The following is a 60,948-nucleotide window of genomic DNA, read 5'->3' as shown; positions in this document are numbered from 1 at the left end:
TAAATCATTAAAATTCAAACTTTGTAAAAATGTATTTAAATACATGTTTAATTAATTCATAGTTTCAGTTCCTGAGATAGTTTCATCTGTCAACCGTGTTCATCAAAGTGAAGGGGCAGGGCTATGGGCGGGGCTAAAACCTTTGTCAAACTCCGCTACTTTAGCCTCATTCTTTGAAAATTGTGGTATTTAATCAGTTGTTCGACTTTCTCCTCTGCGTGGTCCAGATGACAACCTCTTGTTGTCATCAGATGACAACAGTTCCATAATTTTCAAAGAATCGGTGGAGTTCATCAGAACACAGTCCTGCACAGAGCGCCGCCACTCGACTTTGAAGGGCAGGTTTGACAGATAAAATGATCTAATGGTGACACTGCAGCAGCAGGAATTTATTAATACCAATTGAATTAATTATCTGCGTCATATTTAATTATTTAATTTTGTCCCATTTGGCCCTCCGTAGAAACTGAGATGCCTTGTGAAAAATATATTATTTCCAAAGCTGTTGGAAAAAAACCCCACACTAGATAATCATTTTGTCATCAGTAAATTTCACAACTGGATGCAGATTATTCTTTTCAAGCCCTAAAAAAACCCAGCAGCTGCTGAGCAGCTATTGAAGGAATGTTAGCGATCTAGAAGGGCAGCAGAAGAAAAGACTTTGATAACATTAGCAGTAAAGGGTCACTGTTTTCAGTAGCGTAGAAATACTGCTTCTTTAGTTGTTTTTTCTTTTTCTTTTTACCGTTCAGTGAGTAAATTTTACCAAAGAAAGTAAAATACAGAAATAAGACAATCGGAAAAAGAAAGGCGCGTGAATAGTTACATTACAGCTGCAGATGACGGACAGTGCAGACGAGTATGGAGCTAAATTTTTCAAAAGAAAAAATAAAGAAACTTAAAAACAAGATTTGAAACTGAAGCAGTTTTGAAAATATTTTCAGGTTTAAATTTTCTTTTGAGCTTAAAATGTTCTTTCAGTTTCAAAATAATTTTTCAATGGAGAATCTTCTTTCCAATTTACATTTTTTTTTCTTTTTAACAAACGTTATGGCCCCAATTTAGCTCCATAGACGAATTCTGTTTTTGTTTTTTTTCACAACTCATAAGTTTTGTGTGACACCTCAGTAGGTTTCTGCACCAGTTTCTTCGAAGCGGTGCATAAGTTTCTCTCGCCTCGCCCAGACGTCGTCGCACCGCTAAACGGCCATCTCGTCCCCCAGGCAGTCCGGCAGACTCTCTGAATTCAGCACGCTGAAGAGCCGTGCGGCGCCGTCCGCCCCCGCCCCCTCTCCCTGCCCCCAGCTGTCGCGGTCGTCGCTTTCGTCCGTGTTCGACTCGTACTCCGACCCGATGCCGGACTCTCTGAAGCGCAGCAGCTCCAGGGCCCCCAGCACCTGCTCCCCCAGGAGCGAGCTCTCGTCGCTGGGCGTCTCTCCAGCGTCCCGGCCCCCGGCCAGGCTGTCCGACACCAGGGAGGAGAAGCGGAAGCACTCGAGTCGGACCCCGCTGCCGCTCGGCCCCAGGGGGACGGAGTCGGAGTCGGCGCCGGTGGCACCCGGGGAACAGGGCCCGGAGAGGGCTGAGAACCAGGCGCCGTCAGCGATCTGGAGCTGGGAAGGAGCTGCTAACGGGCCCGCGGATGAGGAACGAGTCATGGATGCACCGGGAGCATCGGGGGGCTTGGCACGGAACGTGATCTCCAGAAGACTGTCCTGGGAACCCACTGACATGATATGAAGGAGAGAAGAAGAGTTAAACTGATGCTCTCATCTGTACAAATTTGGGTCATTGTGTTTACAGTTTCCATTACAAATAGTCGCAAAACTTTATTGATATTCCACTAATGTCGGAAAAACACAATCTCACAAATTGCTGTGTTTCCATTAAATAAGAAACACAATTGAGATCGCACATGAATACATTTGTTCTCGCAATAAGTCATTAAAAAAACCCATCATCCTCAACTACTTCCTGTCTTCTGCGTCTTCTTCATGGTTTGCACCAGTGGTAACATCCAGTTCCTGTGACTCGTTTGGTGCGAAATGTTTTTCCATGGCAATGTTCTTGATACAGCTAAATAGAGAAAGAAGAAGAAAAAAACTCTCATCTTAGAGGGCAAAAATTTTTATCAAAAAATGAGAGTCGTTTCAAAATTGGTGCGTTTCCATTAAGCTAATTTACTTTAGAAATGTCAAACGCAGCTGCTGTTGCGAATGAAAATGATAGAAAATAATTGAGAAACACTGCTGGTGTGTGTTTGTTTCATGTGAATGATCTCAGTGGCATACACAGAGGGTAATGTGACAACATTTTAAAAAGTCCAAGTTATGAATGCTTCTGCGAGGCACCGAGTGGTGGGAAGCGAAGAAGAGGTGGAACTTTAGGATTCGCATAAAAAGACAGAAAACAAGACCAAAAAATCTTCTGTGCAGAGAAGGAGAAGCTGCACAGAGTGGGATGATGTCAGCGCTGACAGGGCTTCACAAGTAATTACTTCATGCTAGCTTATCGCCACTAGCTGGATGCAGGGAAAAGAGGGGGTGGGGGGAGAACAGAGATCCTCACTGCATTCTCTGACAGGCCTGTCATGGGATAATTAATTGCGTGCCAGCGGTGGATGATAAAAAGGAGCTATAACCGGAAGATAGGGCGAGAAAACCAAACCAAAAAAAGGGAAAGGAGGGGAAGGAGGGGAAAGAGAGGTTTGAAGTTTTTGCGGAGGAGAAAATAGAAAAATCTAACAAAATAAACAAGGAAGCGAAGCTGTTTGTTCACTCACTAGATGTCAAGTGTCCAGCCGATTTGAGCTCCAGCTCCTGGATCTGCTTGACCAGCAGGGAGATGTGCTGCAGCAGGTCGGTGTTCTGCTGCAGCAGTCTCTGGACTCGGGCCTGGGCCTCGGTGCGCGCGCACATCTCCACCGACAGCTGCTCCTGCAGAACGTGGACCTGCAAAGCACAAGTCGGTGAAAACAAACGGATTTTTTTCCCTTCGTGGCTTTTTGCTTTGGAAGCAAACAGCACAAGAATGGAGTTTCCGTTCGAGGCGTTCGTTTTTTTCCCCAGCCTTACCCGAGTATGATTTATTCTCAAACGCAATTGGAACATTTAAAAAAAAAAAAAAAAAAAAAAAAACAGCAACAAAAAAACCAGGAAGTGACCTGTGCGGAAGCTGCCAGCGACTGCTGCTCTTGCTGCTGGAGCTGCTTCTGGAGCAGCCGGACCTGGTGCTCCGCGGAACAGGAGGCCTCGGCCGCAGGCTGGGCCAGGGAGGAGGCCTCAATGACGGGGGAGCTCAGCAGGAGAGGAGAGTCCTCACACACCTGAACACACGGAGCAGAACCAGATCAGCGCTAAATGTCACTGAGCCGTCTGATGCCTCACTGCTTCAGATTCATTTACTCACTCAAAGTAGTCACTTTGCTCATGTAGTATAATTTATTTGTTGATTCTTCAGCACAGTATATCAAACAGGCATTATGAATACCGTAAGTTGGTTTAAATGACTGATTTCTGATCATTTTTGAGTCGGTATATTTTATTAAACTGAGATTAGGGGTAAGATTAAATAAGACTTCACTTCCTCCTACTCCTTTTTAAACAGAACACTAGCTAATTGTTCTTGTTCTCTTGTCATACTGATCACTTGTTTTCTTGTTTTTCAAAACCGGTTTGAAGAATATAAATAATTAAATAAACAAACAAATTAAATGGATTGAAAGCACCTGGTTTAGACATATTATATTTGAAGAATTCAACAAATATATATGCTGAACACTATAAAACCTTTCACCTCCCGACATGTTAAAGGGACGGTACTATGCGTTTTCCAGCCACGTAGTTCCAATCAAGTTACTATGTTGCCTTTCAGTTGTTAAAAAAATGCTATATATCATATGTGCTTAAAAGAAACTTTGTAATGTAATGCCTTGAAATTGCGCTTCTGTCTCTTTAAGAAGCTCCTGCTCTTTCTGAAACTCCGCCTTTAAATTAAGTCATTATTTTATTTGGTGTCACAAAACTCAACAGTTTTATTTATTGTCACACTACGTGTCCTCCCTGTGCATAAGTGGATTTTCTCTGGGTACTCCGGCTTCCTCCCACGGTCCAAAAATGTCACTAAGGTAACGAGGGGTCAACAGCAGGACGGTACGCGCTCTCTGAACTTTGAATAAATAATGGGAAAAACAAACCAAACTCTTGCTGTGTCAATAACAACAGCATTGCATTCACGCTTAATGCATTTTATTTTTTATGTTTTAAATCCCTTTGCTTCATGTATATCACTCTGTTTATGTTGTTAATATTATTGTTAATTATTGAACTCTTTTATTACCATTCCACTTCCTTAGAGATGCTGTTTATAAAAGGGCTGCAAATTAGCCCATGCTATAATCACCATGATGCAGACATGGGACTGCTGCTTTATTCAGTTTGGTTATTGTCCCTGTCAAATAAGCTAAAAAAAATTAGTGTAAAGAGACGCGACCCCCCCCCCGGACTTCATCCATCCAGATTCAGATGTCTTCAGTTTGCAGGTCTGGGCACCGATCGAACCGCCAGCGGCGCTCAGAGACATAAATCTGAGTGATGGTGCTCCTGATGATGCAAAAGCTATTAAGATGATTTCCTGACTGGCTGAATTTCATTAGCACGCTGCATGCTAATGAAGCCAAGCTGCGGCAGAGAACAAAAAGCACAGAACTCCTCGAGGAATGTTGCGGGGAAGACGGCTCCCTGTGAGGCCCAAACGAAGGAGGGGAGAAGAGACGGAGAGCAGTTTGATCCATCATCACGTTGGATTAACGACTGGAAGAGCCGCGAGGTTTAAGAGCTATCATCTGAAGGGTCAACTTACAGAAATAAATAAAATAATAATACAAAAAAGCATCCTGATGGGACATGACGTCCGACTGCAACTGCTTAGCGTTCATGTAAAAGATGAATCACTGCTTTGATTTACAAGTCAGGCAACGGATTAAAATTCCCTCTGTAGTTTCCACTAAAGAGATTTAATAAAGAAAAGGCAACGTCGACACAGGAAGGGAAAATAAACAAACGCACAAAAAGACGGGAATCGGAGAGCAGGTTGTCAAAGCTGGCCGGTTGCTAAGAGAATGACTAACATGAGACTGTCCTGTTTGGTCTGCTTTGTTCGAACTAACCCACGTCTGTTCACGTTTCTAAACTCCCATTTACACACACACCCACTAATACAGCAGCTCTCAAACATCTTCCCATTATTCCTCTATATCTGATGGTTGCTAGGTATGCAACCATCAGCAGTCTGACGCTACACCTTCGTTTCAGTCTCATCACGTCTGCTGCGTACTTGTTTTTCTCCCGCCTCAACCTTTTCACTAATAATACTGTAAAATCAAAAGCGTTCAGATAACCCAGTGTGCTTCGTAGCTAGCGGAGAGCTTACTGTTCTGCTGAAGCCTAGCATGCTTCATTGTTAGCTGACTGAAAAGAAAAAACATTTATTATATAGTCCGATGACTGTAAAGCACACTGGGTTAGCTAAATACTTTTGATTTTGCAGTATTATTAGTCAAAATGTTGAGGTGGCAGAAAGACCCCCAAAAGCACAGCACGTATGGCAGGTCTTAAACGAAGGCGTAGCCGTAGCGCCGCATACCTAACAACGATCATTTATGGAGTAATAATGGGAAGATGTTTGAGAGCTGGTGTGTGAGAATAAAAATATGTACAGAAGTGGTTTAAAAGCTGCGAATCTGATCGTTTGATCTCCTCAGGGAGGATGACGTAAAGAAGCGCTGTGCTGCCAGGGCCGTAGGGGCCGTGGCCCTCCCTAATGTAAGGCTTTATAATCTCACATTTGAAATGTCTACGTTGTCCAAATATTTTTGAAAAGGGAGAAACAAAGCTGAGTTGGATGAATATTGAAGAAGAATTAGTGAACCCTTTCTGATCAATAGATGTCCTTTCCCATGGTGAAACGGATAATAGATAATCACTTCCCACAAATCCAGTATTAGCACATTCTAAATTAGTATGGAAGGAGATGCATAAAATATGTAAGATGTCACATTTAAAACAGTTGTGCTCTTCATTGTGGTTTAATCCATCCATCTATACTGGAAGAAAAACTGTTTACTGGGAACAATGGCTTGTGAAAGGAATACGTATTGTGGACGATTTGTATACAGACGAGGTTTTTATGTCTTTTTCAGATGTCATGCTGACATATAATATAAAAAAAAGATAGTTTCTGGAAATGTCTACAAATTAGAGACTGTATTGTTAAAGATAATTTCATATATTAAGGAAAAATCCAATACAGGAATTTATGGGCTCAAGGCTTTTATAAATTATTTAATACCCTGCAAAAGGATGTATGTAAAAGTCTGGGGATTGTCTGGCAGAGGGACCTTGGCTGCATTTTTAGTGATGAAGGATGGTTGAAAGTACTTTCAAATAATGGGAAATATATTAAAGAATCGAGAGGGCGGGCGTGCCATGGTGGCGTAAGGGGTTAGCGCGACCCGTATTTGGAGGCCTTGAGTCCTCGACGCGGCCGTCGCGGGTTCGACTCCCGGACCCGACGACATTTGCCGCATGTCTTCCCCCCTCTCCTTCCCCGTTTCCTGTCAGCCAACTATCATATAAGGGACACTAGAGCCCACAAAAAAACCCCTGGAGGGGTAAAACCCCCCCAAAAAAGCAAAAAAAAAAAGAATCGAGAGGGAAATTTACGCACTATAAGATCGTACATAGATTTTATTTCACCCCAATAGGTTATTGGCAAGCAGGATGGGCCTGCTTGCCAATAACCTATGCTGGAAATGCAACACGGAATCAGGAACTTTTAAACATGCGATATGGGAATGTAAATGCATCTCCCCATTCTGGAAAGCAGTATTACAACACACTGGAAAGTGGACAGGTGTGGGGATACCCATGTTACCAAGACTCTGCTTATTGGGGGATCAAACAGTGACGTCTAATATGTCAAAACACCAAAACACCGTGGTGCAGGTGGGGACGGTCACGGCTGCCAGAATAATCCTCAGACTATGGAAATTTTAAACTGTTCCGAATGTTAAAAGCTGGTTGGAGTCGATGTTGGAAATAGTGTCATATGAACAAATGCTGGCCAAGCTAAATAACGACGTAGAAAACTTTAAGAAATCCTGGAACTATTTCCTCCCCTGCAATACTGGGACAAGTAAACTCCTTTGATGAACTGCTGTTTTGGAAAATACTGACGAGTGACTACTTCTGTTTACTGTGGTTGTTTCTGCTGACATCAAGGATATTTGCATATGCCAATTTTTTGTGAAACTTTTATTGAGTTGATATGTGCTGACCTGGTTGTTTTGTTTTGCTTTGTTTTATTGGTGGTTTTTGTTTTGTGAGGGCTTGGGGAGGGCTGGAAGGGGCTATATACATATATGTTCTGAAATAATAAAAACTTTAATAACAAAAAAAATTTATCAAATGTACAGAAGTGGTTTAAAAGCTGAGAATCTGATTGTTTGAGCTCCTCAGGGAGGACGATGTAAAGAAACGCTGTGCTGCCTTCATCTTCATGCAATAAAAACATAAAATCCGCTGATTAATGTTAAGCTAACATCTCGTCTGATGGTCCAGAGCCTGAGCATGATAGTGTTTGTTGAACTCCTTTAAAAGTATTTGCATAATGTGTATTTACTTTTGATGAGAAATGGACTCGTGATTGTCTTGCTTGAATTTGGGATATGTATGCTTGGTTTGAAATATTGCAACTGGCTGAGCTCATGTTCAGATTTGAAGATACCACAACTTTAAAGTCACCGCCACTTATTGCTGTGGAGAATCGATCCCAGTACTTCCCAGGGAAATAAATACCTGTCCTGTCTAGCTTGTTTATATCGGAACTAGATTATCTGACTATTTATTGTCCTTTCATCCTTCATCCCCAGAAGAATAGAAAACCTTGTTTTCTATTCAACACCCAAGGCAAAACCAGGCTGCTGTTATTGTGTGACAATCACAAAACAACAGATCTTGCTGTTAGCCTCTAATAAAAGCTAAAGACTGAGAAGTGAATTTGCCAGTGGAGCCGTGGGTTATGAGGCTCATATATGAGGAACAAATTACGACACCAGCGGCTCATTAACCGCACAGCGGGCAGCTCCGTTACTCGGAGTTTGGCCGGTTAAATAACACTCCTGGTGAAACTGTGGCTAAATCAATGCAGCGGCTGTCTGACGGTAAATGAAGATAAAGAACATTAAGTATGTTCTAATGAGGCTGATATTGTTGATTGCCTTTACCTTTTAGAAAGACAGATGCATTTTGTGAAAGTCAAATATCTAATCAGAACTCTTAAACTTTATTCTTAGATGCGCTTTCAAGAATTTGAAAAAGGATATATTATGTAAAGTAACCTTTTATTTAAACTGACTCTCTTACCTTAGTAACTGATATCATTTGAAAACTGCTTTTCGCATGTTAATCTTATCGTTGTGTGGTGTTAAAATTTGGTCGATGATCTGAAACTTTCAAGTGTGACGAAAGAACAAAACCAGAAGAAATTCTTTCACAGCGCAAACTTTAAAGAGGCAAAATTATTATTATTTTTCCATGCACATTGTCATCTCATAGCACAAACAGGTAAGAATGTTAACTTGTGTCGTTAAAAAATATGGTATATATATAATATAAATATAATATACAAATATGACTTAAAAGAAATCTTGCTTTATAATTTAACGCCTCGAAATTGGTTCTCTGTCTCTTTCTAGAACTCCACCTTCAGGAGGTCATCACAACCGCAATCCTCTATTAACCCTTTAACAATGTTATTACCAGCGTTTCACTGAGAAGTAGCTCCTATAAAGAGCTCAGCAGATGAGCAGCTCCACCAGGTATTTGCTAATTGCTGCTGGCTAGTCTGAAGGAGCCGAGTGGGGGAGGATACTTGAGGCAGAAACTTTGAAACTGCGACTCTGAGGAGGAGCTTCTTCTCGAAGGCGGAGCTCTGACCATCCAGGCGTTTTGCACAACTGAATGGTTGCCATGGGAGATTCAATGATTTCTTAAACATGCATTTTAAAAAAAAAAGATCTAAGCAATTGTCAAGCCTCAGTTATGCTACAGAGAAAGTGTAGGAAAAGCAGGTGAAAAGAATATGAATAAAGTCTCAAATCTAAGATCAACATGGTGGGATCTGGCAGAAAGCTGACCTTCAAACGATAGTTTATCACCACATGAACCCATCTACCCAGAAAAACAAACAAACAAACAAACAAAATAATAAACATAGAAGAAATAAAGTTCACTTCCTTGTTGTAAACTGTAAAAGCATTTCTACTTAAACCCTTTCACTCGCTGCCAGGGCAGCACCGGTTTTCTCCCACTATAGCGATAAAGCGGCCGGCGCCTCGGAGACCCGCCGAGCGGCAGTCAAAAATCGGGGAACAGGCAGCGGCTTGTCCTCAGCGGGAGCACGCAGTGGTCTCATCAATAAACCACGTCATCCCATCAATATTGAAGAGACCTAGTGGAGCGTTCCTCCACAAACAAGAATCAAAAGTCTGCTCGCTCGACGCGCCGTGAATCCCTCGGAGCTGTTTACCAGCTTCATAGACGCTTTACGAGGCGAAACCTTCAGCCTGCGTTCGTTTGATTCAGGGATTAGTAATGAGCGAAGTATTTGTACCTTTTTAGATCTTTCTAGTTTGTTTTTCTTGTAGTACTGGTAGAAATATGATCAAAGGAGCAAAAATACAGTTTGCTTAGTCAAACAAGTTTAAAAATGATTACTTTACTGACTGCTCTGAGTAATTTAGTTTATGTGCTGATCATTTTTGTGGGGGGGGGGATTTTTTGTTGTTGCTTTTTTGTGCATGTACAACAAGCAGTACGGAATTATAAAGTATTTTCATTATTCCACCTTTGTTCTTTGTCTGTCATGTATACAGTGGCATCTACAGTATATCTCATATATAAAAATGTGAATATGAAGTTTTTAATAATTTCATGGATTTTTCTGCACAAATGGACTGTTTTAGTTTTGATGTTTTTTAAAAGACAGCACTGCAGCTACACGGGGAGACACAATTTGCTAATCACATGAATTCTGAATTCTTCTCTGAATTTCATTTAGGGGTGTCAGAGTAAAGGAGAGTCATACAAATATTTGTATACTCTGTTAATATGCTTTTCCTTGGACCTTGCGGTTATAAGCTGCTTTATTTTGGACCGTGACATAAAATCATAGTCGAGTACTAGCAAAGTTGGGGGAAAATTGTATGTTTAAACCTTGTCGAATGAAACATCTGTCGAGGTTGGCAAAGAGCAATCCGATCTGTAGCCTCAAAACAACCCTGTAGTTCTTCTTCAGCTTCCCGCGACCGCTTTCTCACAGTCTTTTTCTTTACAGGTTATCTCTGAACAAGGACTTTAGATTCTGAGCCGAGAAAATGAAGGCTGGGGTAGCAGCAACAGAACCGGGGACTTAAAGAGGCTCAACAATCTGATAAAGAATGTTGGTTCTGTGAAGCCTATGAGATGATGGTGCAAAGAAGGATTCTACATAAAACCAAGAAAATTTGCGAACTGCGAACAAGCGAACTGTTATAGAACAAGAGTGTCTTCAGTCGGAGGCTTCTTCAAATTTACTGTAATACAGACTGCTACAGGAGATCTTTCCTGGAACAGCTGTCACCATTTATGATAACTCTGCGGAAAAACCTTGAATTCATATGAGTTACAACTTTAACGTCACTTCCCTTTGGGATAAATAAAGCTGATTTTAATGGGGTGCGAAAACATCCGGGCGCTGTGTGAGAAAACCCGAATTGATCAAGGCCGACGTGAGCGAGCCGCACCTCACCTTGGCATCGGCTCCCAGGGCCTCGTCCTTTTTGTTCTTCTCCGGGTCTGACGAGGAGACGCACTCGATGCTCTCCTCCGTGGTGCCTTCGAGGTCCGTCTCCTCTGACAGCAGGAGCCTCTTCTTCGCTGCGGAGAGAACGACATGCGTCAGGAGAGAGCTTCGCGTGGCGCTCGTGCCGCGTCTCGAGGCGGCGACAGCTGCCGCATCAGTGGGCGCCGAGCCGGCAGGAGTCCACACATGGTGGATCTTTGATCTATGGGCCTGGCTGACTCATATAAAACAATCGGCGTCTTTCATTTTGAAGGAAAAAAAAAAGAGGGAAAAAAACTGACAGCGCTGGAGGGTGATGACATATTTTTCCAGAATTGTCACAAATTAGTTTCTTCTTGAGCAAAAGCCTGACATTTGGGAGGAGAGCAAAGTGAAGGGAGGTGTTTTGTAGTTGCGAGCGGGTTGGTGTGTAGGTGAGAATAACCTGGTGCTGCCTCCAGCTCCTCCACCCTCCCCTCTTCGTCCTCCTGATCCTCGCTTTTCTGCTGCAGGGTCAGCTGGTGACACACATCGAATGCCTGACCCACGGTCCGCACGATCCTCATGGCCTGAGACTGAGTGGGAGGACACAGAGGAAGGGTGTGTGAGTAGTAAGGGCAGAGAGAGGCAGCGGGATGAAGAGCACATTATGAAGGAGACGTATAATTAGGCCACGCAGCAGGCGAGGAAATGGGCTGCCGGAGGAGACGGAGTGTGACCGTTTGTGCTCAGGTGATGGAGAAAAAAAATAGACAATGAAACTGGAAAGAAAGACGCAAATTGAGGAGAAAATTGCAACAGAAGGACAAACACTGAAGACAAGGTCTTTTCAAACATTATTTACCAAAGGCACTCCGACACGGGAGAAGAAATGTGTTATTATTGGAGACTCAGTGATCCATCCAAATTTACCCCATGAGTGGCTTCTAGTTCCTCAAGTCAAACGTTTTCTTTAACCAGACGTTTCCACACACAAATGTACAACCCCACTCAGGTGTTTTAAGAATCAAATGTTTTCAGGCTGCACTCTTCTGGGACATGGCTGCCCACTATATACAGTACATCTTCTTTTAACTTTTACTAGTGTAAAATACTGCGACAGACTGGCGACCTGTCCAGGATGACCCCGCCTCTCGCCCGGAACGTTAGCTGGAGATAGGCACCAGCACCTCCTGACGCCTCTAAGGGACAAGGATGTAAGAAAATGGATGGATGGATGGATGGATAGTGTAAAATATTATATATGCATATGTTGTTTGTTGCTATGGTTTCTCCTTTGTTTTCTCCCTTTCTGGAGGTTTCGAGGAAGATTTCCAAGTCCTTGTGTTCGGCCCTCCCCCACAACTCTCCCAGTCAGCTCCTTCAGACTAGCCAGTAAGCAATTAGCAAACACCTGATAAAACTGAGCATCTGCAGAGCTCATTGTAGGAGCTGCTTCTCAATTATAGTGCTGGTGAAGATGTTAAAGGATTAATAGAGGAGCTACGTTGTGATGACTTCCTGAAAGTGGAGTTTCAGACAGATCACGAGCCTTTGGTGAGACAGAGGACCAATTTCATGGCATAAAATTACAAAGTCACATTTCTTTGATGTCATATTTGATATATACAGCATTTTTATAAGAACAGAACTTAGCATAGTTATTTGATTGTGCGCTATGTGAATGGAAAATACATAATACTGCCCCTTTAAGGCCACTGTGTGTAACATATTTGATCCCAAAGAGTTAATATCCACATAAATACTGCTTCTCCTCTGATATAACTGTTTTCTAACCTGAGCATCAGTGCTGACTGGTTTGAGACACCAGGACTTCCACAGTCAATTTCAGTTGTTTTTTTCTCCCCCAAAAAGCTCCAAAATGTGCACCAGAGACAGGCTTCTAAATCGGGCAGAATGATAGGCTGTCCGCCACGTCCTTCCTCAGTCTCACTCAAGGTGATGTTTTCAATCTTGGGAGCTGGCAGGAGCCGTGTCAAAAATAAATTCATTGCTCCCGTGCCCCTGGAGGATCCTCGCGCCTGAAACCACTCAGTCGATATGTCAAGGTAGCTCGAGCCTGAAAGAGGTTTAATCAAACGCAACGGAAAACAAATTTCGGCAAAAAAAACCCCAGAAACGGTGCGAGGAAATTGATTAGGGTGCCGTGTCATTCACAGATCAGAGGGCTGAATTTTAGCTTCAGATGCGCAAAGTCGACAGAACAGAAGTCAAACACAAAAGGGCTGCGTTGATGATTTTGACATCTAAAAGCTTTGTGTGCCACGGCGCGCCGTGATGAAAACACATCAAATCTCCTCTAAATCAGCTGATCCATCTCCTCCTACTCAGCACACATGCTTGGTCTGTGGCACAAAGATAAGGCTTCACGGACCCGGGGAACGAGAGGAGAGAAGGCACCACTGACTGCATCCGCGACAATGGGGTGGGCGTTTCGCTTGGCGCTGGTGAAAATGTCTTGAAGTGCCGAGCAACAACGGCGGCCCCTTTTCTTTTTCCTCTTCCCACCAGAGCAATTAGCATTCAGCCTCACTAAGTCGCCGTCGGCGCCGTATCCATGGTGAAGGGATGGGAGTGAACCTCGCTGATGCTCCGTCTTTGGAGGAAAAACTGCCTCGGCTCGCACTCTTTCAGATATGTAGAAAACAACATGACTCTGCTTTGCTTTTTTGTTACGACGGGTTGAACGTTCCCGTACTCTGCCCCCCAAAAGTGCTCGTAACCTTTGAACTTTGACATATTTCACCATGTTACAGTTACAGAGCAAGAGCAAGTAGTTCAGAATTGCAAAGTGGGGAGGGAAATTATGCAGCTTTTTTGAAAAGGTGAAACGTGTTTTCTTTTCTTTTCTCTTTTTTTTGCCGCATCGAAACTGGTTTATTTTCACAAAACAGCAAACAGCACTTTTTTTCGCATTACATGAGTCACTTGATCAACAGGATGTCGTCACTGGCACAAACCACAAAGAAGACGACAAGAAGTGGTTTTTATCGCGTGAACAAACTTGCTCGTGTGATTTTAACTGAATTTCTTAATATAAACACCAAATTTTGACATTGTATTTCTCCGACATATTACATTGACCAAGTTTTGCTCACATTTGTAATGGAGACGCAGCTAGTGATTTGGGGAAAGCAGATTAAGCAAAAATACCAGGAAGAAAACATGCCAGGGCCAGCAAAAAAAAAAAATTTAATTGAATGATTTAGATGAAAGCGTGTTAACCTTTGAGACTTGCAGGAATTACATTTTCTGAATTAAAGCTGGTGGAGATAATCACTAAATCTTAATTGCAGGAAATGATGGTTGCAAATGAAGCCGTGGCGTAAATTCAAACTGGAAAACTCTCTAGCCTAATCTGCATCATCCAATCGGTGCGACACGTTCATCGCCATCGACCTATCAACGCCGGACCAAGCCACGTCACGGTCAATAACCAACCAAGCTCCCCCTGAAAAGGACCTCCATCCATGGCATCTTCCACTTTCCAGCTGCGCTCAACCCACCTCCGCCCCTTCTGCACCTCCATTATCCTGGATCTTCAGACACCCATCCTTCACCAACCTTCACCACTAGTGTACGGACCCCGGGGGATGACATTCCCTAATCAGCATCGGGGATGCTCATCTGAGCTTACTGCAATTCACAGCTCGATGTCTAGCCGGGGCCCCGAGCGCCAAAGGACTTTAATTCATGCATGTCGATAAACCCTTTTAATCGCTGTCTTTCTCCATCTGAGTCTCTCCAGATTGAAATGTATTGAGCTTTGACTGAACATACACCATCGGATAAATATATATATAAAAAAAAGGTGGAATGTTGTGGTTCCAACACATGGTTTTGTGCAAAAGCAAAGAAAACTTCAGATGAATAACCATCTGCAAAGATTCAGATGTTTACATGAAATCAACAACCAAACATCTGGTGGTTCAAATCTAAGCAACTCTCTACAGAACTGTCTAGAGAAAACGAGGCGCTGGCTGCTCAAGCACTCCGTATTACCCAACAAACCAGCTACATCGCTTCCCTTGAGGTAACTCAAGAACAGCAAATGAAGATGCTAACTGTCAGGTGCTAATTAATCAAAACAAGAGAAAATGGTTCACAAGAAACACAGCAAACCAATTAGACTTCAGTGAGCTGAAACACTAATGCAGCTTTATCAAGATGGGGTTTTTTTTATGTACAAGTGAGAAAGTGATAATGATGATGAACTATAATGATCACAAACATGTCATTGTGCATTTCTGCTGTAACCCCGTTTCCTTTCATGTAAAGACCGCTGGTGTATTGAAAGACATCTGCTACAAAGAGCTGAATGTGAGAAAATGAAAAGGGTTTTAGTGGAACTCTAATCTCTGTTATGGCTTTGAATGATGTGTGCTGCTATTGATGTGTTCCTCTTCTGAATAGTGCATGTTTACTGGGATCAAGGCTGTGGATGTCAGTGCTCGGGATGGGCTAAATAATCTTTTATTAAATTTTTTCCATATTTATGGACAATTAAATTGACCATTTTGGGAATGACATTTCAGTGCTGTAAGGTCAAATAATTAGGAATTATAAGTAGCATTAGCTAGATTAATTAGGACATGCTACATTGGCAATAACATAGATATTAGCCAGCGTTAGTCATTTCTAACATTTCCATTTTGGTCACATGAGTGAAACTGGGCTGATGTTATCTACCAATGATACTTTCATTCTGTTGCCATTTGTGAATGGGTTTCAGGATAGAGAGGGGACAGAGTTGGCTTTGTGTTATTTGTTTGGGCATTTGAAAGTGATGCAGCACAGGATTGCATGGGTTTTAACTAGAATAAGGAAGAAATGTCAACTGTGTGGTCATGTTTCATGGTGCCGAAAAGGCAGGAAGTTGTTCAGGGACCCCAAAAAGCAGAAGACACAAGACAAAAACAAAAGCCACAAACACCAAAAAGCAACACAATTCCATAGCTACAACAAAACTATGGAAGTTATGCTAGCAAGTTTATTATGACTTCTATCGTAGCATTATCTTCTTTTTTTTTTTTTTTACCATTTTGGGCCACTGTAATATAGTAAATATAATAAACCATTATATTAGAAATATTACTGACATTAGTCCAAATTTTTATATCAATGCATCTATAATATTAGTCAGAAAGTAAGCTGACTAATATTACTTTCAGCTTCAAGTATGAAAATAATATTCACACTTTCAACTTCAAGTATCCAGCAGGCTGAGGTGAGTACTACCTCACCTCAGCCTGTGTAACTTTACAATATGCAATGCTATATTAGGAATATAGCAGCTCTAAAACACATACAGAAAAGACAAGTAACTAGGGCCAGATTAAATTTTGCATTACGAGGAAAGTTTTCATTCTCACAAAAATGATAGGAACATCTGCGACGACCATAAACTATCAAGTCCAAAGAGCCGCCTCCGCTCTCCCCCAGTGTGGTCAGGAGTAGGCGGGCGCCGTGTGGTTGTTAGAAACAGCACAGCTGGTCACACAGGATCCAGCAGCCAGGGTGAAAATAAGCCACAGAAGCTGCCTGAGCCACTGGGACAAAACTCAAGTAAAGGAATGGAGGCAGCTTTATCAGGACGTGGCATCAGCAGCAACTTGAAAGGAGAAGTCAGCCGCATCAAGGAGACAGAAGCACCAGGGTGAATGGAATGCATAAAGTGGAGGACAAGTGGAGGAGGACAGAAAAAAAATCAATATGAGAAGAAAAAAAACTTATAGTGGCTCCAAGCAGCACTGCCTTCAGATAAAGACTGCAGTGGGAGCAGCTCGCCAGCCGAGTTGTCCTCTAAGCGTCTAACTTCGCTCTGAGAGAACATCTGGAGCCCGTTTGTGACAAAGTATCTGAGATCAAGTTAGCCTCATATTGTTACGTCGCGTTTGCCGAAACAATGGAAAAAGTCCAGCGTGAAATGAATAACCAATTATCCTGTCAAGATTTACTCTATTTCAATTTGTTAGTCTGTGATAATTGCTTGAGCTGCAACCTTGGTTGCCATAGGAACGGACATACGTGCAACAGAATGTCTGAGCATGCGGCATTTTTATATTGTTTCCATCAAGAGGGAGAGAGGCAGAGAGCCTCTTGGTGCTTCAAGGTAAATCTGCAAATGTTGTTTTTGTTTCACGTCTCAAATCTCCACAGATGGGAGAATGTTTAGATAAGTCAGTTTTAGGAAGCATTATGAAATATGAGGCAAATAGGAATCAAATATGAGGCGCTTTGCTAGTCTCTCACATTGTTGTGGAGGAATTCTGCACAGCATGATCATAAGCCCTCAGGTAAAATCTTCACTAAGGTCCTGCTTGGACCTGGTTTATGAACATTACGTGCCTTGAATGAATTCCTGCAATTTAAGGTTCATCTTGATGTACGTGCATTTTCAAAAGTTTGCAATTTAAGCAGACACTTTTATCTCCAAATCGTCTAGGAACATCACAAAACAAAAAGTGACATAAAATCATCACAGCTTGTCTCAAAAACTTCTAAAGTATCACTGAATCTGCGCTTCTGTTTGCATACGGTACAGTACAAGTTGATGCTAGGCGCTAACGACGAGTAAGAAGTGTTTTCTTTAAAAAAAAAAAAAGTAAATCAGAATTTTATTTAATTTTTTCAAAATTTGGTTAATGGAACCATTAGTAAATTTAGATTGGCATGAGTGTCCTCATTTGTACACATTTATTTAAAACAAAGATCAGCTCAGGTTGAACACTACAGGAAGCTAAAAGCAAGAAGCTAGCTACACTTACCTGTAGCTTCTCAAAGCTAAGTGGATCTTCATCTTTGGCAATACGAAAGTTGAAGTTGTTTCTTTTTAGCCACGTTAATCTACGTTGGATATTTCCCAGCATTTGTGGTGAGAAATTAATGCCGAGAACTGTAGAAAGCTGACTGAGGAGTTTGGACTGCCACATGTGCACTGTTCAAGTCAATGCAAGTTTAGTTGTGTAGCACATTTTAGCAACAGATGATGAAAACATACAAAAAGAGAAAGAAGTAAAAGAAGAAAGATGACATTTTCACATACACCATCAGAAACATTCATCGTATAACATTGGGATAAAGACGTTATTCGTCCAAGGCGACTCTAAATTTTGCCTTGATTTAAAGGGTCAGACTTGCTGAAGAGGGCTGGGACCCCCGACTTGAATTTATAATCTCTTCATTGAACTTAATTCCAGCCTCATGAAACGCATTATCCAACAGACCTCACCAGACTCAAGCTGATTCAGTAAGAGAGTCTCGTCGACACTAAGGTAGAATATTCAGAGTCTTCAGCTGCTGAGGGTTCCACTCACCTTCCTCTTAGACTTGAACACATTGCAGCGGAAAACGTTGCTCTGTCCGTCTCTGGCGATGTAACTGAATATCTTCAAGTCTTGAGCGTCGTGCGAGACGTAGAAGATCCTGAAGGCAACACAAGATATCAGGTCAGCGGGGCTTCGTTAGCATCCTTGACTCGGGCTGATTAGGGATCTTCCTCGTCACACCTGTAGATGGGGTCTTGTGTCACCAAAATGGAGCTTTCATCCCATGACCAGCCTTTTCTCTGTAGCAACAACAACAACAACAAAAAAACAGATCATTGACACAATACACAGGGTTTCCCACAGTGTGTTATAAGCCTGGCGGGCCACCTGGCTTTACTTGCCCCCCCACTAGGTTAGGCATCGTTTGTTTATTTTAAATGTTTTTTTTAAACACCAGTAACAGTAAACACAGATTAAGATAGGTTTATAGTTGAACTGGGCGCCATCCCGGTACCAACCTGTTGGCTTCACATGCTACTATTTCCAAATTCAGAGGTGCATGCTTGTGCACCTCTGAATTGTTGTAACTCTAAAGGAGCAGTGTCGACTTTTTTGAGGTTTACTTCATATTATAATGTTATTCCCTCATCAAAAACGAACCTGGAGTGTTGCCTTGATTGTTTCCTGCATGTTTGAGAAATCATTTAACCTCCCATGGCAACCATTCAGCTGTGCAAAACCCCTGGGTGGCCCTAGCGCCACATTCAAGTTGCAGCTCCTCCTCAGAGCTGCAGTTTCCAAGCTTCCAAACTCCACAGAGCAGTCCTCCCCTGACACTTGCCCATTCAGCTCCTTCAGACTAGCCAGCAGGAATTAGCACCCGGTGGAACTGCGCATCCGCTGAGCCCATTATAGGAGCTGCTTCTCAGTGCAACAGTGAAAAAATCTGGAGTTTTTAAAGGGGCAGAGGCCCAATTTCAAGGCATTAAATTACAAAGTCAAATTTCATTCAAGTTTGATATATAGCATTTTTAAAACAACTGAAGGTAACTGAGTTACCTTACTGTGGTATGAAAAGGCTCTTTGTATTTGGAAAATATGTAACACTGCCCCTTTAATATATTTTCAAGACAAAAACGCACTGGGCTGCTGGTGGACTGACCTAGTGGCCCCACCACGGGGCCTAGCGGGTTTTCTGGGGGAAATCCTGCATACAGTCAATAAAGAGTTGAAATCAGTTCATGGAAAACGGATGGACTCTCTTCCGCCGGTCTTACCTTCTTCTTTTTGCGTAGGATCACTTTGACACAGTCGGTGGACACGAGTATGTTGACCTTCTTTTTCTTTATGTTCTTCAGCTTGAATTCGTACTGTAACGGAAGGAAAACATTCGTTTTAACTTTGTGGGCTGGATATCACTGCTTCGATGAATCTCACTAGACAAACTAAATGAAAGCGAGAAGGGACCACCCTGCTGCGGGACTATTTTTATCTTCTCCATATGAGAGATAGAGTAAACATGGAGGAACTGTCAGTTTCTGTTTCTGGTAGACGCTTAAGGTTTTAAAGGCTGGCTCGCCAGAGGGAGCCAGACGTGTGTGGGACACTTTCATCCCTCTGCATGATTAATGCTGCATACTGAGCTTTCACTGCAGGCTCTGGCTCCAAATATCAATGCTTTTGGGTAAAATAAAAAAAATCCAATAAGATTAGTGGGGGGAAAAAAACAAAAAAAAAAACGCGTCAAGCTTCAAAAACTAAAAGTCCAACTTCAGATGATTAACTGATCAGAGGAAGTTCTATGAAATCAGAGGGCAAACAAATCCTCCTCGTCTCTGCATGAAAAACTCAGATATTCTCTGTTATTGCTGCTTTCATGTTAGTAAAAATAACAACTCCGAGTCGGGCCTTGGGAGGCTTTGCAAGCGTCATGTCATGTTGCAGCCACAAACCTAAGTGTATTTTCATATGACTATATCTCATAGACCAACACAATGTGGCATGTGTGTATATATATATATATATATATATATATATATATATATATATATATATATATATATATATATATATATATATATATATATACTTGTATTCAATACTTGTACAAATACATCGTAAGATTTTTAAGACATGGCTCCACCAGCTCTGCACATTTACAAACTCAGCTCAGTCCTAGTCAGATTGAATGACATCAATACTCTTGGATTTAAATATAATTATATCATTTTTTTTTAAAAAAAAAACAGGGTTTGAATTCACTATTTTTTTCAGATTCATTTCTGTAAAACATAAAAACGACAGAAATCCTTTCCGCTTCACAATATGTGACTTTGTGTTGCACTGTCACACAACATTTGAATAAAATCCTCTGAACTTTAAGGTGGTGGCATCGCAACATGTGTACATTCAAATTAGGAGACCGAAGCTCATAACAGTAAAATCATAACACCTAAAACGATCACAAATAATGAAAAAGTTCAAAAAGGCTCAACCTTGGCAAAGAGACGCAGCTGAAAGAAGCTTGTCCTGACTACTGGGTCAAATTGATTTTAAAATCTTTATCAAATATTACCCCTAAATGTTCTTTACAATTAAAAGTGAAAGCACTTTTAATCTGTAGTTACGTTGCCACCAAATAAAATACATTCAATGTTTTGGTTGAAAACAAAAACTTCTGGCCCAACCAGTGTTGGACAGCAAGTAATGCAATCCAGTAAAAACGGAGAGCATTACTGCAACCAGGCTTCTGGGACGAGTAGATCAGTAGGTCATCTGCATAGCAGAGGAAGGAGATCTAGGGCTGTGTGAAAGCAGATCTTGTAAAATGAAAACAAAAGAGGGACAAGCATGGAGCCTTGTGGAACACCATGTCAAAGAGGAGCACTAGAAGAGTCAACATCATAACGGAAACTTTTCTGTCACTCAGATAGGAGGAAAAAATGTGTTTCAGGAACCCCAGATTATTCATGGAACTTCTTAGAAAAAAACACTTCTTTTAGAAATGTGGACTGTCGACATTGACATTAGCGTTGTGGATTTCTGTGCTAACTGCAACATCTCTAGCATTGAGATGCTATTTTTGGTTTGAATAGCTTTGCTGATAGGCTAACTCCCTTTAGCACAACTTGAACTCAACAACTCCAAAGTACCATTAGATTGATTTCTATAGCTAGTATTAACTCCCATTGGGCTAAGAGCAGCGGCTTTGCTGTCCATCGCTTGCGGATGCGTGGAGAACCGGTACCAAGTTAACACAGCGTGTGAAACATGAAAACAAAAGAGGGCCAAGAATGGAGCCTTGTGGGACCTCACATCAAAGTGGAGCTCTAAAAGAGTCAAAATGGTAATCATAACGGAGACGGTTCTTCTTTTCAGAGAGAAGGTGAAAGATTTTAGTGATGAGATAGAGATACCGACATAGTGGTTCGATCGGGACAAAAGATCGGAATGATCCACTGTGCCAAAGGACACTGTGAGGTCCAACAGAACCAGCGCATGGTTATTATGTGCTTTTAATAAAACATCATCATCGTAAAACAAGAAACAGTTTCTTGCAGCACCTTTGGCAGAATCTATCTCTGCCTTAGAGAAAAAAGGAAAACTCAAAGCGCTCCGTCTATGAGACTGCGACCCGTGTTCCTGACATGTGCTCTCGTCCAGTTAATCCATCATGTAGCTGTGTGGGAGTTTCAACACGCTTCCTGGGCTTTATATATTCAGGTGAAGGACACGGATCTCTTAATGTGTGTGTGTGTGTGTGTCTGTGGACGTGTCTGTTATCTCCCATAAACTGGGCCAAGAGGACCATCCATCTTGCAACACAGTGCTGTCAGGGGGAGATGAAGTGGAACACAGGGAGTGTTTGCGTTTTCACGCACATCAGCCTGAGACCAACTCACACGGTTCCTCCTGCCACAGGTTGAGGCAGCTTACCCCGAGTCTCGTGTATAAACCCCCGGCGAGGGTTCTAAGGACGCCTCATGTTTTGAGTAGTCAGTATAATAACAGTTTAACAGAATCACAGCCAATAGATGCTTCTTCCACAGGCAAAATTTAAGTTATCTAAAGGTGGGACTCCTAAAAACCTTTTGCAGTTGAGTTAATTGCAGTGTCTGTAATTAATCGCAATGAACACTCCCTCCAGGAAATTGTGATGATTTTTTTTTTTGTGACTGTTGCTGCCAAAAATGACTGATTTTAAGGCACTCCTTTTAAAAAGCTGTGGTCAAAGTTGCAAATTTTTAAGGTTTGTTTTTTGCAGTAGAATGGGTTTACACCAATATAAACACAGTCATGTCTGGAGGAGTTGTCAAAGTGCAAACTAAGAGTTCCATATTTTTCATTCAAGTTAACATGAACTGTACACACAGAAGCTGAGTTGCAGTGATTGGTCAGACAAGAAGGCGATACAGAAAAACGTTAAGATGATTGGTCGGACTGATTCAGTCGTCAAAAACTGCGCGACTAATTTTTGACGATTGGTGAAAATTGCAAGTCAGCGCAAAATTGGTGGCTGAATTTGCATTAGTAGCTGTGATCACAACATTTCAACTTTCTTGAGGGGATGAATTCATTGCATTTTAGACAAAAATTATATATCGACAAAATTAGCAACAGAGCTGAATTTGAAACATAATCAATTACGAATGTAATGATGGCACTTGACTTAATGTCATGTTTTGATTGTTGATTCTATTTTTGCATCGCTTTGTGTTTTTGTGTTTGTTATGATGCAAAGGCGCTTTGACATGCCTTCTGCTGAAATGTGCTTTGCAAATAAAATTTGATTGATTGATTGACTGAATAAACACACGAGCTCAGCATATTTATTGTTGATGATCTGTTATTTAAGTTATTCAACCATGAGACTGGTACAAAGTATTATTCTACTGATTCACATTTTTAGCATTGAGGACGTTACTATGATTTTACTACTGGTAGAAAAGACAAAGAAGGCGACAGGAAGCAGTAAGAGGATCATGGCGCGCCACATTTTTTAATGACTTATGTGAACAAACTTATTCACATGTGATTTTAACACATACATGATTTGTATTTCTAATGAAATTGAAATACTGCGGTTACAATATTGTGGTTTTTTTTTTCGGCATTAGAAAACTATCAACTAAGTGCATTTGTAATAGAAATGCAGTTATTATGTCTTCCTTTTTTTTCTCCGTCAGCCACATTTGATTAATTGTGTCACAGCATCGAGAAACATTTTTCTTTTGTTTGCCTTTTGATAAAAAAAGGCACAAAATCCAAGTATTTAATTAAACTTTGTTCATTTCCAACACAGATGGAAAAATCCATGTTGAGCCAAAAAGCTCTTCAGTATTTGGATTGTGCTGAGCAATGTGTAGCTTCCTTTATTATTATTTGAGCGACCGCACTCAAATCTTCAGCACGGTGTTAATAATGTCTCCTAAAAAGTGTACGCCGTTGCTACAGTAAATCTTCGCGAGGAGACTAAAATGGCCATTACGAGGAGCTGATGGCGAGGGATCAGGATTAAGTTTTTCCCCGGGTGTCAGTGGGGACGAGGCTGACCTCAGGCTGACACAGCAACTCTGTTGTTAGATTAGATCTAACAGCTGACAAGCAAAGCAGCCAAATCCTCTGCACTCTGTGCTGCTGTGTGCCACTGCAGTGCTTCGTGTTTGGGCGGCCTCGTCTTGAGCAGGAGAATGTTCAGAGGAAATTTCTTCTTTTCCCCCCTCCTTCTTTCGTTCCCCGTATTTCATAGCAGGATTGAAACTGCTAGTGACAAGGCGCCGAACCTGACCGGTGTGTGCCATGCGCCGACAGGAGGAGGAGGGGCGATCTGAGGGTGAAGACGACGTGGCGCGGTCGCTTCCAAAGACAGACAGGATGGAGATGCGTTCGGTGCGACAGCATGAGTGACTGACAATTTGTTAAAGATTCAGAGGGGCTATTGTCGCCAGGTTTAAATATAGCGTCTGTTTCAATGAAGTCACATGTTCTTACTCTGATTCGCCTCATCGCGGCGACTATCTCCATCCGGCTGCCGGGGCGACCCACCTCCAAGCTGCCGATGTACTGCAAGACAAGAGTTCAAAGGATTGCTTTGGGTTTCGGCAGGTTGTTTGAGTCGGTTAGGTTCATCTCACACTAGGCTTGAAACAATTAATTGGTTCGATCCAATATTGAAGTAAATGTCAACTAACCGAGTAATCGATTAGTTGTTAGCTGAAGAATACAGAGTCAAAAAAAATGTAATTTGTTGGAAAAACCCACAACAGATTCAGAGCAGTGACTATGTCAAAACTGTAAAAATAAAAAAAATAAATCTATATACATTTTGGATGTCAAAAACCTTTTTTTGTAAATATGTTTTATTCAAAACCTCCCAAGTGGCATTTCTTTAAAAATACATTCAACTGGTTCAAATTCACAAATGAATGCCATGATAATGCAGTTTAGGCAATAAAATGTTTATGTTTTAATTTAGAAAAGGATTTTATTTGTTTATTTGCATTTTTTTTTTACTAAAACAGTATTCAAAAGTTTTAGAAAAAATCGTTAAGTGCTCAGATGGAAAATCCATAGGATGTGGTAAAAAAAAAAAAAAAAATCCGATTAATCGATTAATTGTCAGAATAATCAATTAATCAATCACTAAAATAATAGGTACAGCCCTATTTCAAACTAATTTTCATGTAATAATCGTCCTTTCCCAGAAGGGAAGGGAAGACAGCCTGAATTTGTTGTCCAGGTCAAAAGTTTACATTCACTCATCAGCATCAGGAATAACAGTTTTGGTTTATTGTTTCAGCTTTCCTTTTTGGAGCTGGTATGATTGGATAGTAAAAGTCTTCAATGAAATTTCAAAGCAATTATTAGTTGCGCAAATTAGAGTTTAAAGCACACCACAATCTTTTTATACAACCTCGACTGTAAAGATACATTTACCATTTGGTTGAATGGTCTTTAGTAAGCTTATGCCTTTTACTGCCATCATGAAGCTTCTGGTGTAATTCTGGATATTTGAACAGAAGGATAGAAAGATTTCCTGACAGATTTGACTTTCAAACAGGCTACAAATTCAGAATTGCGTTGTGGTCTGGCCCCTTCCCAAAACATGACCCAATCCAAATCCAGCTCTGATTTATGATTGTGATTACTCCCGTTGGATTTACTCAGCCCTGCCAAAACATCATCCGCCCTGCTGTCGATTTGGCAAGAAGCTGAAGAATTTGGAGTTAATTATGCCATCCAATTTACGCAATTCAAACGACACAGACCCTCAGCATGATGCTGTCACCACCATGCTCAACAGTTGGTACAGTGTTTTGGGGGTTAAAGATTCGTACCTTCATTCCTCCAGCTCACAGTCTAATTAACGTTTACTCGTCTGATCACTAAACATTTCTCCAGAAGCCGTTTGGATTGTTCATTTGGGGAGCTGCAGAATTCAGTCACACCGTTGGATCAGTGGTGTCCAAACACAAAAGGTGAAACACACACAAAAAAACAAAAAACAATTTCAACAATTTTGGGGTCAACAATTGTTTTCAGGTTTGTTGGCCAAATTTTTAACCTTTTTTGACTTCAGGGGCCAAACAAAATTGTTTTTTTTTTTTTTGCAAGTATCAGAACATCATCCAAAATGAAAGATATGAGGACTGAGTTAATCGGCGCGCCCCTACAAGCTGCCATTAATTTTCTACAACGACCGTAAAGTTACTGAAAATACACAGACTGCTCTCAGAAGCCAGGTTTACAGTAAACCAATCCATTGAAATTCTTACAAGAACTCATATTTGTAACCCAGAATTATGCTAAAATCATGTCGACGGCAGCTCCAAGTGTGTGGCTTCCCCTGAACTTGACGAACTTAAGCAATTACCTAATTAGGCGCAGACTGATGTTCTCAGGCCTTTATTTCTGTTAATTATGATCATTATGATTTTCCGCTCGTATGGACCCCACCTGCCCCCCGAAGAAACCTCCAGCACTCCGTAGATTAGAGAAAAGGTTCATTAACTTCAGACCTCGGTCTGGTTATTAAATGTTGTGATATCGTTCCACTCTGGAGTCACGAGTCACTTATGCCGTTGAGGTTATGTAAACTTCTGGAACTGTAGGTGACACTGTTGGCTCATTTTAAATATGTCAAACTTAATATTGTCATCTTCCTAAAACATAATGGCCCAAGACATTTTTTGCCAACATGATTTTTTATTTTCTATTTATTTATTTAGCCTAAATCATCTTCTGGCAGAACATGAGGCGTTGATTTTTTTTGCCCCCTAAAAAATCCCTTTTGGCAACAACAACAAAAAAAGACTTATGCCATTATCTTAGGAAGGTGACAATAGTCTACGACATGCAATGAAATTTAAAGAGCTGCTTTAAACAAATTTCATTTTTATATGCATAAAAAAAGGGCAGCTGAAGCAGCAACATCGCCACGAAACAAGTAAAACTCACAAAAAAATGGGAGCAAAAACTCCAGAAAACAGAATGTGTTGCATTTAGTGTATCAGAAACAATAAATCTATCTTCAATCTTAAAGTGGATCAATATTATCCAGTTAGTGGAGAGATGATCAAACCTGGTTAAAATAAGGTCTGGATTGCAATAAACGTATCAACAAGAAAATAAAGTGATGGACACGAAGAAGTGACAACAGCCATATCTGTCAGATCATCCTCAGAGCTTAAATCCTTTAAAAAAAAAAACATCCCTCTCTGTTTCAGAGGGTCCCTACCTTTGCCTCGAAGCAGACCCCATGATTAAACACCTCCTCGTTGTGCATGGGGACCCTCAGATCGAGCGCGTCATCCACTAAATTGTACTTGGTCACTCCGGGCATGGCTCCGGATCTCGTTTTACGACCGCGCTAGAGAACCTGCAGATATGCGCATCTCCTCTCCTCTCCTCCCCGCCGAACACCGCCGCCGCCTCACACTCTCTCATCCGCGAGACGCGTCACTCCGGTGGTGGTGGAGGTGGAGGTGGAGGGGGACGGAGGGGGTCCACGCGCGGGTTGCGACCGATTGATTGGCTGCGGGAGCTCAATTAATGCCCTAATCGCCGGTTCGGTGAGTGCACTTATTGACCCGTTTTTTTTTTCTTTTTTCGTTTTTAGTCCGGTGTTGCTCTGACGCACGACAGAGACGCAGTGGTCTCCGCCGCTGCCCGCCGGTCGAGCCGATGACGCAAGGGTTATCAACAAATGATTTTTTAATTTTTTTTTTTTTTACTCCTTGTAGTAGGTGGGAATTGAAAAAAAAAAAAAAAAAAGCAAACAAACAAACAAAAAACGTCGGCCCAGTTTTGGACGCGATCACATTTCAGAACTACGACCGGAGCGGTTCGGGGTTTAGATGAGACGGAAGGAGGGTTTCCCTTTCACGGCCAGCCGCAGCTCACGGCTTGTTTGTGTGACATCTAGTGGCATTTCAGGGAACAAATGAACGGAACTCCACGAGCCCCCGAGGGTCCTGAACCGGGGCCCGTTCCGCAGAACCGGGTCGGTTCGAGTTTGCATGGAGGCTTTCCAACTACGACTCCATATTGTCACTTTCCAAAAACAACGACTTAAGTCTTTTTTTCCTGTGGAAAAACTGATTTTGTCCAGAAATAATAATAATAACAATAATAACAATAATAATAAATTATTAATCACTACTTTTTTATTTGCTAGTAAAAAGGTGGTGATTTGTCATTATTATTATTATTACTGGTGTTGATTTGGGGAAAAAGTATATATATATATAAATCTGTAAATCATTTATCAAAAAATTATTCAGGTCATTGTTTAGGGAAGGTAAAGAAGTTGAAAGTGTTTTATATCATAAAAACACACAAATAGGAAGTCCTATAAACATCATACCAGTAACAAACATTACATTTTGTGGAGTGCCGCCATCATTAAAATCATAAGGTATGTTGCTCAATATTCCATGTATTAACGTTCAAAAACAACTCTAAACAGCTGGGGGTTTTAGCCTTGATTTAAAGGAACTCACTATCCATGTTGTCCCAAGTCGTCGATGTTTGATTATTTGCAACTCATGTGATTGTTATGCACTAATATGAGCAATGACATATAGGTGAATCTCTTAATGTGATGTGATAAAAGAGTCCAAACTCAAAACCCATCTGTTTCAAGTAGCTCACAGTCTTTGAGTGCAATTTCTTTTTAAATCTTGTACTTAATCTTTACTATGTATTTCAATTTTGTGTTTGTTTTTATGTTAAGTTATGTAAGGTGACCTTCAGTGTCAGGAACGGCGCCTACAAATAAAATGAATTATTATTATTATTATTATTAATAAAAGAAAGGCTGGTTTAGAGTTATAAATGATACAGACCATCTCCAAAACTAGAGTTATTATTGTTATCCCAGCAAGGTCATCTTGGTTAACTTAAAACAAAGTAACAAAAACTGAAATTGAGAAAACAATTTTTGTTAACTAAAATAAATAAAAATGATAATTGATGGGAGAAAACTATAACTTATGAATTTATTTCTTGACCTTTTTTCCTAGCTTTCTTCAAAAACTTTATGTCAGCTGTCGGCAAATTACGGCACTCGTCTGCAAAAGTTAAGAGTACGCCGGAGTCAGTTGGATTTAATCTTCAGAGTACAGTACGTTGACCTTTTTGGTACATAATTTGGTTCATTTTTGCACCTAAAAATGAACCAAAATATGAAGAAACTAAAACTACAAGTAGAACTAATACTATTTGACAAATGAGAGCTTTTCTATACAGTTTATGGATATTTTCCAATCATTGATGAGGCTCAACAGGGTTCCATCGTTGGTCCTCTACAGTTCTTTTAAAACTTCCTGGAGGTCGGCTCCTTTTCATTGTATTGCAAAAATTTATTTTTTGTGTCATAATGGAGGCAGTGTCTTAGTGTCTAAGTGGAATATAACACTTTGCTAAAGCCTTTTAATATATATATATATATATATATATATATATATATATATATATATATATATATATATATATATATATATATATATATATATATATATATTAAAATTTTATATATATTAAAATACTTTTAATATTTCAATGGAATATTGCCGTTGATCCTGGCTCCTTACAACAGCTCTGTTAGGAATCTGCCTTCGTAGCTCTAACGGGTAAGAAAACCAGATTAATGCTTTTCTGAGGAGAGAGTGCAAATGATAAAGGAACCAGAAGAACTAATGACAGGTAAGTGGATACAGCTGGGGGAAGGGAGCAGGTATGGGGAGATGAAGTAATGATTAACAGCTGGGTAGGGTTGCAGAATGGAAAGACCAGGTTAAAAACAAGCACAGTAATGAGAATGAAAACGGAAAAAGAAACCTGTACCTGATAAAACCTTAAACAGAAACAAACACTAGTCTAAAGAAACAAAACTAAAATGTAAATAACGAGACTATAAGTGAAGCGACACAAGCATTGAATAAAGAGAATGGAGCTCCAACTTGAAATAAATAAGTTAATTTGTTACATGTAATTGAATTAAGCTTGTCAAACGTAATTTATTTACGTTTGTTTAACACATAAAACTTGAATAGTTACGTTTATTCATTTTATCCAAATTAAGTTGGATAAACTTACTTTGGTCGCTTGTAACAAATTGACAAGTTTTTAAAAAGTTGAATCACCTGTTTAATTTTTTCAGTGAGGGATAAATTAGGACGGCAAACACATAAGGAAATAAATGATTAAGAAATGATCAAAACACAGACATAGATGAAAGCAAGAGTCCAAACATCAATGTATCATAAAACATAGTCAGACATAGTAGCTGCTTGTGGAATAGCTTAAGACATAGAGACAAAATATTTAAGTTTACCATACTAACGTTTTTATATAAAATAGTATCATTGCTATTGATATGTCAGTTAAAAAAAAAAAAAGACATTATAAAATCCTTACAGGAATCCTTTACCTTAGCAAAGCTTTCCTTCTGGAAGGTTCTGGGAGGTTCTGGAAAATTCTGGGAGGTTCTGGAAAATTCTGGAAGGTTCTGGGAGGTTCTGAGGCGTCCCAGACCAGCGGGGACACATTATTCCTCTTTGAACAGCTTCAGCTCAGCAACTTTACCCTGAACTTCTCTATAGCTGCGTTTCCATTGCAAATCTTTGTCTACTGCTGATGTCGGAAAACCATTTCCGGTGTTTTCTTTAAATAAGAAAATAAATTGATATCGCGGGTGAATAAGCTCGTTCACCTGTTGATGAGAAGCCATTAAAACTCACGGCAGTGACGATGTAAACAGCCGCATAAGTTTTCATAATTCCGCCACGGCGCTAGCTCTCATCAGCTACCAGCCGTCAGAGACGTCGGCGTCTCATTCAGGCGCTGGAACTACAAGCCCCTTATGGGAGCGGCTACATAGGCGGCATTTTGGGGAAATTTACAGAAGAGGCTATTCAATACTTTAAAAAAAAAAAAACAAACAAAAAAAAACAAATCATCATTTTCCAACTACTTCCTGTCATCTTGTCCTTTTCGCCAGTAGTAACGTCCGGCTGTTGATCACGTGACTCCTGTGATGCGAAAAAAGTGTTTTGCGAAATGCACCTGCGGTGATATGGCTGGAAAACCGCCTCATTCTAGCGCAGATGTTTTATTTGTTTTATATCGAAAAACGTGAGTATTTTTCTTTAAATTAGCGTGTTTATATTAAGCGAATTTATTGTCGTAATTTCAGTTTGCTCAGTTTTAGGGCTAATGGCTTACGTGATTTCCTGTCCATCCTGTTTTTGGAGAAATGTCATTTCATTTATCGCCATCCAACATCTCTCTTTTTTCTTTTTTTTCTTTTTTACTGTTCAGTTCTTGGATTTACAAAAGAACAATTTTGCAACTATTACATACACCTTCAAGCTGACTGTGTTATAAATCTTCGTTATTCCAGACCTTGAACATATTTCTGCTGTTTACTATATTCTAATTTTGGTGCATTTGCACTCTGTTTGAGCCACAATCTTTGCTTGAAGTATAAAACAAATGATGATTGATTTTTTGTTTTCTTCAAAGCCACTAAAATGTGTATTTTCAAAGCAGCAGACTGCATTGATGAGTTCAAAGTTGGAAAGTTACAGAGCTGTTCTCTGTATTTGCAGCTCAGTAGTTTTCCAAAGCTTTGCAGCTGCAGTTTGCTTGATATCGCCTTTGAAAAATGAGTCAAGAAAAATAATCGGCTGAGCATTAGATTTAGAGAGATTTATTCTTGTACTAAACATATTTATGTTCTGCTGTTAAAGTTTCGACAACCGATATTAAAAGAGGCGTTGAAATGCTGGTGAGAGAAACTGATAAATATGAGTTGATCAATACAAAAATAAACAAAGGCAGTTTCGTCTCATCCGATGAAAAACGCTTCCAGCAGTTGGAGTTTTGGAGAACAAAATTTATTTCATGTAGAAACATTTCTCCAGCAGATGGCGCCAGTGCTCTTCCACATCAGCTGTAGAAGCGTCATTGTATTTTCCACACACTTTATCTTTTCTTCTTCTTCTTCTTCTTCTTCTTCTTTTTCTTCCTATTTCATTGAGAACATAATTAGAGTGATGCTACTGAGTGAATTCTGGCTGCATCGGAAACACTGGCCCAATCCCCCCCACACACACCATTTTTCATCCAGCCCTCTGAAAAACACACAAACACTTCCATTCTTATAACCTCTGTTTGTCAGGCACAAACTGTACCCTGGGGTCCATCTTAAAGGAAACAGGAATACTTCATCGTGTCCTTCAGAACATGTTCGTTTCATGAACTATACAACCTGAAGGAACGGTTCGTCCAGTTCCTGCAGCTTCACAAATCACTTTTAAGCTCTTCCATCATTCTTCATGGCGACAGCTGATGACATGGTTGTCAGGTATTGATGTTGAAAACTGCGAGTACTAAAAACCCCTACCTAAAGCTCTTAAAACGGCCTATTTTAATCACTCACACACCAAAAATACCTTTATACGCATTAATACGTACAGCGGACATCCAACAGTGGCGCATCCAAAATGAACTTGTTGCGAATCGTTCAAAAACACGTGCTTTTCAATGAGAAAATGTGACTTAAAATACAAATGTGATATTCATTTACAAAAAAAACTCCCCAAAACAAAATCACTGTTACGGAATTTAAATACCCTGCTTTTGGTGCTCGATCCTCAACCTAAATTTGATAAATATAAATAGACAATCTCAAAAACAATGCAACTTTTTTTCCCCCCCAGCACAGGCCTCTCCGAATGTAGCCAAACGGATTGGTTCTTTATCCAATCCGGCTGTGGAATAAAAAAGTCAAGCCGCTATCATCACTGCACCGTTATTCAGAAATATAATCTAATGAGCTTTGACAGCTTTATTCGTTTTTGCTTTCTTGATCTGTTTCATAAATGCGTCAATCACGTGTCAGCTGAGCCATTACACACACGAGAGACAGAACAGCAATAGAGTCGCCAGAAGCATCACAGTCATGACTGTAAAACACCAGGACAGCCTTTAGACAGACTATTAGGTGCTGTAAGCTTTGGAGCTCATCACCGCTTCACTTTAAGACCAACTGACATTAAAACATCCATCTCAAGGCTTAAGAATTGGCTAAAGATGAACCATAACTGTACTTGTTGTTAAATATTGCAATTGTTTGTGATTCAGTAGGGTTAAGCACATAGGTTTATATATCTTTTTTCATCATTTTGATGTATTTACTGTTCATCTTGACTTTTCATTTTAACCAACTCTTAAACGTCTTTCTAGGGATGAGTGTTGAGAATTAGCTATGGCTGTATGCGCGCGATGCTGGCGTCGTGTTGTTTTCATCGATGTTTTTGTATTTGTGCCTGTCGAATAAACACCAAAATGAATAAATAAAGATAGAAACCGTCTTGACATTAGCACAGAAGCTAACATCCATGGTCTTCTTCATATCCGCTCTTGGGGGTAGAGCCAGCTGGCGACCAGGAAATGAAAAGGCGTTCCAGGATTGGCTGCTTTGCAAACACACGCCGATACTGTTGTAAGTAGCGTTGGGCCTGGGAATTTCAGCTTCCCAAACGGCATTTTCTATGAAATGTTTTAGATATGCTATGTGGAAAATAAGAAACAAGTATTATTAGAGTATTCCCAGTCCAGTGTGATGGGGCGCCCTATGTTGGACACTGCACTAGGATCTTTGGAAGCCAAGTTTCAATGACCTCAGTGAATGACTGTGGTAATAAACTTAGCTTTTATTCAATAAAAAAACAGTGCTGGAGGTTTCTTATATATGAGAATTTTTAAAACCAAGTCAGGCCAAAAATAAGCTGGTGTCACGTTCTTGAATGCATATCTGACCATTCAGCTTTCTAAACCTCAAACGAGCCGCTCTCACGTGTTCTGTTACTATCTCTATCCTGGCAAGGCAACCGTTTGCTGACTGACAAGAGACAATCGTTGCTCTTCACGGGTCAGTAATCAGTGACCCTGTCGGGTTTTCCAGAGCAGCTATAAGAGCAGAGCTGACCTAACAATCTCCGACGCGCTGTGAATGAGGAAGTCTCTAAGTTGTTGCCAAACACACATTTGTCATTGTTGCTGTGGATGACAACAGTGTGACAGTATGTCACCGTTTCCTGTGGCTTCTTAGAAAATAGGTGGGAGAGACTCACAGCCCTGATGTTTATAACTGCAAGTTTGTTAAAAATCCCCAAAGGTGAATGTTATTATCTTTGGGTACAGTTTTGTTTTTGGCCTAAAAATCAACTTAATGAGGACCAAGTACAAAACAAAAGTATAAGACAAGTAAAAGACAAAAGTATGACAATGAATACAGCTGTGATCGAAAATATTTCAACAATATAATGGATTTTTTTCATTTTTGTTTGTTTGTAAGAAATCCACACTAAAAAGTTCACCCCTAAAAATAAAAAGAGTCCTATATGATAACAACATTTGTTGTAATAAAACTAAGTGGAGGTGGTAGAATCAATGTCATGAGTTGCGGTACGCTTTCCACACAGTTTACATCCAATACTGTATTCAGTCGCCTTGAACAACTGAACAAAAAGCTCGAGAAGTCCAAAGGTAACAGAAACCATGGGATGAGCAGTAGACTGCGGATTCGACAAACCACCGTGAAAACCAGTGAGCTCAGATTCTGGGAAGGGGGACTGACACATGGACGCGGGGGCAGCTGATGGGGAATACGGGGCAGGTGTTGAAATGCAATACGGGAAACAAGGGCGACAGAGGACACGAGAATCAGAGGAACCAAAACCTCAAGCTCAGATGAATACACACGCATAAGAACATCCAGAGAATAAACATGAAACTGACTGGAAGAAGAGATTTTCTACCTGACCATTGGCCTTCAAAACTCTCTTAGAGCTCATAGCTTTAAACAATGAGCTATACTAAGCCTGTGAGAGCAGCCATTAAATCTATAATTTTAACTATAGAAAAAAATACGTTATGACATGCTAACAGTTTCCATCATTTGCTTTTGCCGCTCCTTATTAAAATCTCTGTCTGGCTCTATGGACAGAAAGTCGAGGCAGAGAGACGTTAGAGTCGGGGATATGACCCTCGACCTTTGTGACTGATGGAAGAAACGGTTTGAACTTCCTCCATCTAGTCGCTCTACATCCACGAAGCCTCCTTTTCAACTCCTCTGGGATTTGCCGTTGCAAATCAGGTATTATTTGAGCTTTTGAGATGGTAATCAGCAGCTCCCAGTTGGGAAAACAATGCTCTGTTGCCACAATTGCGCATCATAACAACTGTCCAGACTTAAAAGAGAAAAAACAAAAATCCTTCCAGCTGCATAGCGTCAAAAGCCAGGAGGAATATTTATCATTCAACTCCTCAACCAAAAAAGTGAACAAAAGTTGCTACAAGAACAAATCGGAACTAAAATACCAGAGCTACTTGAACACCACGAGCTGTGCCATTCTAGAAATTAGCAGTATTAAACTCAGTAAACAGAGTGCTGTAGTCCATATAGAGTTCACACAACAAAGGTTTCCTACATCCCAGTGTTTTATTTAATATTTCCAGTGTGTATTTTGAACTAGAGATGATCAAATGCGGTCCTTAAGTGTCCAGAAATGATTTAATTAAAATGAAATGTCCTAATAGGAAGCTACAAAACAAATGCTAACTTTTGCATTGTTAGCTAGTCCTAAGATTCGTCCACTCTTTAAACTGTTTGTGTCTAGTTTGTCACTTTTCCACTGTCTCAGCGTTCTACCACAAACTCAAAATGTGTCACTGACACAATTAATCGAGGCTGGAGGTTAATTCAGTGTTTATGTCGCAGAGCGTTGTCGGCAGGCTAAGCTAGCAGATGAGTCAGAACGGTCAACACAGCAGACACCTCAAGAAATTCTCCCTGTCTTACTTCAAAATTAGAACCACAAACATAAATTCTGCTGGCCTGTCTCTTATTAATATTTCGGACTCATACAGCAACCTGAGAGCGCTTTTGGCATTTTAATATTGTGACATTTTTCGGCAAAAGATAGCTGCTGAGGTGGACACAAAAAGTCATATAGGTTCATTGAATCTGTTTGAAAATCTAATGTTTTATTGTAAGGTACATTTTCAGGATAGCATAATTTTTTCTTACTAAAAATGTAACGTTTGTATACTGTATTATTCTTGTCATGATCCACGGACCCTTATTTTTTTGCACACTTATTAAATTTAGCGAAAAGGGGAACTTGACTCTATGCTGTGCGTCTTGTCAAATAATGTATGGATGCCAACAAAATTATAATATTTGACTTTATTCTATAAAACAGATTAGCTTTTTCTTTTCTTTTTCGCCATTTACGTGGGACAAACTGAATTCCGATGCAATATCTACTAGATAGGGAGGATGGAGAGAGAGAGCGAGAGAAAACATTTGTTTGGATGTAATTTATTCCCTCCAGGTTTTCAGATTCCCCACAGCTTCCTGGAAGAGTCGGAAACATCATAACTTACTGCAAACATGACAAAGGCCAACCCCTTAACTGTCACATCCTCACTTTCTGCGCGGTCAGGATTCGATCAGCATTAAGATACATTGCAGTGTCTCTGCGCATTTCATGTTCCTGTGACGCATCAATCTGATTTACAACACAAACAAAGAGTGGGAAATGCTTGTTGATGTTTAGAAGTAAACTGCTGAGCTTCTTGTGAGATTTATAATCTGCTGTTAATTCCAGGAACATTTCTGCCCGTCTGTAGTGTTGTGGGAAAGACTCAGAGGTTGTGCAAAGAAAATCACAGTTAAATGATAAAGGCTGAACATTTTGGTCAGGTCATGGTAAACAACAGAGTGCAGAGGTCTAATAAAAATACGTTCTTGTAGAAAACCCTTTGAGCTTCCAACACTAATGGAGCCACTTTGCCTTTGAAATAAACAACGGTTAAGAGGCCTCACTGCAGTGCTTGTCCATGTTTTTCACATGAATATTAATGCAACCCTATACAATTTTATGAGAACACTTCAAAGTCGGCATGGGGAAATTGGTTAGAGTTGATACGAAGAAGGATGCAGAGGAATCTTGAGAGAAAACTTGTTAGAAGATACAAAAGTCTTGATTTGAGTGGAGGCTGAGACTAATCATGGAGCCTGAGCTACAATGGAACAGCTCGGATCAAAGCATATTTGTGTGTTAGAATGGCCCAGTCAAAGTACAGGCCTAATTCTGTTTGCCGACAGACTTCGTCTGATTGAGGCATCAGTTCCTTCTGTCTATGGAAACAACAAAGTGGTAAGCTTCAAACAGCAGTAAAACGACAACAAACTTTACTTTAGACGCGGCTTTATTGTGTGTTGATATGTCATCATAGCCATTGTTTTGATAGCCGACGCATCATGCCTTCTGTTTATGTTAGCGCTGTGTGCTAGCTTTCATCTCCTTGAGGACATTAATCATACTGTTTTGAATAGTATCATTGCATAAACAATATGGTATTGTTTTTGCCATTTTAGTCTTAGGAAACACATGATCCAAATGCATTTGGTGGCATTTCTAGCGCTATCATTAGCTATGTCTACATTCATATTGTGGGAACATTTTAAGGCTCAAACATGTAAGGTAGGATGGACCGGTCTTCCTTTGTAGACATTTTTTTAAAATCAATTTCCGAACAAAAAGTTTCTACCCCCCTAGATAAACGCATCTCTACTTTTAAACTACAATAATGGCCAAATGGGGTAGAGAGGAACGATCTGCAACCAACCAATCAGGTGCATTCAAACAGACAGCAACAAAAGGAGTTGGTTTTAGGTGCAACTCAGAACAGATGTAATAGAGGAGACCAACAATAACGCAGACCGAATCACTGCAGTTTCACTTTATGTAGATGACAACGGAATTATCTAAACGTGAAAAAGAAGGATGATATGTCCACCATAAAGCTAATGCCTTTAAAGAAGCAGTATTATGTGTTTTCCAGGCAGATAGTGCAATTTTTTAATTACAATCAAGTAACTATGTTACCTTAAGTTTTTTCTATCAAATATGACTTTAAAGAAACTATCTGAAAACCATCGCATCTCTCCCCTTTAACAACGTTTTTACTAACGTTTCACTGAAGAATAGCTGTTATAATGAGCTCAGCAGATACACAGTTTCACCGGGTGTTGCTAATTGCTGTTGGCTAGTCTGAAGGAGCTGAGTGGGGCTGCTCTGTGCGGTGGGATCTCGGAAGCTCCATCTCTGAGGAGGCCTCCTCAGAGATGGAGCTAGTTCCACCCAGATGTTTTTCACAGCAAAATGGTTGCCATGGGAGATTAAAGAATTTCTCAAGCGTGCATGAAAGAGTCAAGGCAAATCCCCATGTCTGTTTTTGACGAGGGAATAACATTATAACATGATGTAAAGCTCTAAAAAGTCAATTTTACGTAAACACTGCCCCTTTAATTAATGAGCAGCCAATGAAAACGCCTCTGTTTGTGGGGAACCAATAAGTAAAGTTGAAGCAAGAAGACAGTAAATTATCTACTAAGAAGCCTCTTGCATCAGGCTACGTCCAGCGTTACCTTGGAAGTTAAAACTGAGATTAAATATGTGCTTTTCGCTTCACCGCAATGAGTCAGCATTGTCCCCGGACCCCAGAGCCCCTGCTGGCCGAGTGCATTGTGTGCATTGTTCATCTTTCAATAAAAGTAATGAAACATGAGTTAAGAGTCTAATATCTCCTGCTGGTGGTACAAACGAGTGCGTTGATGATGGAGGAAAGTAGACGCACGGAGGGAGTCTCTCCACAGCGGCCTGCTTTTCTGCTGCTTTGCAATCCAAATGAAATGAAAATGGCTTCAAGCTCCTTCACGGTGTAATTATTTCAGATCGAGCACCGGGAAGGGACCACTCGGGAAAAAAAAACCCTGCTGCGTTTAGTTGCCGTGGTAACCTGGTCACTATGACTGCAGCGTTTAAGTTTTTTTCTTCTCGTCCTCCACCGAGTTGGTTCTCTCCGTCTGCGGAGCTATTACTCAGCAGAGAAAACGTGCTCTCAGACGCGGGGCCACTGACTCATTTCCACCGAGCGAGGCCTGGTGAGTCGGAACCCCGCCTCTCCTGCCCAGGACGGATTCCACCTCCCTGACAGAAAAAGAAAAGAAAAGAAAAAACAAAAGAGAAAAAGCTCTCCTCTGATCCCCGCTTTGGAAATAGTTTGTGTGAAAACGAGCCGACCGAGCCGCTCCCAGGCCAGGCCCACCTGTGTTTACTGTATGCAGACGAACGCTTTGTTTAGACAACAGCAGTCCGACATAAAACTCGACCGTCGAGTTTATTTTGTGCGTCGTGTTAACACATCATAGTTATTTATGCACCAGCAGGATGGAATATTCCCTCTAAAAATACAAATGGGGAACTTGTGATTGTGTTGTTAGGAAAAAGGGAACTCATCCAAAATGCCCTTGACGTCTGCCATAGTGATGTGTTTCTCTTTACGTAAATGGTGTATGTTTCATTTTCGACTTCTACATATAGATCCCTTAAATTTGGCAAAGCAACTTTTAGGAGGAATTAAATGTGGGCTAAGTGGGGGTCTGCTGGTCCCACAAAGCTAAATGAAGAAAAAACAACAACATAAAAACCCCATAAAATGAATAAAAGGTTGCAGGTATGACGTCAATCAGAAATGAATTTTTGAAGGATTATTAACAATATTAGTTTCAAAATTCATAATACTCAAAGAAAAGAAGAGGAAGACGATGTTCAGTTTGGAGGAATTGTAAAGAAACAAAACAACAACAACAACAAAAATGAGGAACCAACTTTCTAGGCTGATAAAATGCTAAGAACATTAAAAAGCCATGTGAGGCAAAGCTACATACACTTTCTAAACTACTTACTGTTAACCTTTTGAAAAACCTGTTCCTCCCCCTCGCCTGTGGTGGCGCTGCACCAAGAACCATTGAAGGAAACAACATGAAAACCTCTGAAGAAGGAACGAGCGCAACTTCCTTCTTCACAAAATGTAAACAAAAATGGAGTGGTGTCAGATTTTAGCCTTTGTAGGATTTTTCTTTTGTCTTTTGTTTTAAAAAAAGCTAACAAAAAAAAAAACACCCACGAGCCGTTTCTCCCTCTACCTATAGACCTGTGCGTTAATTTCGGTTGTATTTACCCAGAATGCCTTGCGCTACAGCCCCCTTCCTGAATTTGGAGCGGACACATATGCATTGCATATCCGGAGTTCACTTCAACTGAGCTCTGTTATGGAAAGATAAACCTGCTGTATTACATAATGGTCCCAATGAAACCCATACAAGAAATTCTATCACAAATTCCAAATCAGTTGTTTGTAATTTGTACATTCAGCAGAACCCCGTCTAGTCGCGGTTTAGTGTTCGCAGCTTCATCTATTTGTGAATTTTTCTGTGGAACAAAACCCAAATGATGAAAATCTCATGTATTTAAGGATTAGTAACTAGGAAGAAATGCCACTTAGGAAGCCGAAATGCCTGGACGCTTAACACGCTATTGGTTGACGTCTGCAAAGGTGGCAATCCAGGAGCGCCATTTACTTTCCTTGATGCTGATTGGCTGTATCCAAAGAGCAGAAATAAGGTAAACTGTAGACATTAGCTTCTGTGGTAACGCTAAGACCGTTTCCACTGTCTGTATTAGTGCATATTAAGTTACAGAATATAAATTTTTGTATAAATTGATACAAAAAAATGGCATATTTCACAGCTTGAACCTGTGATTGCTCAGAGAAAAGACTGTCAAGGAGAAAAGCAAGAGCTTTGAAAACACAACGTTTCCAACTGGAATGGAAAACATCTCCTTCAATAAAATCCTGCCACTTTTTCCCCCTTTGCTGGTTTGAATGGGTATATTTTTTTTGTTGCTGTTTTAAAATATGAACTGTTAGTGGTTTTCCAGCTGTCCAGTTTAATTTGACCGTGTGGCGAGATTGACGTTTTTGTGTTTGTGTCATGTTTTTCCTCTGTGCCGGAGCTGCAGATCTTTCGCTGGAAGGTGGGCTGAACAAAGTGTTCCCATGTTCACATGCCGCTCATCAAACTCATCAGCAGCCGGGTGAGACAACCCGGCTGCTGGGCCCTCCACGCCTGACGGCTAACCTTGTCCCGTGCCTCCTGCCCAATGTTCCTTTCGCAGTTGTTCTCATGAATTTAGCTGTTAAGCTAATCTCGTCTCCGCCTCCTCTCTTTACCATAACACCATCGAACCAACCAGTCGGCCCTGCGATTGTTTCCTCGTCTCTATCAGGCTAAACTTGCAAGCCGCCCACAGATCCACCACAGAAACCAACACCCCCAGCTCTGTGCATTCCTTCCTGGCCTTCTCGTTCTTCAACTACCTTAAAGCTAACTTCCTCGTATGCTAATCTACATCGTACCATCTCCGGTTTTGTCTGCCACCCATTTCAGTTGCAGAGTGGAAGAACCCTCCGGGTTCAAGACTTTAATAACTCCTTGCTCAAGCTTTCCGTTTGTCTTCTGGGAGGATCTGGCGTGTGGGATGGAAGCCTTACTGGAACCAACTTCTTTTTTCCACAGAGGAAACTCCAGCAGTTCAAATAAAACTACTGGCCCTGGAGCTATCGCGATTAAAATTAGATTTTTTTGGAGTGTATCAATAATAAAACACACAGAGAAGCCTTTTAGTTGAACACTGACCACTTGAAAGCAACTTTACATCATATTATGACTATTTCATGAAGATAAGTTTGCTTTCTATGAGTGGTGGAAGTTGATAAAAACTTTTAATTTAATTGTTGGCGGGGTCTGCAATTGATTAAACGCAATAATCACTTTTTAATTGAAAACTATAGACAAAATAAGCAACATTTTGTTGCTAAATTATTAAATAAATAGGCATATGAGCTCAACAACAAAGATATTCATTGTTTTTAATTTGTTATTCAACCATCAGATCAGTACAAAGTGATCCTTCATGGAACTTCTTTGGCAAAAATCCTTCTTCAGAAATGTGGATTGCGGACGCTAATGTTAGTGTTGGTGACGTCTGTGCTAATGCTACGTATTTAGCCTGGAGATGTTACTTTAGGCTTGTATAGCTTAGCCGATAGGCTAACTCCTTTTTGCACAAGTTGAACACACCAACAGTTTTTTCCAGCGTCCAATCAGATTGTTTTTTTAAGCAAAAGTTAACCTCTAGTGGCCCTACAGGAGCGTCCACATCATCCATCACTGTTTGTGGATGTCACCTGTGCATCAGATTTACATGTGTACTATAAACATGTGACGACAAAGGTTCCGCCCGGAACCATTGTACGCCAAAAGAATGTGATTAATTACGGCAAGAAAATTTTTAAAGCTTTTAAATCTGCGTAATTAATTAACTGAAATTAAAGCATTAGTGTGAGGCTCACTGTCCATTTCTGTCGTAGTGTGAAAAGTCGGTAGGGCATGCAACAGAATCTTGTGTGTACAACAGTCCTTGAAAATCATATACATCGTACATGTACGTCGATATTCTGCTAATGTAAAAAATAAATAAATACATTTTGCAGTTGGCGTTTCTATTAATAAGAAACGCAATTAAAAATCACACATAAATAAAGTTATGCGAAAAGTTATTTAAAAATGCAGTGCCATCACACTCAGACTACTTCCTGTCTTCTTCTCCCTGGTTTGAGCCAGCAGCAACGTCTAGTTGCTGATCATGTGATTTGTGTGATAAGAAAGAAGTGTTTCCATTGCAGTTTTGGAAAATAACCCAATTTCTATACGGGCCAAAAAACAAAACAAAAAAACCCTCATCCTAGCAACAAAACTTTATCAAAGAACAAGTTTTATTCTGGGAGGAAAACTCAAACCACATTTTCAGTGTTTTTTTTTAATTTAAATATCCAATTCTAAGGAACACCTTAGAATAAGGTTGATTGATTAAATTTTGGCTAAGTTATTCAATAAAGATGGCACAGGTTTTAAAACACAGCTTTAATGTCATTTGTAAAAGCGTTTTATTTATGGAAATCACAACATGTGAGTTCATAGTTTCCCAAACGCAGACAGTTACAACAAAACTAAATCCCTTTATAAAAATAACTTTTCTTTATGAGAAAATTGGGACACTTAAGGGGTGACTGGTTCATTTCCCATCACAATGAGATGAATGAAAACTATCTTGACGAGTGAATCCAGCTCTGACAAGGTCATGAATAATTCTTGGTTCAACTGTAAATGTAATCTTGTTTGACATGCTAACAGTTTCCAAAATAGCTGCATGGGATGAGTCATCTTTCATACCGTTATGTTAGGTTTCTAGCCCAAGGACATTTTGCCGCAGAGAACAGCAGCTGAATCAAGTTTTTTTTTTACCAATTTTTCTTTCATCCTTTATAAAAAGAATGTTTCCGTGGAAAAGATGCAATTTTCAAGGCGAAGTGTTTTCTCCAGAAGAAAAAAAAAAAAGAAGCTTGCTGCGTTTCTGTGACATTGCTGTTGCGTTCGTCCAGCTTGTTGTCACAGTTAACAAATTCAAAACACCATTTCCTTTTCGACACGCATGAAAAGCCTGAACGCGTTTTGTCCGCCCACACGCAGCCGCAGCTGATCGTGTCTCTGCACGCTGGTTTGTTCTTCCAGCGCTGAAACTGACATGTGGAGACCTACGTGAGACGGGAAACATCAGCGTCTGCAGAGAACTGGGTGGTTAATTATTGTCAAACTTTAAACTTTTATTTAACCACATAAAAGATTAACTGAGATCAAGACCTCTTTCAGAAGTGTGACCGATCCAAGAAAGGCCGCAACACGTGTCACAGTGGGCAAGACAATGACAAAGTGCAGGAGTTAATATTTTAAAGTAAAAACTTTAAAATGTGTATATTGCCTTACATTTATGGCAGTCATGTTAGCTTTAGCATCCAGTTTACAGTGGAGGCTGAGGCGGTGATTGTGAACAAAAGTAAATTACAGAATCATTTGCATAGAAATGTTAGGAGGCATCTGACAAGTTTGCACAGAGACCACTAAGAAAGATTGCAAAAAAAAAAAAAAATAAAAAAGAAGGGTCCTATGACTGGGCCTTGAGGCACACCTTTATTGACCTCCAGAAATGCGGAACTTGCTCCGACCGCGGGGCTCCCAGAGTGAATTGAAAGTATCACGTTTCACTCGTGGAAAGCTAAAACACCTTTTTGTTCAAATGCTAGCTTATTAGCACAATTTCTAGTCTATGATCCCAAACATGTCCCGCATAACAGCAACAATAACGTATAGCACCACCTACAGGTCTGGAGGAGTAAACCATAGGGTTTTAGGCCATTCTCTGGGTTTCCATGTGAATGAAAGCCTTTTTAGAAACTATCCTGAGTGGAAAAGGGCATCTTTTCCACTATTAATCTGAGGAATTTGACCTTTCCTCAGATTAATAATATAACTTACAGGCTCGGCAATCAAATCAGCAGCCAGTTTCAGAGGAATAAAAGAATCCAAACTATCAGGATGTGTTTTTTTTTTTCATTTTTTTAGCTCATTTCAACATTTCTGCGACTTTCATAGGCCATGTCATACTTTAAGAGCTGGGTCTCTGAGCCCGTCTCAACTCGTGGCATCACAAAATCAAAACAAGGCTTAATCGCTCCATCTCAGTCGCTGCGCACAGGGTCAGAAGGGCCCTCGCTGCGCCTCACTTTGCACAACAAACCACAGAGATAAAGAGGGACTGACCACGAGATTGAGAGTGGTGTTAATGACAGTGCAGTGTTTGAACAGGACTCATTTGTTTCAAGCGTAAAGCGCAGGACACCGAGGAGTACGGGGACGACGGATGACTTGATGGAAGGATGGATTTGAACGCTTCGGTGGGCAAGAGGCATGGGATGAGTGTGTGAATCACAGACTGGCTGGCTGCGAAGGTAGCAAACAAACCTGCCTGTGAAGGTGCCCCGATAGGTGGTAGCTGTCTCCATGGCGACAATCAGACGGCTCCCGGCAGAAAGAGCTTGTTTTCGAGCGCAGCGCGGTTGCTGCCCACTCAAACACATTATTTCACAGCTCCGCGCGTCAGCCGCGTGGGCTCTCCGCTTCACATCGCAGCGGAGCGAGGCGAGGCTCCGGCCTTGACCTCTGACCCACATCCTGATGCTGAGCTGAATGAAGGCATGAGCTAAAGGGAGGAGATCATTCTACCAAACCGCAGCAGCTTCTTCAGCTCTGACTGCTCACAGCTGTGTTCAAAATAACGGAAGTGTGTTTAAAAAAAAAGAAAAAGAAACGGAGTAAAGCTAAAATTTTCTGATGTTAAAATCAGGCTTGTTGCAATAAATCAATGAATTGCATAATAAATTGTAACAAGCTCAATAATTTCCATCATGAGTTATCATTTTCCCCTTTCTACCAACAACTAGATGATTAAAGTCTTCAGTCTGGTGCTTTGGTCTCAACTTACAGAGACTTCATGATTCATTTTATTTATTATTTCTGTTGTTTTATTTATTTTTGGATATTTTAACGTCTTCCAGCCCCAGTGTTAAATGTTGACTAGAATTTAAAGTTTTACTAATAACTGAGATTGTGCTCTTGCATTATTATGTCATTACCATTACATTACTTGAAAATGGTCTAAAAGCAACAATGTTATAGTTTACCGCAATAACTTCTGGGACAATTTATTGTCCAGTAAAAACCTGTCATCGTGACAAGTGGCCTAATTGACTTCTATATCCGTACACAAATATCCATCCATATCCATCGTTTTCAATCAAATGCAGACGTTTCCTCCTCCCCCCCCCCCCCCCCCCGTCTTTATTTACATAAATTGCGTTACAGCTTGGTTTTTACAACATACTACTTTTCTGTCATCTTTTCCAAGATGCTAGAAATCTGCTTTTGCCTCAGTCGCCGTCCGTGTGGCTGTTAGCTAGAAAACACAAAAACGCGTCTGTGCCGCCAAGAGAGAATCTGCAGGGAAGATATTTTCTTAACAGAGCCCCACTTCCAAAATCCAGCACAATCTCTTTAAAAACCCAGGTATTTAAAGCATTTATTACAAATATTAATATTTATTGGATGTATTTCCCTCTGGGATCAATAAAGTAATTTTGAATTTGAACTTTGAACCCTGGGAAGGCTTTTAGAGGCCGACACTTACACCAGGTTTTCCCTGAAAGTCATGACCTGACTTTTGGATCATTCCAACATGCTGACTTAGTTTGAATTTAATGAATGCATGTTAGAAAATGTGAGCAGAATAAAAAATAAAAAAACACAACATGCTGCATTTGCTGAACAGCAAATGTTTTTAATCCAACAAACGCATCACTTTATAAACATTTATTCGGTAATTCATATTCTCTTAGTGTTAATAACGAAGGATTCGATCTAAATTTGGTGTTTTTGTCATTTCATTTTGTTAGTTTATTTCCTATTTGTGTTTATTTTATTCGTTCTTTCCTCCTTTCTGGCTCTGGTTACTCCCTCTCAGCCGTTTCACGTCTGTGAAACGACCTCACCTGTTCCCGCTCCAGTCTCAGTCATGTACCGCCCACTTTTTTTCCATTTTTGGTTGCAGCGTCTTGTTGCCGCGTCCGCCCCTCCCTCTCGCCAAGCCTTTTTCCACCACAAGTCGCCTCCCGCTTTGTTTTTCCAACAGCAACACAAGAAAGTGGATTTTATTGACGTTTTTTTCTACATTTATATTAAAATCTGCATTAATATTTGTACTGAAAGCTTTCTCTCTTTTTTTAACATTGTGATCCCACCACACAGATGCAGTTTCTTTTAAAACAGTAAATTGCCGTTGGAACTGTTGTTCCTTCATTGTTGCAAAGTTTAAACGTTAAATGTAATATAACTCCAAGTTGTGTTGCTGGTGTCGTTTTTAAACCATGCATTTCATTCTCTTGAATCAATCTGCTTAACGTTGGCAACAGATTTGGAGAAAAGTCTTTGGAAACATTAAACAGGTTTTTTTTGTTTGTTTTCTTGATGCAATCAAATCCCATCAATCATCAATTCATATTTATATACTCTTTATCCTGTCTTGTCTTACTGGGAGACGACAATCTGGAAGAAAGCCAAGGTACATAATGAACGGGCTGCAGAGGAGATATAATTTAGTAACATTAAATTACAAAAACAGGCTTTTTATGGTTATGAAACGACATGAATCATCCTTTGATCCAGTGACTGGAACGTCAGAGTAAAGGAGTCACCCACTTGTGAAGTGTAAGCCCTGTGGCACAGATTAGTAAGTTACTAAAACTGTGCAAAGCAAAAGTCCTTCCCCATCATATTTATATAAAAGCATCAAAATCCTCTACAAATACTGTATGTTTACAATAAAACATCAAAGCAGTCGGCCACTTTTTCTGTATCGTTCTTCTTTAATTCCATATTACTTCCACATATAAAAACAGAAATATATAAATTACAAACACATTTTCAACAATCGGTTGCACAGCAAACGTTCAGTAAACTTTTTTTTTTTAAATAAATAAAGAATAAATAAATATGAATGCCTTCAAACGGTAGTTTGGTTGTCTGATAGCGGCTCTCTCTGAACCTAAAGGTGAAGTCCGTCAGGCTGCTGGTGCTCAGCCTGTGTGAGCCTCCTGTCACAGATTCCAGTGTACTTCAGCTTCCAGCTTTCATCCCGTTCCGTGGATTCTCTGAGGAGACGGAAAGAACTCCACGGCTCGTCCAGAAACTCTGTGGTTCTCCAGCCCAGAGCCCTGACGCCGTCGGTAACACGTCACCGAGCTTGCAGCCCCTTCTTAAAAAGGAGAAGACAAGTTGCGTCCAACTTTCTGGGTTTCTTTTTTGCTGTTGTTTGTGTTTTTAAAAAAAAGTCTCTTAGCCCGTCTTGGTCTCTCTGGTCAGGTCCAGGTACGCCGAGGACCTGAGGAAGCGAGGGTAGCAGTCTTTCTCCATCAGCGTGTAGATTTTGTCCTGAGCCTGATCGAAACACGACTGACTGGGCCGCGTCATGTTTTCCCTGGTGACTTCTTTGGTGGCGTGGTCAAGGTTTACCTGCAGAAACAAAGGGAACAGAGAGTTTTAGAGTCAACGTCCGGCCGGGAGGTCGGCAGAGCGAAGGGAGGGTTGCGGGTGGGCCGTACCTCTCGTGGCGCGTCAGAGCAGACAAACTCCTTGTAGATCTTCCTGGCCTTGGCGGCCAGCTTGGGCGGTTTGCTCGTCCGGTAGTCCTCACAGGCCAAGTAAAAGGCGATGTTCTCCTCGCTGAACTCTGACACCAGGAACGCTCTGAACAAACACAGTCCATCTGGAAGCGGAAGCAAAGCGGACGTTAAAAGCCCGTCGACTGAAGATGGACAGAGTGATTCCGTCGCATCTACACAGGATCGTGGACTTACCTTGACTGGACAGCAGATTGTCAAATGACTCCTTCCATTTTAGAGGCTCGTTGACTTCATCATGTAATCTGTAAAAACATGGGGGGCAAAAAAAAACCATCATTAGAAAAGGTTTCCGCTGCAAGTTCACCGAAATGCTTCCAAAGAGACGTTGCATGCCGGTCTTACCTCTGCTTGTCACTTTTCTTGGCCTGCCCTGTGAGGCTGTGCTCTGACCTCTGCAGCAAACTTCCAAACAACGCCTTCAGCTCCTTCGCCCTGCAGGGACACATCGAGGCAACAGACCACTTCAGACGACATGCAACGTGTGCGCAAGTTGCTGGCGTGATAAAACTTGACTACGAGCGTGAAATCTCTGGTCAGGTTTACCTCTCCAGGCAGGTGATGGGCAGCGATTCAAGTCCTCTGCACATGGTGAGATGCTTCCTGCTCGTTCTTGAGTAGCTCCCAAAGTTTCTCCCGAGTGACTGCGGGCGTGAGCCGACCTCCTTGTTGTCAGCAAAATGAGCTTTCCAGCTGCTCTGCTGTCTGTGCGGGGAAAGCGGGTTTTTATAGAGGTGGCCGGCGTGTGACATCATGCTTCTCAGCCCAATGAGGGAGCCGAGTGGGCGGATGAAGAGACTCCTCGACGCTGAATTTCCTCCACGCTACTTCCTCGCTGCTCGGTGACTCGTCACTGAATGAATTACTTCACTGCTCTCCAATGTCCTTGCTGTGAATAGGGGAGTGAGGGCCGTCTCTGTGTGTTGTCAGGCTTTGCCTTTGTGAGCGTGTGTGTGTGTGTTCATTCAGTGATTCTGTAGAAGATTAATCAGAAAATCCCTTTCAGCTGTAGCATTTAACATAAAAGAGGTTCTTTCTTTTTTTTTTTTTGTGCGTCTGCCTAAAAGAACCTAACAGATTTCATGAGCCTTTCTTTTGCCCCTTCCACACCTCTCACATGCATCCTCCGTTCTATTATTTCAAATATAAAATGAACACCTAATTACTTAAAACTTTCTGCAAAGGAGCATAATCTGCATCAACACAGAGCAGTTTGTCAAGACAGTCGGTGCGTATATTTTTGTCGACATTTTGACTTTCATGAGGCGTTCTATACCTGCCGTCTCTGTTTCTCGTCTTGCCTCATATGTTGACAAATAGGATGAAGTGGAATATGTATGTGGGTTGGAGGAGTATATTTCGTGGAATATTACGTTCTGTCACATGTTTGGATTACGTGTCACTTTTGATGCCTCCCAAAATAGCATAAGGTGTGCGTTAGATGAGAAGTGTCCTCACTCTTTTGTTTTGGCGGGACAGCTTCTGTTTTGTTTTCCCCATCAAGGATGAACTGGTCACCTAGAAATGAACGCCATGAGAAGGTTAAACGATTATTAGCCCATTTAGCTAAACATTAGCAGAACTGGCATCAGTTGGAGCTAGCCTGAGCAGTCAGCATGCTGTAATGAGTATATGTGATATCTGATGCGTATATGTAGAATTTCCTAATTTTGATGCTCATACCACCACATTTTTTGACGTCTTCAAAAATCCATGACAGTTTTTGATTTAGCTGATAGTCTAACTGCATATGTTACATATCCTACAGTGTGACGGGAGAATACCACAGCTTTCTAGTATTGATTATTATAACACACTGATATTACACTCTGAATAAAAAGATAACTCACTATAAATAATTAAATACAATATATTGCTTACATCATATTTATATAGAGAAGAACTGTAGCCTGGGTAACGAATTCAGCTTCAGTGCTCACAGGTACAGGAATAAACGTGTTTTCTTTGTTTTTTTTTTTACTTCATTCTGCACAGACCCTGTCTGGGCCGTCTTTCCTATCAAGGCATGACCACGCATAGAAAGCTGCACCCATAAATAGCCTCATGGGCACAAAAACAATTGTTTACTTAATCCCAGAGTCTATTTTTACTCTCGACCGGGAGGCCAGTTACCAGTAAACTCTGCTAATGGCCTGTTTCCCAGTTAGTTGAAGAGCGCTAGCAGGAAGGAGACAATCAGCCCGGCGGGTGAAAAGACACAAAGCTCGCCGATAGCGGCTGAGGCGGCTTCCTCTACCGGCAGCCACCGACAATTCCTTCCCCTCTGACTGCCTGCCTCAGCTGGCGCACAGCTCTGGATGTCAATACAAGGTCACTTCAGCCACAGCTAATGAGCCTCTCTCCTCTTTCTTCTCAGGAAACACAGTCTGAGAAGCTAACCGGTATGAAAAAGAAAAAACAAAGAGAGAGAGAGAGAGAGTCGGGGAAGCCAACATTGTGGTGTGGGTTGGAAATTTTGGGAAAAAATGGATGAGTAACGCAATTTGTTTTGATCTGACGTTCAACTGGCTTCTAGGGGGAAACTGGATTAAAACAGTTGACATTTCGTCACTACAGTCACCAATTTATGCGCATGTCATTGGGATTTCATGTGACAGACCAACAAAACTATGAAGTGTAAGGAAAATAAGTCACAGATACATTTTGACAAAAGCAAGAAAGATCTGTAGTCGTGCAGCCTCCGTTACTCTAGTACCAGGAAATAAAATCCAGTTCAGAAGCCGCCTATTTTGTGCATAAAGCTAATCTGTGTGTAACTTCATTTCACTGTGAGTCCAGATGTTCTGTGAAGGCCTCAGAGGTAACACCAAACACTCCTTAAAACTGCAGTATGTAACTTTTACAAAGAGATTGTTTGTTACATATTTGTTAAAACAGTCACCATGTCGTGACAATTTATGAGGCAGACAATATGTGAAAATCTCCTCTCTGAGCTTCTGAAAAAAACGCAACACTTCGACCAAAAACAACCAATCAGAGCAAGGGGGAGGGGCTTAGTGCTGTCAGCTAACATCATGAACTCGCTGTTACATATGCTAGCGGCCTGAGTGTCTCATAACTTACAACGGTAGTCCACTTCCACTTATTGGCAAGAGAATTTGCGCATTACCTAAACATTTACCTCTAAGGCGTAATAATATGAGGATAGTCGTAATATTTTCAGAGTAAAGTTGTACAAGTTCAAAGTAGAAATTATACGAGAATAAAGTCATAAAAATGACAATAATAAGTATGTTTGAGGGTTAGATACAAGTAGCTTAATATTTAGCTCTATGCTAAATATTTAGTTTGTGAATGCCCTTATCACACAGCATCATATAGCATAATTTTACCAACTGTAAGTTTTCTTCTCTAACCAACAAACTGGATCAAAGTTTTTGACTCAATGTTTGCACAAAATGACTAAACAGGAACAAAGCAGCATTTAGGTCAAAGTAACAACTCAGCCATTTTAACAGTGTTCAGAACAGCTCTGTGCTTTTTTTTTTTTTTTTTTAAAAGAGAGACCAGAAATAAAAATGCAATATGAGAAACACTTTTATTTCCATTTAGCAGTGGGATTAAAATAGATTTAGTCTCATTTTGGTTATGCTTAAAATATTATTCAGCTGGAAAAGTTTCATAAGATTCCTCATGCCAGTGATTCATTCTCTGTCAACAACAAAAGCAGTGATATAATTTCGGTAATATCACCAGAGTTTCTAGGTTGCCTGTCAGCAGAACTAGATAATAAGGTGTGTTTTTGTCTTCGTTAATGTCTGGCAAGACTGAAGTTTTCTACAATCTGGGTCATTCAGCTTTACCAAGAGTTTAGCTCCATTGAAGAACTAATTTACTTATGAGAAAGAGTGAGATAACACACAGTTGCCCTATTGTCAAAAACAAGGTTATATTAAAAATGCAAACGCTCATATTTCATGTTATGAAACTGTCCTGTTAGCTGGTCAGTAGCCTAGACCCAGAAACGTTTCATTTTGTCTTTCGTAACAAACGATCAGGTATGAATCCTTCCTTCATGTCCAAGAATAAGGAGGATCAACACAACTTCTTCAGACAAATGATTTCATGCAACATTCTTTAGCTTTATGTACCTTAAAGATGTTAGTATCATTTTATTTTATTATAAATTAAAATTATCTCTTTATTGTTGCATTATTGCTACAATTACGCCACCATATTAGTATTTACATGGTCAACAGTTTAGCCATTTTAATCATTATTGCTATGACTTAGTTGCTAGTTTAGTTATAGTTTTTGAGAAAATGGGCAGATTATGATTTCCATTGTCTTCAAACTATTGTGCTCCTTTTTATTCAAATTTCAATAAATCACTTCTCCCAGTTGGTTTAGCGTGGTTGCAAACAAGTACTTTCCCGTCCATGATGTTGAGCAAGAATAAGTTAATACGCAACTGCCTTCATTTCATTAAACACACACTCTGATTAACGTTTCGCTGGCTTAGCTCATTCATAAATTACCCTTGTTTTGTCATTTCTTTTTCTTTTTTTTATCTGTGCTCTCAGCTCTGGGACTGCCACCGCTTCCTGTCCCACTCTGATTGCTCAGCCTGGTTTCTGGAAAGGCCGTCCAAATGCGGGAAGTGCACAACTACTCGGAATTCCCAGATGACCCGTTTCGTTTCCCTTAGCCTCGGCTTGGACCGCTTCCAAACACACGAGTGCGACTTCTCCTTCGTCCCTGTCCCCCTCCACCTCTGTGCGTTTGGACCTCGGACTCTGAGGCGGCATCATTCAAATTCCAAGTACAGAACAGTTCAAACATCGGGGCGTTTATGTGCTCCCCTCTTGCTTCTTCATCTTCTTTTTTTTTTATATAACAACCTGTTCTGCATTTTGCAGAGTGCAGCAGGCTGCAGATACAGTTGGTAGCTGCACCATCTGGCTGTGCACAGGGAAGCCAGGAACTGCATATTTACTAAGCCATCTATCTGGGAGAACAGGTGGAGGCTGACCTGATGCATCCCAACTAAGATGGCCGCTGGCTGCCGCATGCTCCCATCTCTGCGTTATCAGATGTCAGCTGGCCATTGAACATCTGGAGATCCAGTGACAGCGATGGCAAATCAATGTTAACTAGCCTCAGGTTTGGGGGCGGGGGGAGGAATATCAATGAGGACTCGTGCTGCTGGACAGTCCCATCTGTCTTGTTCGTTTCCTCTGCCTGCCAGCTCTAAAAAAACAAAACAAATAAGAAAAAATGAACCCTTTCTTTAATTTTGACTGACTTTCACTAAGCGTCGTGTCAGTTTACAAAAAAATATCACGGCACGTTCACAGAGTTGAAATCAATTAAGCTACACCAGTTAGCTTCTAACTAACCCCGGCCTCTCGGTTCACACACCGAGGTCGGTTTGGTCCCACCGCGAACATGTTTGGCGACAGCATGCGGAGCCTCTCTCTTTCTTCTTGGAAATAATAATTAAATAACCCACAGAAAGAAGAGGTTTCACTTTTCCAAAGAATCCCCCCCGCAGGAGGCTAACAGGCCTGCACTCGCTGTCACCGCAAACAAACGCGCGAGGACGAGAAGGCGCCGGCAGGAGGCTGGCAGACACGCGGCTAATTGGGCACATTGTCTGAAATCTAGCAGCAGGCGGCATAAATCTCGTTTAAAAGGAAATGATGAGGAACATTAAGCGCATAATGCGCCGTCCTTTATGCTGAGATATTGCTGCGGCGCCGGGGGACGATGGGTACGGAAGGTTAATCAGGTGCCAGTAAAGGAGACAAAACTGTCACCTCGACAGCGTCTCTGCCTTATTTATCGAGAACGTACTGCGCCCGGCAAAAGTCTCCATGCATCTTGAATTTCTCCGTATTTTCTCGTGCTATAATCACAAACCTTATTGTAAATTATTGGAATTTAAAAAAAAAAAAATCTGATATACTGACATAAAGTAACGCAGACAGAAGTGGAAGGAGAAAAAAAAAACAAACAATAGGTGGGGTGTTTTTAAAAAAATAATCTGTGACATACATTAGTATCCTCTTGACGCTGATACTCTTAATGGGGCAGTATTATTTGTTTTTCAGCAAATAGTATTATTTTATAGCACAGTAAACTAGCTGTGTTACCATCAGTTGTTACCAAAATGCTATATCAAATATGACTTCATAAAATGTTCTTTGTAATTTAACGCTATGAAATTGGACCTCTGTCTCTCCTGCTCTTTCTGAAACTCTGCCTTCAGGAAGTCATCACAACATTTAGCAACGTTTTTATTTACCAGAGTTGCACTGAGAAGTGGCTCCCATCATAAGCTCAGTAGATCCGCAGTACTACCAGGTGTTTGCTAATTGCTGCTGGCTAGTCTGAAGGAGCTGAGGTTCTTAAGACTTGGGCAGAGTTAAATCTTCCCCAAATACACACACACACACACACACGCACACACACACACACACACACAAATCTAGAGGAAAAACTACCACATCACAAGAAAATGTATGTCCATACATGCTCTTCATGCAATTAGATTGAATTTGAACAATTTCACATAGAAGAAAAGGCAAAACGTTTGTACAGAAAAACATGAAAACCAAAAACACGCCAAACTTTTCAGATATTTATTTGCAAAAAAAACCAAAAAAAATCAAAGACCACATTTCATTTTGAGTCCGGTACTTAATTTTCAGCTGGTCTTTCACATGAAACCCTTTAAAATACATTCAGACGTGTGTTTGAGATGTGTGAAAAAGTGAAAACAGGTGTGAAAAATTTGGCCAAACTTTTCCGTAAGCGCCTGTTTTTTCCAAAATGCGAGATAATTGATGTCGTGTCAACTTGCGCAAACGTGTGATGATATCCTCCATTAACATCTCTGTTATTTTAGGTTGAGTAACAGCGTTGTACAATATGTTTTCTCCTCTTTTTCCATTACAACAAGTAATGGACTCATGTTTGCCTGCTTTTAAGCGCCATTGTACAATTCGGGGTGAAGAACATTCTGGGACCGGCCTGTTGAAGGTATCTTGGCAGGCCAGGTTTGAGAGAGACGTGCCTGCTTGGCAACGCTGGAGTGCGGAAAATCCCATGGAGTTTTTCCTCACACATAACCTGTGTGAGAAATGGCTCCGTTATTGACCATCTGGCAGCGATCCGTCAAGGTTGAACAAGTTATCAAATAAAATTCACTTTTTTAGAAAGTTGAAGTTATATCTGAGATAGATTTATTTATTTTCTCAAACTCCCAAACTCGAACAGACCTGAACTGAGCTAAAGAGACAAAAGGACAATAGTTTCAATAACTGCTGAAACAATAACTAGCTAAAACGGGGAAACACAGGAGGGTTCAATGAGCTTGATTACTGGTGAATTAGCTGAACCGAAGAACTGGAACCAAAAGGAGCAACAGGCCTGACAACAGTCTGAGAAAATAAAGACAAACCCACAAGAAAAGTAACACCAAGAAAAACATAACACTTACTAAACAAGGAAGTGAACAGCAAACCTGAATAGCGCAAATGAACTAATGAATAAGAAAATCAAAATACTGATATAAGAACATGACAGGAGTAATCCAAAGGAAAAAATAATAATAAACAGATAAACTACGAACTAGCAAAACCTGATGATGAGCAGGCAACTGACAGATTATGAAAAAGTCGTAAGCTAGAATTGACTAAACACAGCAGAAACTATTCGGGAAGATTAACATTTGAATAACTTAAAACAGACCTCAGAAAGAACTAATAATGCAGAAAGTATCAACCATAAATAACCCATAACAAAACCACAAACCAGCACACACAATAATCATGACTATTCCATAAAAATCTGTCAGATGACAAGACTGATGACATAAAACTGACTATTTAAAACAAAATAACTTTATTTGTTGTATAAAAAAAACTACTATGTGTGTATTTGATGATACACACACAGTAAGTGTAAATCAGTCAACCAAAGGAAAACATAATAATATAAAGCTCAAACATGGCAATTTTACATAGCACTGCCCCTTTAAGGCTACACAAGTCACAGTATAAACGTTTCACCCACAGGTTTTACGCGATCCAATATGTACAGCTGCCTGAGTAGCTGTTTGATGCCCTGCTATGGGCCACTAGTGGGCTCCACTGAGTCCCCTGCCTGATTCCCAGGGTTTAACCACCATCATGCCACCTGGTGGCCAAATGTGTTCCTCTGGCATCCACAGCCTCTGTGACTGCAGCTCTGAGGAGGAGGTTCGTCCCAGAAGGCGGGGCTAGGCACCACCCATTGCGTTTTTGCGCAGCTGAATGGTTGCCATGGGAGATTAAAGGATTTCTCAAACGTTCATGAAAGAATCAAGGCAACACTCCAGGTGTGTTTTTGATGATGGGATAACATTATAACACAATGTAAAGCTAAAACAAATAAATAAATAAATAAAAAAAATCGATTTTACACAATACTGCCACTTTAAAAGTTTTGAATCATCAAATACATTTTTAAAACCAGGTAAATATTTCTGGAGAAAGTATAAATTGCAGTTTTCAAATAAATATTTCATTCTTTAAGGAATAAGAAGCTATCCTAACCAACCTGGTTCTTTGTGAAAAAGTAATTGGTGTCTAAACCTAAACAACTGGTTACAATCGGCAGCTACCTTCAAACATTTACAGCCGGTGAGGAATTTTGGTCCATCCTTCTTTGCAGAATTGTTTTAAACCAGCCACATTTTGATATGACTTATAGGAAGTCCAGACTTCCACCAGGGCCCTCTAAAACTTTTTATTTTATTTTTTTTGAGGAAAGCACAAAGTCAGATTATAGTGTAACCAAAATAGTCATTTTGTTCCAGTTCCCCCTCATTTTCACAAACTGAAAAGTAGTTCACAATTTCTTAAAGTACTTTCTGCAGAAGAAGAAGAGGGAGAAAAAAAGAGATATTCTTACTGGTGAAAGTGTGTAACTGGACAAACAAACAAACTGAGCATGTGTGTGTGTGTATGAGCTTATTGTTTCAGTTTTAATCCGGTGTAATCACGGAGCTTCTGCCTGTAATCCTGCAGAGGTTTCACGATCTGAGATTGTTCAGCTCCGCTTTTAGCCGCGTCCGCGTGGGAAAAACTAGCCGGGACGCCATTGTTTGCGCTCCGTGCGTGCTGGAACGTCTCCATCAGGCTGCCTTTACGGCAGCTCGTTCTGGGCCTGTGGGAGACCGCGAGAAGCTCAGAGAGAATTAATGCGCAGGATGACTGTATCTTCAGCCGCAGCACAAAGCCAAAGCTGCGAGTGATGCTTGTAGCAACTAAAACAAAAAAAAAGAGCAAGAGCTCGATGGAGGCAAAGCGTCTCAGATCTTCCTCAGCGAGATGCAACACAGATTCTGACAACAAAGCCTGAGTTTCTAAATGATGCTCCTCTCAACAAGATGCTACTAAATAAATGAAAACATTCTCCAATCATCCCAACCACTGATTCCTGCGAGGTTCTATCCAAAACGAGAGTGGCTGAAGATGAACCGTCCTGAAGGTTAGACAAGTAGAGGTCGAATACCTCAAACTGTAGAACAGCAGTGTTTAGTCACAGAGCAGACGTAAAACACCAAGGCCTGTCATTATAGTCGTCCTGCTGGACGGTGATTTTTCTAAGTATTTTCTTTCCTTTCCGTCCAACACACGGGAAAAGAAAAAATAAATTCATAAAAGTGCAACAAAAAAAAAAAACAACCCTTTTTCTTTTCTGATCTGTTGGGTGAGAATAAAAAAATTCTCTTGCCCTGCAGGGCAAAGAAAAGAAGGCCAAAGAAAACAAAAATAAATAAATATACTTTAAAAAAAACCCCAACTTTTTTCCTTCTCTACTCTGTTGGTTGTGTTCTGTAGAAAATAAACAAATCTATATATTTATACTCAGAAATACTTAATAGAAAAAAAAATACACAGTTGGTCAAATTTTGAAAATCATGAATATTTCTCATGTTCAACTTCGGGGCAAAAAATGTTCCAAGATTGTGGGGGGGAAAAAAAACAACTTAAGAATATTTTAATCTTTAGCTTACGTACACTAGCGTGTTGGTAGGTTTGATGGAACGAACTGATGTTTGATAGATATTCAGATCGTGACCTGTTGCTTCCTAACCTCACTCTGTTTTACACCTCCTCCAAACAAATGTCCAAGAATTTCCAGAAGACATCAGTGAATCAGTTGTCCGCAACACAACCAGACAGTTGCATAGGCAAAGCGACAAATACGCTCAAATCAACGTCATGGAACGCTTTGTAGTCTGTACAAGCCTTCAAAGGTATATTAAAAAAAACAACAACAGATGTTTTATTTTCCTGCATTCTTCTTACAGATGATTGATGTTATGAAATAACAGCTTGATCTATTTTTCCAGTCAGTGAAGTTTAATTGGTTTGTGTCGGCTTTACAAAAACAAAACAGAAACTTTCCCATCTGTTATCTGCATGTTCGTCTATCTACTGTCTGTCCTTGAAGGGTGGCCCCTGGTCTCTAGACAAATGTTCACTGCTAAAAGGTTTAAAATTGCAAAAATGATTCGAATAAAAAGTAAGTACGTGCTTTGGTCGAACTGATTCAAACACAAACATGTAAACACGTTAGCAGAACTCTCAAGTGCTTATTGTTTTATTTTTTGCGCAGTTCTCATCTGCACGTTCAAAGTTCACCGCTTTCATTTCAGTCAACTGAACTTCATGTCATTCTTTTCCATATTTAATTCCTCGTTACAATGTTTCCAAGTATTTATAAGACCAGTGAGCAGTGTCCGGTGTCACTGAAGCTGCATCAAAGAGAACCCTGCGCCCGCCCATCCCACGCCGACACCACAGACCTCTCCCGGGCAGCAGGGCAATGCTGGGAAAACAATCTATTGCGTTCTATTTTCTTTGGAAGTGATGCCATCCCCCAATCTTTACCGCTTCCCAGCTGTAAGTCAGAAGACCAGCCATTCAGGCCAATGGCGATGTAGTTCTCGGGATTTCAGGCATCCGAACACTGTAACATTAGGAGTGGCTGTCTGAGTGGTGACTGATTTAATGACAAACAAATCACTAAAAGGTCAAACAAATAGTTAATTTCTGAAGCTATCACTTGCGTATACACACAGATGCTCTATTGGACCTTTTGGCCTGGGAATATCTTGGTATCCCTTTCTAAGGAGCTGGCTCAGAGTTATTGTGGACAGAGATTTACAATATCTCTGTAAATGTTTATAGCAAGACTCATTACTGCCACTCAATAAAATATGAAAAAGTGGAATTATCTGGCATAGCAAATGTCTTTCATCACTCACAAGCTACATTTTCTTCAACTAGTTATAGAGTAAATCAAAAGAACATAAGTTTTGAACTTTTTCTTTAATTTAGTTCTTCATCTTCATCCACCACCCAGCTCATTGATTTGGTACAAAATGTCCTGGATAAATAAAGCACTCTCTCCAGCCCCCTTTCTTAAACATTTGGACCACCAACCCAGTCGGCCTCTATATCAATGCTGTCCCAGACCTCCAGATGAAACTGAACACATGTATTAACCATGTCCAGAGCCTTCAGCATCTCCGGCCAAATCCAGCCCACTCCTGGTGCCTGGCATGTTGACGGAATTGCCTTCTCCTGAGTCTTTGGGCTCAGGAGAAGTTGTTCACAGAGGAAATAGGTGACAATATTGATGTTGTGGTCAAATATCTTATCCAGGTCCACAGTTTTCCACCCAAACAACAAATATTATGTCATTATTTCCCTTTCTAAGTCACCAAAAAGTGCTCAAGAGCTTCCTTTTAGGACAAGCAAATGTCTGTCACAAAACTTCAGCGACTTCCACTCATGCCCGAGTTTCTGGCTCTGCAGCTGAAGAAGCTTGAATCTTGTGAGTCATTCAGTACCTCTCATCTGCATGAGGAGTCCCCAAAGACAGCCACCATCGTTCTCAAACGCTGTGTCCTTGGGCAAGACACTTCACCTTACTTCCTGGTGGTAGTCATTGTACAGCAGCTATTGTAGAGCAATAGCTTGCCACCATTCTCATGACTGAATGTAGTGTAAAGAGCCTAAAACTCCTTTAGACGAGATACAATGCTATTCAAGAACAGGCAAGTTACCATTTACCGTAACGTTGCCTGTCTAATGGTACAATTACAAAATTGATTGTTGACTTTTGACCCACTGTAGCCTGGTACAAAGCACAGTTATGAACCGCAATGTGCTTGAAAATGGTGTTCATTATCAACATACTTCTTTCCTAGGCATGACTCCATTGTTGCCCACCAAAAATATCCAGTCTAGACATCCACTATTTCCAGGACGCTTTCCAGGGAGTCCAAGAAGGTTGAGTAATATAAGCAAATGTTCATTGCATAAGCACAGAACACAGTCAGACCCTTTCCTGTTGCAACCTGAAGCTCCTTTCACTCACCAGTGAGACACAATCAGTGCTCTCAGCTTAAAATTTGTGAGTATCTCCACACCCACTTGACATCTCTCTGCCTGGTCAGCTCTGGGGTAGGAAAAATACATCCTCTCTCCATGAGTTGAGTTCCAAAGCACAAGCTATGCGCAGCGTTGAGTTCAATTAGATCTAGCCGGGATTACTCTACCTCACATACCAACTGTGGCTGCTCACCCACCAGCCGGGGACATTCCAATCTCCTAAAGTCAGGCCGTGCCGCTGGGAGTTGGCCTGCCAAGGTCCCTGCCCTTGCATGAACCTGCTGAGCCTCGATGACCCCTAGGGGCCAAAGTTCGATCACCACACCAATAATGCTTATTGTGTTCTATTTTAAAGGATTACACCGCAGAACAGACTTTCCCAATCAGAACAAGCGTGGCATATAAAAATTTGCATCACGGTGTGACATATCTAGGATAACTGTTTTGAAACACACCTCAAGGCCACTGAGTGCCAGTGTGAAACAGCCATGTACACATCAGCAGATTTCCTACGTCTCTGAAATAGCTCATTGCTGCGGCCTGTTTGTCATTATGGAGGTAAGACAGCAAACATTTGTGTTCTTAAATAGCAGCTGCATGTGATGACCAAAACAGATACAAAGTCAGCTGCAGGGTTACTGTCTAGAGCAGGGGTGGGCAATCCTGGTCCTCAAGGGCCGGTGTCCTGCAACTCTTAGATGTCTCCCTGATCCAACACGCTTGAATCCAACAGCTGAATCACCTCCTAAGTGCAGTCAAGTTCTCCAGAG

At 40.8% G+C, this 60,948-nt stretch overlaps 2 protein-coding genes across 2 annotated transcripts; both read right to left on the bottom strand.

Annotated features, from left to right (window-relative positions):
• Positions 1 to 1,033: 1,033 nt before the first annotated feature.
• Positions 1,034 to 27,323, bottom strand: LOC102223594 (carboxyl-terminal PDZ ligand of neuronal nitric oxide synthase protein-like). The gene is made up of 10 exons (XM_023334934.1): positions 26,887 to 27,323; positions 24,141 to 24,212; positions 19,427 to 19,519; positions 18,390 to 18,448; positions 18,198 to 18,306; positions 11,327 to 11,456; positions 10,849 to 10,976; positions 3,164 to 3,325; positions 2,783 to 2,951; positions 1,034 to 1,726 (listed from the first exon to the last, which is right to left on the bottom strand). Exons 1-10 carry the CDS (start codon positions 26,989 to 26,991, stop codon positions 1,200 to 1,202), a joined length of 1,554 nt encoding a protein of 517 aa, XP_023190702.1. The 5' UTR covers positions 26,992 to 27,323; the 3' UTR covers positions 1,034 to 1,199.
• A 19,615-nt stretch (positions 27,324 to 46,938) lies between these two features.
• Positions 46,939 to 48,599, bottom strand: LOC102225831 (regulator of G-protein signaling 5-like). The gene is made up of 5 exons (XM_014473950.2): positions 48,309 to 48,599; positions 48,108 to 48,197; positions 47,940 to 48,007; positions 47,685 to 47,848; positions 46,939 to 47,595 (listed from the first exon to the last, which is right to left on the bottom strand). The coding sequence occupies exons 1-5, from the start codon at positions 48,515 to 48,517 to the stop codon at positions 47,419 to 47,421; spliced, it is 708 nt and encodes a 235-aa protein (XP_014329436.1). The 5' UTR covers positions 48,518 to 48,599; the 3' UTR covers positions 46,939 to 47,418.
• Positions 48,600 to 60,948: the final 12,349 nt, after the last annotated feature.

This window comes from Xiphophorus maculatus, chromosome 6, assembly GCF_002775205.1.
Source record: "Xiphophorus maculatus strain JP 163 A chromosome 6, X_maculatus-5.0-male, whole genome shotgun sequence".
Classification (NCBI taxonomy): Eukaryota; Metazoa; Chordata; class Actinopteri; order Cyprinodontiformes; family Poeciliidae; genus Xiphophorus; species Xiphophorus maculatus.
This window is presented reverse-complemented; position numbering and strand designations above follow the sequence as displayed.

Coding starts and splice junctions, on each gene's coding strand:
- LOC102223594 (XM_023334934.1), bottom strand. CDS start 26,991: ATGCCCGGAGTGACCAAGTACAATTTAGTGGATGACGCGCTCGATCTG. Junction 18,449..19,426: donor TCCTACGCAAAAAGAAGAAG/GTAAGACCGGCG, acceptor TTGTTGCTACAG/AGAAAAGGCTGGTCATGGGA. Junction 1,727..2,782: donor GGCTGGACACTTGACATCTA/GTGAGTGAACAA, acceptor ATATCATGTCAG/TGGGTTCCCAGGACAGTCTT.
- LOC102225831 (XM_014473950.2), bottom strand. CDS start 48,517: ATGATGTCACACGCCGGCCACCTCTATAAAAACCCGCTTTCCCCGCAC. Junction 48,008..48,107: donor AAGAAAAGTGACAAGCAGAG/GTAAGACCGGCA, acceptor ATGTTTTTACAG/ATTACATGATGAAGTCAACG. Junction 47,596..47,684: donor GCTCTGACGCGCCACGAGAG/GTACGGCCCACC, acceptor TTGTTTCTGCAG/GTAAACCTTGACCACGCCAC.